Raw genomic sequence first — 72,089 nt, 5'->3', positions numbered from 1 at the left:
GAAACAGAAATGGCAATCAGTCATTTCATAGCAGGGTAAAAGCCTCTGGGGACAGTCAGGCCCAGTGTCTGAGAAGTGGAACAGGTTGGGGAGTAAAGCACATAAAGAAACCAACAGCAGGGAATTGAGTTTTAGTAGATAGTGGTGCAATCAGACAGATTTATTTGTAAGATGTAAGCACGTCCAGGTCTTCTGGAATCTGCAATCGATTTTTAGGGCTTAAGGAGGATTTTAAATTAGGTAGTGTTTAACTGTGGTTACATTATTTATCTGTTAGGATAAAAGACAACATTTCTCTCAAACACATAAATAATCGTTACGTGTACATAGAAAACTGCAATATTTACCCAGAGAGGGACTACAGTAAGCAAAGCGCTGTCCTGGCTTTAAAACTTTAAAACTTCTTACATGCATTTTTTCTTTGTGAACCATCGTATCAATCCTTTCTTAAACCCTAAATCTACAGGGAGTACTGAAGAATTATATCTTATGCTTTGATGAATTCAGGTAAATAACCCAAATCAAATGTTTAGACTCTTAGAAAAGTGGAAACTAACTTTGCGTTTAAATCCAACTAAATGTTAGTCTGTGTACCTGGAAAAGAGGTTATGTGGATGTTGTTTCACAACCATGTACTAACCATATTTCTTGTTGTTTAAAAAAAACACAAAGACGTTTAACATGCATATCTCACTTTCTAAGAAAGTTTCTGACACACCCTCCATTTAACGTGGAAACAACATCGACATCGGCCCTTATATGGTTCCATTTTTTATGTTGTACTTCAACCAGAGAGACAACATCAGGGTTTCAGCCATGTTTGGTGGGTAATTACTTCACTTCACTTATGTGTCCAAGAAAGAATGGACATAACTTAGGCTCAGTAAATGTATGTTTACTGACTTTTCAGCCCCTTGAAATCAGCATAAACAAGCTATAAATGGGAAAGTTGTAAAACATAGTGGGCAAACAGCTTCTTGGACCTCAGTCACACAGACATAGAGACCGGTTGTCAATTACTGGCAACAATGCTAGGAGAAATTTTGTATTACCTCACAGGTTGCAAAGAGGGCTCTGCAACAGAAACCTTGTGGTTGCTTTGGTCACTCTTAATTGAGAATATTAAGGTAAACAGTGCAAAGAATATACAAATCACATATGAATCTAATTAAGCAGATGTTTATACATAAAACAATCAATATGGGCTCATTTATAAATACCTGACTGAAATCATAAAACTCTTTCAGTTTCAAAATCTGTTTAAAAATATTGAACTCATAATTTGGATTTTAATTAGGGATTTAAAATAATCTTTTTACGTTTGCATTTCTCCTCTCTCTTTACTTTCTGTATCTAATTTGCTTACTGACTGCTATTTACTATTTTTTTTTTTAAATGTTTTAAACAACTAAAAATATGGTTTTGTACAATAGATGTGTCTGATATAGTTTTTTCGAGCAATTTTTTTAATAACCTCTCTTAAAAATACTTGAAATTACATGTTTTCTTTACCACCGACTAAACAAAAGCAAGACATCAGTTAGCCTAGATTGGACATTATTGCTGCACATGAAGGCTGTTTACGAATCATTTTTGGATGCTGTGTAAAATGTAAATAATTGTTAGATTATTTAAACTCTGAAAATAGAACGAGGCACATTAAAAGGTTTAAACTGAGAAATTTGAATATTAAAAAAAACCCTTTAATTTAATATCAGCAAAATATAACAAAAAAATGTAACTTCAATAAATTTCAATTGTAGATGGTGAAAAAAACAGCGAGATTTTTTTAATCATTTCATTGGTTATCTTTTACTTAGTTACTTTAGTCTAGTATGAATGGCTATGGGGCAGGTCTTCACCAGTAGGAGAAGCTGTAAAACAAAATCTACGCCGGTCTTCACGGGTCGATTCTGAAACCCGGGCCTTATCTTTGACACCCCTGCAACTCCTGAATGTCAAACAGAACTACTCTGTTTTTCCACTCACAGGCTCAGAAATTGAGCCCACAAATGAAAATTAAAAACTTATATAAACAATATCTAGAAGCCGCCTTCTCTGAATCTGAACGCGTTTAATATGGACTGAGATATAGTGGAAAACTCTCCCGTGGTCTGACCAGTCAAATTGCAGGAGAGAAACCAAAGCCAGTATCTGTGATGCATGAGGTGCATTACCATATATGGCATGAGTAACTTGTACATCATTGAAGGTTCCATTTATCCTGGCTCATGTATATAGAAAGAGTTTTTGGAGCAGCATGTCATCCAGTAGCATATGTTGCTTGTTGATGATGAATTTTTCAGCAAGACAATGCCAAACCACATTCTACCCATATTAAATCAGCAGTGCAGGTGCTACACTGGGCTATAGTTCAGGTCTGTCACCGAATGAACACCTTCTTCTCATGAAGCAAAGAATAAAAGAAAATGACAGCATTTGTTCTCCTTATTTCCCAGATGCTTAGACTCAAAGAGACGTGAAAATGTGACAGCACTTTGTTGAAACATGTTGCTGGCATCAAATTCAAAATGAGCAGGCTGTTTCCAAAAACAATAACATTTCTCAGTTTCAACCACAAGTTGTCCTTGTGTTTTGTTAAAAAAAATCCAACAAAGGGCTTAAATGATTTGTAAATTATCGCTTTATCCTTTTGTTTACATTTTACACAACCCCAGCCCAACTTTTTGGGAACAAGGGGTGTAATTTACGAAGAGTGACATCATCACATAGGTCTAGTATTTCAAACAGTGCACTTGCAAGTTGATTTCTACAATACAAAAGGTTTTGTTTGATCTAGTTAAAGCACAGTTAGCACCGCTATCGCATTTTCCCAACAACTCTTTAAAACTGATCTCGGTACCTGTTTAAAATATACACTGCATGTAGTTAGGCAGCAATTTTCCACATCACATCACACAGATCATGTATAAACTGAATTTTGAGCATGTGGAATCCAGACCCAAATATAATGTTGGAAATTGTTGATCAACATATATCTCTAAACAAGGCCTAAAGTGAACATAGAGAAACAAAACAGAAAACTGCACCAGCTCCAAATACAAATAAGGTGCCAAGAAAAAACACCTTCTTTGATTTGATTTGATGAAGATGACTTTAAATGACCAGTGTTTCCAGATTGCTGTGAAAATCAACATGTAAGAAATTTAAATAAACATAATCATCCCCACATTTGTTCAGAAACAGCTCCACAGCCATAAATATGAGCATGTTTATTTCTACCTAATCAAAACTGCAGATTAGAGAGTAACAGCCCTGAAAATGAGTCAGCCAACACTGATGTTTCTCAGCTGCTCTACTCTACTGTAGTTGATGCAATAGAAACAAAACAAAATGCTACATGTCTTCTAATCAAGCTCTGTAGCATGAAGAGAATTGAAAAATATGTGCTTGGTCCCAACCCGGAGATCTCTGATGTGGGAATTGGACTCATCTCGGACGGGGATGAGTCTGCCTACAGAAGGGAGGTTGAACGTCTGGTGTCCTGGTGCAGCCACAACAACCTGGTGCTGAATGCCCAGAAGACAGTGGAGATTATTGTGGACTTCAGGAAGCACACAGCCCCACTCCCCCCCATCATCCTGACTGACACCCTCATCACCTCTGTGGACTCATTCCGCTTCCTGGGTACCACCATCACCCAGGACCTGAAGTGGGAGCCCACCATCACCTCCGTCATAAAGAAAGCCCAGCAGAGGATGTACTTCCTGAGGCAGCTGAAGAAATTCAACCTGCCAACACGGACGATGATGCAATTCTACACCGCAATCATCGAGTCCATCCTCACCTCCTCCATCACCGTGTGGTACGCTGGAGCCACTATCAGGGACAAACTGAGACTGCAGCGTGTTGTGCGCTCTGCTGAGAAGGTGATTGGCTGCAAACTCCCATCTCTGCAGGACCTGTACACCTCCAGGACACTGGAGCGTGCAGCTCGGATCAGTGGTGACCCTTCTCACCCTGGACACAGTCTGTTTGACCTGCTCCCCTCAGGCAGGAGGCTCCGGTCCATTCGCACCAGAACCTCTCGCCGCAAGAACAGTTTCTTCCCCTCTGCTGTTGGACTCATGAACAATAACCATATGACTGTTTCCACCACTAACACATGACCCTACACTGTGTTCACTGCATCATTCCATGTTTGGCACTGATCACCACCTGCACTCATGTACATATCTATCCTCTTAGCACTTTTAATTCTTATTTTTATGTCTATTTAAGAGTTGTATAACAGTATGTTTGCACTAAGTACTGCAGCAATTTCCTAATGTTGTAAACCTGCTCAACATTTGGCAATAAAACCCTTTCTGATTTCTGATTTCTGAAGAGGACAACAAATCTGTGAAGGTATGGATTAATTTCCTGGAAAATAGACAGGAAGGAAAAGAAAGCAGAAGGTTAAACCTAGCTCTAAGAAGAGCTAAAGCAAAAAGACAAGCTTTTCAAAGGGGTCAGAAAAAATAAGGCTCATGAATCTCACTTTGAGAACCTGGACCTTAAAAATAAAAGGAGCTGCAGAAAAGTGAAGAATAATGAACGAGCACGTAGAAGCGAGCCCCACAGAGGAGAGCAGTGTGATGGAAAGGTGAAGAAGCTAGAAGAGTGGAGGAAGAAGATGGGAAGAGAAGCAGCTGACCAAAACAAACTCCTTATTTCCAGCAACAACAAACCCCGGGGTATGCTGTCTCAACTTATTGATTAACTTTCCAGCTTGTTTCACACTGCTTCTCCGTGTAAAAGACTCTAAAATATGTCTGTCTCTTTCCAGGACAGTTTGCATCTAACCTAAAGGAGGAAGACTGTTGTTCAAATTTAGATGATGAGGAAACGATTAAGATGTAAACCTAAGGGGGTAGGGCTAAATAAGTATATACTTCTGCCTGCTCCTTTTCAAACAATGTCACGGAATGATCGTATGAAATGTTGGTGAATGTATGTGTTTGAAATAAAAATGAACTGAACTGAACTGAAAAGTATTGAACAAGAAAGGTTAACGGAAACAAGAGGAGACAAAGAGAGAAAGCGGAGGAGAAACAGAAGGAGCAAAGAATGTGTTGAAAATGAAGAGAAGAAAAATAGAAAGGAAAGATGACGAGAAAACAGAGGAGACAGAAAAGTAATAAAACATAATAATAATAATAATAAGAATAGGTTCAAAAAAGGTTAAACCCAATCTTTCTCGCTCCCTCTTCCCACATCCCTTACCCAATTCTGTTTCTCCTTCCTCTTTCCTTAGCCAATCACATTTATCCCAGCTGTAACCTCCCACCCCCATAACACTCTTAACCAACCCCCTTTAGCTTTGCTGCAGCCTTCCGCCCACTTTTTACCATCCATATAATGTAAATACGTTAGAAACCGTCAGATATAGTTCTGTTACAATCTCTGTCTTTTTGAAGTGCAGATTACACAGCATTGCTCTTTCCAGTGTTTATATATGTCAACTTTTTTAGATTTACCAAATCAAAGTTATCGTTAAGGTGATAGTGTTCCTTCTGGGCATCTATATTTCATGTGTGTCCATTACTCATGATGCTATTTTAATGACTCTCAGCACTGACATTGGCTGAGTTTTCCTTGACAACAGTAGAGAGTGAAAATAGTATTTTTATTACCCCTGAATGGATCGTGTAGATGAACCCTCCACCACCGCTCAGGGCTGTACCCTTTAGCTGAAACTGAGGAGGAGTTCATTATTTAATGCAAAACATGCAAAATATTTTAAAATTTAGTCACGCTTTGGTGTGGCAGAATTTTACTAGGCTGCATGGAAAGTGTGTGGAATAGCAAAGCAAGAGTTTGTTGACTAAATGCCTCTAAAATACCACAAGTGATCACAGGTCTGGTCTCCCAATATTTTGACATATGTTAAACTTAAAAAACTAAACTAAATTGTATCTTATTAACACTGGATTGGCTGTTTCAGTTAGCCTTGCTGCTCTGTCCATGAACACACTGGAGAAGACAGCGGATGTGAACCTCAGTCAGTGCATTTATGGATGATACCACAGTTACAACATCTTTACCAAGACGCAGGTCTGAAAGAGGTCATCAGCGGGGCAAAGGATGAGCTTAAGAGCCGTCAAGTCGATATCTCTGGTGTTAAGGAAAGAGAGGATTCAGGTAAGCTGAAGTATCTATCATCCTGTCTATCATCTATATATCTTTATTTTTTGACATCTCAAACTTTACTGAAGTCCCAAATCTCCAGCTGCTGTTATTCCTTTGTGTTACAGTAGAGCACCTTTACATTTTTTAGTTCTAAGGATGACTGTTCTTTTGCAGGTTTTCAGGTGTGTCTGTAAAGTGCACAACTTGCTCTCATCTCGTAATCTTTTTCACACCGACAGTGTTTAACAAATTAATAAACCACCTGTCATAAAAACAAGAACTTAATTAAAAATAAAAAAAATATATCTATTTTTAGGCAAATAACAAAATGAATTTACATTTTTGTAGCCAAATTTAAGTCAGCACAGTGGACTTATCTGAGAAATCCATCAAAAATAACAATCAATCACTAAAGCAAATTTTTCTGTTCAAGAGTGCAAATTAATAACTGCAATTAGGCATCTTAATCAAAAAAAATAACACTATGCTTTACAAATTTTAAGCATTTTTTGTGAAATTTTCAGTTACTGGATACTACTACTACTACTACTACTACTACTAATAATAATAATAATAATATTTTGGGAGCTCACACACATTGGTGAATTAAGCATTATAGAAACATTATAGAAACAAATAGAAATTCAAATAAGAAATCTAATAAAAAATCATCAAAATCAAATCTTACAAATCTTACACTGGGGTGTGATTGTTAAGCACTGCACTTTATGTAATTTAGGGATTTTCTTTTTGAATAAGAAAAGATTTTACAAAAAAACAAACATACATCAAAAACATTATAATGCTCAAAAAGTCCAAGTTTGCATTTCCTGCAAAAAAATCCACAAAAATGTTTGCTGAGATTTCCGTCGAGTTTATCGAAACCCGTCTAGAGTATCAGACAACACGGCTCACGGTGTGACACAACAAAGAGTTAAACCTTTCGTTCTGATTTCAGCATCTCCTGTGTCCGGCAAAGGTCTTTGAGGGGGTAAAATAATGAGGGATGAAGATGCAACGGATGCATCTAGCATTACACAGAAGTGCTCCCCTGAGTGAGCAGGGCAAGAAGAGAGGGAGCGTGAGATGTACAAGTACAGGCAGAGGGCAAACTGGATCTGAGCTCAGACTGATGACTGCAGGGAAAACCTGATGAGGCATCCAGAAGCATTCATTCATCAGAGAGTTACAGATACATCAAAGAGTCCTGAGGTCAGATTTGATTAGACTCTAATATTTACCTAAAGCAGGTACGTGACATTCAGAGAATAACCTTTTCTGGGTAAACGACAAAGAATCTGTTGTTGCTTGTGCATTAGTGTGTTTAGAGGAACGTCACTTACAATGCAACATTGTTACCAATTAATACCGAGTATTCACAGAGTGCATTTTGCATTTGACTTCCTACACACAAAGTGCAGTAATATCATCACACCTCAGGGAAATCAGAGGCTTTTTGTTCTCACTGTCTCTGTAAGAGGATTTCGAATAAACTCCTCTGAAAGGGAAAGTGGAGTTATCAGATGACTGCAGTGATTCTCCTGCGAGAGTTTGCAGCCAACTGACTGCTAATGAGTTTTCTGCAGAAACAATTAGATATCAGCCGTGCAAGACATAAGAAACCGGGCATCATGCCACACCGATTCAGCCCAACAATTCCTTCTTACATTTCATCTAAATGTCATTGTTTTGTTTTATGCTGCTGGATAATGGGGATGTTTATTACGCACTTTATTTTTTTGTATCCGGGACAAAAAAGCACGTTAAGGTGTTCAAATATTGGCAGCAATTTACAAGATCATACCTCTATAGTTGTCAGTTTGATGCTGCAATATGTCTGGAATATTTTGGAATGAAAATTGAAGCCAAGTATGCTTTTTTAAATGCTAAAACCCACTTATTTTCTTTTTTTTTGTTCCTTTTTGTTTGTCTGTGGCACTCCTCTTATGTGCTTTTGAAGCTGCCATCAGTCAGAAATTTAGATTCTCTATTTTGCTTTCCGTCCCGTTTTTATCAGTGGCGCTAAGTTGCTAAAAGGCTCATAGGAATATTTGTTCTGCCTCAGAAGCTTGTTTCTAAAAGAGATGGCACGCTCATCAGAGCAGCAGCATTCATGAGGCTCGCTCATAACCTGGCAGCATTTTGTGCCACTGCGAAGTTTCAGCTGGCTGCTGGATGTCTCTTCCCGACAACATTCGTACAAGGGAAACAAAACTCTGCAGATGGAAGATAAAGTATAGATAGCGCCCCGCTGAAGCACGCATGAATGTCAGGTATTCCTTTTTATTGTAGTAGTACAAAGGGAGCTATCTGAGAGAAGACTTTGTCACTGAGCCCAATCGATATTCTTTGACATTTGTAGTAAGGTGCAGGGCAGCAGGGGTGAGGCTGGAGCAGAGCGTGCACAAAGGATGGGCTTTAGAGAGGTCTGACAGGCCCCAGTATGACCATTAGCTCTGTGAGAGACCCTGCAGAGCCTGAGGAGTGGGAGGTTGGCGAGGCGCTGCGGGCTTTTTATTTAAGAGACACGACAGGAGACCCACATGAATAACTCAGCCAGAGAACTGAGGATAATGGTGGGTTTCAATCCTCAATGCAGAGTTCAATGGGCATAAACACAACAAGGCTTAGCGATGCTTTTAAATGGAAGGCAAATAACCATTTTTTTCCACCCATGAAGATCCACTGTCGACTCTTAAATATGTGTACTTTGTGCTGTGATGTAATCACTCAGCCTAATGAATTCATGCTTCGTTTAGACTCTAACTGCATCAGTCACGGGAAACAATCTCTGTCAAGTCTTCAATGGAGCCTATACAGTAAATGCCACACTGATAGTGAAACAAAGCACACTAGATGAATGGAGCTATAGGAGCCTTTATAGTCTTGCTGTAACTTTTGTTTAATATAATGAGGTTTTCTCTTTGTTTCTGCTAGAATAGGACCAGCGCTTGTGCATGGGCAGGTTCATATTTAAAATTCATTAAGAAACAGTGAATCAGTAATGAGTCCAGCAGCAATAGATGAGACTGCTGTTTGCTCCTTTAAAAGTCGCCTAATTAGACGGCACGAGTAAACAAGAGGAATTAAAGTCCGTTTATAGAAAGGTGTCCGTCACGCAGTTTGAGAATTTGAAGCGTCTGAGTGGTCACTTTCATCAGATTTTCTATCATGATGCAATGGCTCGATATATGCGAAAGTCTTTGTTCTCTGTGACTGCAACTCAGAAAAAGGAAATTTTCTCTCAGTACCTGCTGTGTCTAATTCAAGAGACGCAACAGCAAAAGTGACTCATGGATGAGAATATTAATTTTATCTGAGCGGGGCCTCATCGCTGTTCCCGTGCGTCACACATCTTTTCTTTGTGAGGGCAGAGCCACTCTCTGCTGTGCAGACTCTGCCCTTTAACAGGTGCTGTGAAATAATGAGGGATTTGAGTCAAGCAGATCGATATTTCCAACTTTTTCACTCTTTTATGCTGTCAAGGTCTGCACTGCAAAACGCTGCTGTATTAACATGTTGCAGTGATGCTGCTGTCAGTTTATTCCTCCTGCTGTGAATTTGACCACAGGCCAGCCGCAGGGCAGCAACACCTGGGATGACTGTATTTCCATTTAATGCAGTCCGTACCCGCTTCTCCTTTCAACCTGCTATTAAACTCTGCTTTGTCTTCTTGCTATTATGTTTCCCACTCTTTACACCGTGCAAAAACAACAAGAAAGGATTAAATCTAAACAGAAATGTTGGATCGCTTTGCACAAGTTATTTGTTTTCAAATGAATCCAATTCTTTGTGTGCAAGACTGTTGAGGCTACAATATTTCTCTCTCGCCAGTGAAACCCAGGAGATAATCAATATGACATGCCAAACAATAGAACACAATGATTTGAGTTTAATACCCTTGGCTCGAGAATCACTAATGTTCCTGTTGCAGAAAATCGATCTCCTCCACACCGGAGCGGCTCTAACTGAAACACACTGAGCGATGAAGAGTGAAAGAACATCAAACACATAGAGTGCTTAGAGTGCTAAACATAGCAAATGACGTCACCATGTAGCTGTTATATGTACTGTGTAGGCTGATGTATTGTGGGAGTCTGAAATTAGTACAGTGGCGTTGGTCAGTTTTATTTATATAGTGCCAAATCACAAAAACAGTCAACAGGAGAATTGGTTTATGAGAGTTATGGGAAATATTTTGCATCTTACAGAATTCACATTCTCTTATCTTTGTTTTATTGGGTGTTTACTGCCAAACTGAGACACTGTGATTATGAATACAATCTATATCTACAACATAAGCATTACCTTCTAAACAGGTGCCTGCTAGCATTGTCACTAGGAGCATTATCATTTCCTACAGTTTAGCTCAGTTCTTTACTATGTTTTGTCTCACCAGTTCACAGCAAGACACTTTATAGTCTAAAAGGGACTGAAATAGTTGAGCTTTGGTTCCATGCTGAGCTGTTACACAGATTTACAGGCAATCATCTAGATGTTATAGCTGTCACAAGGGGATGATGTCACAAACCTGTGGGCTACTTGAGCTGCTTGTGCCGTTGTTGGTCCTTGTTGGTACAAAGACCTAAAATTAAACCAAGAGATACAAACAATGAAAATTCACATTTCTCCCTCTACATGAGAACTGCACCTAAAGTATGTCTTCATATGTTGCAAACCCATAATCCTTCAGTCTGTATATTCAAATACATGTGCAAACAGACACAAACGACCCCACAACGTTAACAATGATACAGTGTTTGAGATACCATCCCAAAAATCTGAAGGTGCAGCATTTTCTCATTCCCGAAAGATGCCGAGTTAACCTCGTGAAAGTATGTATTTTACCCCAAACTATGACTTTTTCCCAAACTTGGACTGTGGGAAGGAAGAAGCCCCTTTTAACAGGAAGAAACCAGCTCGGGGAGGGGCAGCCTTAAAGGGGAGGACACAGAGAGACCACTGATTTTTGCACAGCTTCACAATGTGTGATGATTCTTATCTCAGTCACACAGCTCCAGTAACCAGTCAGTAACCCCCAGTAACCACTCATTGCTAGGAAAAAATATGTATTCTTCAACCAATGGGTGATTGTTTGCTGTCGCTAGGTATAGTGGCAAATGGTGTATGGTGTTGCACCAAAAGCCTCCTTGCTTTGGTCACCCATAGTTTGCAAGGAAGATGCCGAGCTGTCAGCAAACACTAGCTACCTACTCGCTAAGTCAGGGGTAGGCAACTCCAGGCCTCGAGGGCTGGTGTCCTGCAGGTTTTAGATCTCTCCCTGGGTCAACACACCTAAATCACATTATTAGTTCGTTACCAGGCCTCTGGAGAACTTCAAGACATGTTGAGGAGGTAATTTAGCCATTTAAATCAGCTGTGTTGGATCAAGGACACATCTAAAACCTGTGGGACACCGGCCCTCCAGGCCTGTAGTTGCCCACCCCTGCGCTAAGTGGTAGTGAAAAAGATTACAGTGCCCTCATGAATGGATGGAGAACATTCACCTTCAAAGCAAAACTTTGAAATATGTACAGCTTCTACTTTTAATGTGAACATTCTGTTTTTCTGGTTTGTGTTGCACTTTTCCAAGTTTCAGTACTGCTCCATGGTTACTTAGTTAGCAAGTGTTTCCAGACAAATTGGGAGACATGCTTGTAAAAATGCAATCGCAGTGAGGTTTTTGGCGCAGCATTCTCTTTGCTACCAATTTCGCTCAGCAACACTATGATTTGGACTTCATGTCAGCAACCTCCACTGAGCAATCGAAAGCAAGGGAATGCCAATTTCCCCCCAGTGATTGGTGGTTACAAGGTGGCTACCAACCAGTCTTTGGGCCTCTGTGACTGAGCCCTAAGATTTATCTGTTTACTTGTGCTATTATTTTAATCTGAAATTTAAGAACCCACTGAGAGGCATAAAATAGGTTGGTATTTACATGTTACTGTCTTCTCCTTTGCCTGTACTTCTTTATGTGTGAAGCTGGGGCTTTCCTTTCCTCCTGCTCCAGCCGATTGTTGACATTTCAACAGTTTTTCCCAGCTTTCGGTGCTTCCATTGCTAAGGCTCCATCACCTGACTGATTTGTATTAAAATGCTTCCAGAGACATGTACTGTACTTTACTGACAGTCAAGTGACACGTTCGAGTTGCTCTGTGTCTGGTTTGGAGCTGCATTTCTTATTCTCTCAGATGACTACATACAGTATTTCACAGCGCCGCACTGGCAGCACAGAGAGCTGGGGTAAACTTGTGAAATAACATAGAGAGGTTTGCTCAAAGAGTTAAGGCCAACGTGTAATTAATTAACCATGTCCCAGAGGCAGAAAATGACAGCCACATTTTAAGGTTTCTATTACAGGGTGTTGAGTTGCAGGCCTCAGGGGGGAGCTGCCACATCTCAGGAATCTCTCCCCGTCAAATCAGATACATGATAAATATTCAATGACACATGGGCTTATGGGTAACAACGGGCTCTGTTTTCCTGAACTTGATGGAAGAAGGGCTGGACGGAGCAACGTAATACAGATCCTCAAACCAAAGCGCGAGTCTGCATCAACACCCCCCCGGGATTCACCCTCTGATCTCCAAAACCGTAGACGCCAGTGTCAGTAAATGATCCCTGCAGCACTCTCCTCTCCTTACAGGTATAAAGCACTGCAGGACCAACCCTAATTCACACAGTGTGTGTATGCGTCGTGGAGGGAGGGAGTGTGATGTTATGAAAGCGCTTTACTTTTTAAAATGGTATCGTCATCTGGTATAATTCAGTCTTTGTTGGTGCCTATGAATAAAGGGTTAATGCTCACTGTTTCCCCCAGCAACACTACGCGACAGCATGATCAATAGAGCAGATTACTGCACACTGTCAGCTATCACCTTTCCCTCAGTGCCGGGCAAATGAGCTCAACACAGCGGCAGCGGAGAATGCAAGCAGGTTGTGAGAGTGTCTGTTTTATTAATGACTGTTTGGGCAAAGAAGTCACACTGTAAAGCTTTTCTTAGGCTTTATAAAAACAAAATATCCAGTTGAGTAAAAAGACCTAAAACCTTTTTTCTTTTTTGTGGCACTTTGGCATAATTAGAAAAGCAACACTGAAGCTGAGTAACTGTAAATTATTGTTTTGCATCAGCATATTGAACAAAGAGAAATGTTAATGAGGCAGAGGAGAGGCAAACTGTGCTCTCAGCCTGTGACCTTAATTAAGTCATCAGACAGAGCTACTTGACCAGCGGTCAGGATGCTCAGTCACTCCTCATCCTGAAGCTCAAATGGGACACAAAGCCAGCCTTTACTGATGAGAATCACAAGGGTCTGTGTCTGCACTGAGAATGCGATTCAGAAATGTGTGTCTTATCTATAATATATTATTTGCAACAACAATGAAGCAGCTGTAGTTAAAGCAGCTATGATAAAAATGGTCATAAAAAAGGTGATTCAAAGAGGTTTTTACCAAAGGGGTCGCCTTTACGGAAAACCTACTCTGCATTTTGATTGCATTTGGCAGACTTCATTTTGCGTTTCAGCTCATTGTTTAACTGCTAATCTCTAATGCTTCTGTTTACCTCACTGCCACAGCTTTCACAGGACAGTATGTAAGTGATCTTAACAGAAAAAACAGGTGAGTATTTTCTGTTAAAAAGCACAGAGATACTGTTATTGTAATGATGATCTGGTGTGATATTTAGTAACTAAAGAGCCACTTATCTTTTTTCTAGAGTTGGAAGACAAAGTAACTCAGCTAACATGATTCTGGGTGTTTGTTCGTATTTCCTTGTTGGTTTCACGCCCAGTTTGTTTATGACAATACTCATAATGTCCACCAATGAGTTAGCTATTTGGCAGGGTTGTTTAACAGGTCAAATGCAAATTTCATCCGCTACATATAGTTAATTACAGATTCGCTGCATGACACACTAAAAGTAACGTACAGAAGCTTGTCTTCCCATGTTTCACAGGGGAATATACACCAATCAGGTATAACATTAGTGCCACTTGCCTAATCTTATGTTGGTCCCCTTTTTGCTGCCGAAACAGCCCTGAGGCATGGACACTAGACCCCTGAAGGTGTGCTGTGGTATTTGTCACCAAGATGCTAGCTACAGATTCTTTAAGTCCTGTAAGATGCAAGGTGGGACCTCCATGGATCGGACTTGTTTGTGCAGATCCAACAGATGCTTAATTGGACTGAGATGCGAGGAATTTGAATGCTAAGTCAAAATCTCAGACTTATTGTTGTGCTTCTCAAACCATTTTTGCTTTGTGGCAGGAAACAGACCAGAGGCATCAGGTGATACCGTTTCCATAAAAGGTTACAAAGTTGCTGGTACATGTCAAAGTAACATCCACATGGATGGATGGATGCTGAGGTTTCCCAGCAGAACATTGCCCAAAGCATCACATTGCCTCCATCTGTGCCTTGGGCAAACCAGGTTAGCCTTGGTTTGCTTAAGTCATCCAATCCATTCTTCCCATAGTCCACCCTGGTGCCAGGTTTTCCCCCAGTAAGCGGCACACTTGCAAGAGATGCAGTTTTGGAATAGAGCAAGCCGTCAAGCCCTTGTCAAACTCGCACACATCCTTACAATTGATTGTTTTTCTTGCTTCCAATACATAAAATTTGGGGACAAAGTGTTCACTTGCTCCCTAAAATACCCCACTCACTAACAGGTGTCATGATGAAGAGATAATCAGTGTTATTCACTTCACCTACCAGTGGTCATGATGTTATGCACTGTTGGTGTATATGCACTATCTGTCTGCTTTGAATGGGGTGAACAAACATGGTTTAGATGCCAGCAACTATCCAGCGCACACTGTTGTACCAGCAGTTCATCCAAACAGTGTCCAAAACCAGCACCTGTGTGCACTAGTTCCCCTGTTACTATATTAAGAAGCATACCATTCCAACCATTTTGTGTCTCTTTGTATCATTTACAGTTTTTCTTTCTTTAAACACCTACTTGTGCATCTTTGGTTGTTTTACTTCCTGTCTCTGTCCTTTCCCTCCTTTATCATTCTCTGCACCGCCCTCATCAGCATTCTATTCAACTCATTTAGTTCTCTGTGTATTTACAGTCCTCCCCTTCACCTTCCTGCTAGTCTGTGTACCTGTCGTTTCTGGCTGGGCAGTTCCCTGTGTTTCAGTGTTTTTTGATAACATTTGTGTAAATACCATATCATATCAGCTTCAAGCATGTCAGTGTTGTGTATACAGCTTGTTTCCTTTGCTCCCCAGAGTTCCTTTTAATGTACTGATTAAAGGTGTTTGTGCATAATGTGTGTGTCATTAGAGGCGAAAGATTTTCATCGCATTTCCATTATTTCTTATGCAGTAACAGGTTCAAGATTAGTGAAAGGCCATTCATCTGTCCATCTGGACGGGGACACAGAATTGTTCCCAAGCCATCCAGGAGATACAATCTCTCCAGCGAAAGAGAAAGACTTCTAGTGAAAGACCGTGTTTTCAATACATGAAAAGGTAAACATTAATAAGATTTGTGAGATTGCTGAAAAACTGGGCTCCGGGATGAAAGCGTCTGACTCACCACATGCACATCCCCCAATCAAGGCACAAAACCCACACTGCCCACCTTGTTAGATCGAGGGCGCTGGATAGAGGCATTAATGTAAATCATACAGATTTATTCAATGTAGATGTGATTCCCTTGGATACAGAATAATAATATTCAACAGAGACAAGTCTGTCAGGCAGCGCTGGTGCACTGTTTGCCATGAAAAGGTTATTTCTATCAGTGCTGCCGCACAGCCTCAAGCACAGGTATTTTTGTCTTTGTGTTGTTTTATTCCTAACAGTAAAATTGGCATTCACAAACAGCAGAGGTGCGTTACATACAAACTGGATTTAGCTTCCAATCTTCCCCTGACTGATTGCTGATCCACTGGAGAAGAGATATGATGAAAGGATTTGTAATGAAACAATTCTACAGAGTTTTGAAAGGAAATTAGTGTCATATCATTGGCTGTTCGGTGCTACGGTGCAAGGCTCAAGTCTCAGGTAATCAGATGATCCAGTGGTTCAGACGCTAAAAAACTTAGTGGACACATTGATGCATGCTCCTTCAGAGTCCTGGTAGCCACACAACATGTCTTAATCCTTTTTAAGTAGATCACTTACATGCTGTATAATACCAAGTCAATAGGGATACATGTAATCTCATTGCCTCTGAAAAAAATGATTGCCCTAAAGATACTTTAAGTGGTATTAATTTCACTCTATTGATGGGGACCAGAGAAGGCGATGAGGCTGATATTGAATCTCTGGTGAAGCATTCAACAGAAGGAAACCGATTACATGAATACTTCATGGGCTTTGGGTGCATACTTCCACACATCCATAATATGATTGTCCTGCTAGATTTTTTTTTCTTCACTAGAGTGCAACAGTCAGAAATATTTTAAATACACCGTGGCTCACTGTGCTGTTGTGTTTTATAAACGTCTGCAGTCTCGCCGCTCTGACCACACTGACGTGGACAAATGTAGGGCCATCACCATGGCGATCAGTGACTGTCTATGAAGCCTGGTGGCGGATGATCAGTCTGAATGATTATTAGTAACTGAACTCTAGAAATTAATCAACAAGTGGAAGGGATTTGAATTAATTACACACTAATTAGTCGCCCTTTACATTCAACCAATCAGAGAGCAAAGTGCGAACCGTCAATCATCTAACCTCACACCATTAAACCGCGAAAATGAACTAACTCACTTTCAGGGGAGCTTGTCGGCTCAGCTGTGACCCAATTAATACCACAGGGCAGCGCCTTGGAGAGTTGTGTTGCCGTGCTTCTCCAGGATAATGAGTTCAACCTATGAACAGGTATCAGCTGCCGAGCAAGTTTGACTTTATAAAACAATTAAAAGAGTAAATATCGGCATCAACAGCAGAGACGTTTATATGTTTACAAAGTAATAATAGTTAAAACAACCCGCCCCTGCAGCTGAAACTGAGCATGATGGTGCACTCGATTTGACTCTGTCGCCTATTAATAAATGCACAGCATGTTTGTGTGATATGGAGGCTCATTTCGCATGTATCTGTTTAAATAAATGTCTAGCTTAAATGGTATAAAGTTAGCAAGTGGGGCTTGAGAAGGGATTGACATGATGCTATTAAAATGTAGGAACAGGAACCCTGTCACGCTCACCTCAGTGAGATTACGTTATCATTTCTGGGGAAGCATGAACGCTATGATGAAGTGTAAATGTGCTCGGTGCCTTCAGAGATTGGACGACCTGTCTTTCCAATTACATCCAGTGAAGCATCAAATGGATGTCAGCATGCGATAAAATTATCCTTCTGTGGGTGTGAATATATGAACTTAAGCATCAGCAGTGTTTTTCATCAACACTATTTTCCGTGCCTGCATAAACAACAAGGCTGATTTTATTTTCCTCTTTTTATTTTAAATTGCCTGAAGTACACTCCGATACGTGCTTCACTTTTAAGAGCTTGTGCCACAGTTAGAACATAGAGGTGACTATTACATGCTGCTCTGCTCCAGCAAGCAGGAGGAGATGCAGGCAGAGCTCAGTGGTCATTCAAGAGGAAAAAACAACCAGATATATGGTATATCTGAGAATTTATGGCTCCTGCCATTTGAAATTTACTGCATATACAAGACAAAATCCAAAACACGGTAATGGAAAACGAATTGTTTTCCTGCTACTTTGAAACAGACATAACCTTTCTGCTTGGGAACATACAGCCCTACAGTTCTATGTTGTGCTGTAATAGACTGGCAGGAGAAAATGGGAGGAAAATAGATTTAGTGAATCAAAGTATAATTAATATTAAAGAAAAATGTATACAGCTCTGTAAATAGCTTACGAAACCGTGACTTTTCCTCTCCGACTTTCCCAGGAAACCTTAATGAAACAGAGGCTTTATTATTCTGCTGATGTCCTTTGCAGACTAGCACTTCTCAGTTTACTCTTCATACAGCACTTTAAAATGTAAATGACTTGTTAACACACTTCTTCCTACTGGGAGAGTCTAATGATGCGAAACAAAACACTGGCTTATTATTCTATACGGCAGCAGGAGCGAAATCTCTGATGTATTCACGGGATGACTGTTTGAAATCCTTTTCTTCCTGTTTGTGTGGAGCTGAGTCACAACATCCAGAATCCAGATCTGGAAAGGTGAAAGATTGTTTGTTATCACACAAAACTAGTCTATTTAATAAAGCATTAAATGAACAAAACACTGATCACATTTCTTTTTCTTCCAGAAAAAAGAAATGTGACATCATGGTACAAACGGAGCAGATTGAACAAATCAATATCATTTATAGCTTTAAAGTTTAATATTTACTGTAAAATCAGATATGTGTCTTATTCTGACTTTCTTGTTTGTTTGTTTTGGCAGGTGGGGGAACCCTAAGATCTGGTGTAGAAGTGCAGCATGGGAAAATGACTCACTTAGAAATGACTCAGCTCTGAGGTTTAGGTTTTGAGGTGGAATTAGCCAACTATATTCAGCACTATGAATATAAATGAATATAAATATATCATGTATGTTACATGATAAATCATGGCTCACATCTAGTATAAAGCTAAAGCTGGAATTTGTGCTGCTAAAGAACAACATCAGCTGATGATTCTTACCAAAGTTTATGTGGAAGAAGTCCTGTTTTTGTTATATTTGCGCTTCTTCAGCACTTTTAAGGTAATTTCTTATCACAGCTATGTAGATGACATTCAATTATATATCTCTTTTAAGCTCCAAGATGTTTTTTTGTTATAGATCTTGCATAGGTGCTTGGACTCTATTAAAGCTTTAATGAAGAGAAAACAGAAGTCCTTGTTTTTGTTCCTGTGAGATTTATGCCCAAGGTAATGGAAACTCGAGGTCTCCTTGCCATTTTTGCTAAATATTTCTATCCAGAACTTTGGAGTAACTTTTGACTCAGCCTTCACTCTGGATATTCTTGTTCACCTCTGGTTCATTTTTACTTTTATTACTTAAAATATTTGCCAAGTTGAGTACAAATGTGTCACGTTCTGAACTGGAGATTGTTATTCATGCTTTTATTTCATCATGTTTGCATTACTCTAATTCAGTGTTTACTTTTGTTAGTAAAGCTGCCTTGGAGCATCTGCAGGTTGTTCAGAATGCTGCTGTGAGGCTTCTGATTCACATGTCACACTAATTTCACCAGCTCCCATTAACTTCAGAGTTTACTTTAATACTCTGGTTTTGGATTTTAGAACCCTGCATAGAGACTCATCTTCATACACCAGTGAACTTTTACATCCCTGATCACATGACCTCAGGGACCAGCTGGAGACGGTCCCAGAGGTCATGTGATCAGGGTCAGCTAGCTGTCCAGCACACCGGGTTCAGAACTAATAAAGAGTTTTTGCAACAGTGATCTCCAGAGTTTGGAACTCTCTCCCTCTGAGCCTGACTGGTCTTTTTAAAAAAAAGCATTTTAAACTTGCCCTTGGGTAACTTTTTATATTTATATTTTTGAGCAGTTTGTTGTGAAGCACTTGTTTATTATATTTATTTAGAAAGGTGCTATATAAATAAAATTTTACTTACTACTACTACTACTACTACTACTATTTTACTTACCTAAATCAGCAGTTATAATGAAATGCACCTTGGCAGGTACCAATTTTTTAAAAGAAATAACTGAATTAACTTCTTTATGTTACAGAATATCCATGTGATTAAAATGATATGTAAACGCTTGTCTGCGTTCTCCTGGAAGTTATACATCTGCAACAGTCTTTGCTTTTGCAAAATTATCCAATAAATTACAATTCAAAATTCTTTCTGTCTTTTGTAAGCACTAAACTAGCAAAGAGCACAGTTTGCCTGCCCAGTGCGACACTGAAAACTGTACAGCAATTAATTAAATTAATCCAATTAAATGATACATGAATTATTTACATGTTATTAATATTATTATATAATTTGTTGTGAAAAACATTGCTCTGTAATAAATCCACTATAATTAAAAACCACATTAATAATAAAACATAAATTAAGAACTTCAATTGCCAGTTAAATGGTAAATGGCCTGTATTTGTATAGTGCTTTTACTAGTCCCTAAGGACCCCAAAGCGCTATACACAACCAGTCATCCACCCATTCACACACTGGTGATGGCAAGCTACATTGTAGCCACAGCTGCCCTGGGGCGCACTGACAGAGGCGAGGCTGCCAGACACTGGCGCCACCGGGCCCTCTGACCACCACCAGTAGGCAACAGGTGAAGTGTCTTGCCCAAGGACACAACGACTGAGACTGTCCGAGCTGGGGCTCGAACCGGCAACCTTCTGATTACAAGGCGAACTCCCAACTCTTGAGCCATGATCGCCCCAATTAGTTTACTGTCACTTGCTGATCAGTCTTTAAATTTGCAAATAATCTTTCATTTTCCCCTTTTGATGGCTTTTTAAATCTGTCTCCATTGCTGAGAAAGAACATATGTGACACGCTGATCTATTTTTTCCCCCTGGAAAATACAGCAACTGCACCTTTAGCTAGCAGACAAACACAGTGCAAAATTACACACATGCAGTATGTGAGTTTGCTGATATTAGTTGAGATGTTTTAAAAATTGTGTATTTGAAATTACTTGCCAAGTGCCACAAATGCAACTTTATTAGCATCTGTAGCATGAAGGCACAATGAAAGGGTGCAGCCAGGAGCCATGCAGCCTACTTGCCTAGCAGTCTGCACCACTTCAGGCTACAGCTTATAAAAAATTCTCTCGCTTGATAATATTTTGTATCAAACTGCCTATCAGATTTAATTAACTCAGTCACTGAAGGTGCTGCGATGCCATTCTGGCCCACTTTATCTCTGCTTACACTATGCAATGACAGATAATGGAGTCAGTATGTTGTTGTATTGCATTCATTCACACAACCATGTTCTTGTGCAAGGAAGCACATGGTAAATGTCAGCAGTCAGCAGCCATCTCTGCAACATCTCTGGGGGCTTAAAAATGCTAAAAGGTGTCCAAAAACATTTTCATCCACAGTAAACGCTTCACAGCACAACGGCTTCCTTGATGGAACAATCCAGAGTGCTGACATGATCATCATGATCATCCCACCATAGCACTGAACAACTTCTAATGCTAATTTATATTATAGATACAGTGAGCTGAAAAAAACTATAAGTGCACTAACAGTTGTGTTCAGAAGCTGGTCATGAATGTCATCGTAATTTAAGGCATTTAATGATTTATTTGAACTGTTCTTTTTCCAGAGTCAAATGATTGTCGAGCAGATTTCTCCAAGGTCTTTAAATAACAAGAACTGGGTGCACAAGTTACTTACTTGTGCTACTGCACAAGAACTTATTCTGATTTTTTTTCTAATCCTTTAATGTGATAACAATGATATATGTCTGCCACTACATAGGTTATGAACCTAAACAGTGACACAGCAACACAATTGACTTGTACCTGTAAAGTATCTTTCCCAGCCAGGCTCTTATAAAGCAGACGATTGGCTCTTTGGTGAGGGGGCAGGACAACCTCGATCTTTGGCTTTTCAGATTTCCTGCATGGATTTACACTGTTTGACTGCCATAACCCTTTCTTATAATGTGTTTGCTGCTCTAGCATCTGAACTAACCTCAGTCTTACTGATCTTAAATTTTTTTTTTCAAAATCTAGTTGAAATAAATTAGATATTTCCACTTGAATTTGCTCACACAGTAAATATACTTGTAGTACATTTATGTAGTATACTTATGCTATTCCTGCAGTGTCAAAATTGAACTTATTTAATACCTTAATATTCTGTGAGAAAAATATCCTGCCCTGTTTTCTTCGTTTTTTGTTCAGTTGCCTGCATCTCCATCTGTGCATCAGTGTCAACTATTCACACTTCTTGTAAACAAAGACAACATCTATTAAGTTTATACTAAGTCTGAACTGTGTCCACACAGTTAAATTCCATATCAAGTCACATTTTTAAAAGCAGAGATGCAGAAAAGGATCCTCGGCTCTGGGTAACCACTGGGGATATTCAGAGTCTATTCAGAGGTAGAAAACATGCCATCTGAAATGCAAGGCGGGATCATCAGCTTGGGTCCTTATCTCTGTCTAGATGGAGGTATTTATCTCTGAGGGGATGCCTGCTTTGATACGCCTTTGCAATAAATCTGTCTCCAGTCTCAAAGAGACAATGCACTCTCTGTGAAACATATTATACCAGCATGATGGCTTAAAATCTTCTTATGGGCTTTAGTTGAGTCACTGACTTAGAGTCTAATTGATTCTCTAACCTGTGCGTGATAAAGTAATCGAGATTTTTAACGGCTGACTATCTTGTATTGCCTTCCCTCTTTGTTGCGTTCAGCTATTATACTGAATGATATTTTTTGCAATGTCAGGATCGCAGAAGAAGCTCTATTGCAAATCAATCATATCTATTCTCTCCAAAGAGACTCGCTCTACAGAGAACAATGGGAAGAGGTACAACTTCCAGGTTTGGCACACATTGTGTTAAAAAGCAGGTTTTTAAGAAACACATTGGCTTTAGGTTAGCTAATTGCTTTTCAAATTGACCCATTTATCTTAATCTGAAAGGCTTCGAGATAAGACTGTATTACTTAGCAGTACTGAAAATGCTTTGTTATGGGTGGATAATGGATGGATGTCATAAAAACAAAAGAATAAAGGTATGAGATTAAAGCATGGAGGGAAACAGTTTAGCCTACAACTGTTGAAACGCTCAATGTAGTCATTATCCATGGGCAAATAAAATAACCTGTTGTGGGTACTGTTCTTTAAATTCTCCTTTAAATGTTATATTTACTTGTATTCTGAGAAATTTAAAAATGAAGGAGCATAGTGTTCTTCATGGTTTAGGTTTTAGGGATGTGTTGGTCACAGCGAGAGTGATCCCTACATGACCCAACACACCATGTGGGTGCTTGGTACCCAAACCTGGAACTTTTAGACCCCATTCCTACAAAACTGCTCAAAGAAGTCCTGCCATTAATTAATTCTTCAATCTTAAATATGATCAACCTATCTCTAATAATCGGCTATGTACCACAGGCCTTCAAGGTGGCTGTAGTTAAACCTTTACTCAAAAAGCCATCTCTAGACCCAGCAGTCTTAGCTAATTATAGGCCAATCTCCAACCTTCCTTTCATATCAAAAATCCTTGAAAGAGTAGTTGTCAAACAGCTAACAGATCATCTGCAGAGGAATGGCTTATTTGAAGAGTTTCAGTCAGGTTTCAGAGCTCATCACAGCACAGAAACAGCTTTAGTGAAGGTTACAAATGATCTTCTTATGGCCTCTGACAGTGGACTCATCTCTGTGCTTGTCCTGCTAGACCTCAGTGCTGCGTTCGATACTGTTGACCATAATATCCTATTAGAGCGATTAGAACATGCTGTAGGTATTAAAGGTACTGCACTGCAGTGGTTTGTATCATATCTATCTAATAGACTCCAATTTGTACATGTAAATGGAGAGTCCTCTTCACACACTAAGGTCAGTTATGGTGTTCCACAGGGTTCAGTGCTAGGACCAATTCTATTTACATTATACATCCTTCCCTTAGGCAGTATCATTAGAAGACATAGTATACATTTTCACTGCTATGCAGATGACACGCAGCTCTATCTATCCATGAAGCCAGGTAACACACACCAATTAGTTAAACTGCAGGAATGTCTTAAAGACATAAAGACCTGGATGGCCGCTAACTTTCTGCTTCTTAATTCAGATAAAACTGAGGTTATTGTACTCGGCCCTGAAAATCTTAGAAATATGGTATCTAAGCAGATTCTTACTCTGGATGGCATTACCTTGGCCTCCAGTAATGCTGTGAGGAACCTTGGAGTCATTTTTGACCAGGACATGTCCTTCAACGCACATATTAAACAAATATGTAGGACTGCTTTCTTCCATTTGCGCAACATCTCTAAAATTAGAAATATCCTGTCTCAGAGTGATGCTGAAAAACTAGTTCATGCATTCATCACTTCCAGGCTGGACTACTGTAATTCATTATTATCAGGATGTCTTAAAAACAAGCTGAAAAGTCTTCAGCTAATCCAAAATGCTGCAGCAAGAGTCCTGACAGGGACTAGGAAGAGAGAGCATATTTCTCCTGTTTTGGCTTCCCTTCGTTGGCTTCCTGTTAAATCCAGAATTGAATTCAAAATCCTGCTCCTCACATAAAAGGTCTTAAATAATCAGGTCCCATCTTATCTTAATGACCTTGTAGTACCATATCACCCTATTAGAGCACTTCGCTCTCGCTCTGCAGGCTTACTTGCTGTTCCTAGAGTATTTAAAAGTAGAATGGGAGGGAGAGCCTTCAGTTTTCAGGCCCCTCTTCTGTGGAACCAGCTTCCAGTTTGGATTCGGGAGACAGACACTATCTCTACTTTCAAGATTAGGCTTAAAACTTTCCTTTTTGCTAAAGCATATAGTTAGGGCTGGACCAGGTGACCCTGAATCCTCCCTTAGTTATGCTGCAATAGACATAGGCTGCCGGGGGTTCCCATGGTGCATTGAGTTTTTCCTTTCCAGTCACCTTTCTCACTCACTATGTGTTAATAGACCTCTCTGCATCGAATCATATCTGTTATTAATCTCTGTCTCTCTTCCACAGCATGTCTTTCATCCTGTCTTCCTTCTCTCACCCCAACCGGTCGCAGCAGATGGCCGCCCCTCCCTGAGCCTGGTTCTGCCGGAGGTTTCTTCCTGTTAAAAGGGAGTTTTTCCTTCCCACTGTCGCCATAGGGGGCCATATGATTGTTGGTATTTTCTCTGTATCTATTATTGTGCGATCTACTGTACAATATAAAGCGCCTTGAGGCGACTTTTGTTGTGATTTGGCGCTATATAAATAAAATTGAATTGAATTGAATTGGTTAGAACCCCGTTGGTGCCATTTTAGCGCACTTGTACCCTTTTAGGTCATGCAGGGTTATTATTTAGGCATATTTTACAAACCCGCAACCTTTTTCTAAGCGTAACTGGGAGCTTTAGGGGATTTAAGTGAGTGAGAATAAAGTCAAAGAAAGCACAAGAACAAGGACAAGAACCGTGGCCTTCTGATTGACAGTCTTGCTAAAAAAACAAACTCTTCTCACCTAAGAATCACATGAAACAGCTTTGAAGTCTGCATTGGGTAACTAAATTGTGTTGCAGAAAACTTAAGAGATTTATGTTCTTTCTCTGAACTACAGAACAACTTATATACACCAACTTTTTTTTTCAATTTGCAGAGTTTGGATTGGAATTTTGGAGCTGTTTGAAAACAAAATTTCCCTCCAACTGATAAACAGCACCTGCTAGCTTCTGTGCTAAGCCAGGCATTAAAAAATGAGCTTAAATCGGCATTAAAGCTGTGTTTATGTTAAATGAATTGGTTATTATATCTTAGTATATGGTTAAAATGGTGGTCTAGACTGACCTACTCATATGCCCGTGACCTTTCATGCACGCTGCTATTCGGGAGAGCTACAATGGCGAGTATAACCAAAGTGTAACTCCTGATTAGACATTCTCCCAAAAGAATATTCACATTTTAATTTAACATGTGCTCACAGAACATGTCAAACACAATGAAGACAAGGTCAACTTCTCCTCCAAGCACCTGCCCTCCTGAGGTTTTTGCGTAAATCACGCAGTTCCATCTTGTTTCAGGGATAAATAATGCCCAGCCCAAAGGACAAGCCAAAAATACATCATTTGTCCCCACCACCTCATATAACTGGAGCATTTTTAAGAAAACCCACACAATTGTAGGTATAGTGGGATCAATAAAACACCTGGCTTTGAAGCAGAACTCTGGAGTTCCAATTATTTCTGGGACCAAGTTTTACTTTTGTCTTGTTATTTACTTTGTGTTTCACTTGCAGTTTTGTTGGGTTCAAGCTGTTTGGTTTAAAATTCACACATTTACAAAATTACACAACTCTGTTTTGTTTGTTGCCAGGGCGCCGCGTTTGGGCCCATGTAGAAGGAGATAACACCCGCACACCTTTTACACATATTTATTCACAGATCCTTAAAGGCCAGTTAGAAATGTATCTATAAGTCATAATAAGAACCTTCACAAACGACCTATAGCGTCATTTTCTTGGGGAGGACAGTCTCATTGTAACACATTCAGCACAACAGTAATGAGTAATGCACTACACCTTAGATACAGGGCAGGTTTTCAGAGGGCGGATTTGTTTTTCTCTAAAGCTTGACATGGACCATGCCAATTGTGAAGACAGTCTCATTAAAGACTGCCTCCCCTTGTGTGACAGCAGCCATTTGTTTAAGAGCCTATCTTCTCTCCAGCCAACTCACATGTGATAAGTCAAAACATAGGAGCGCTAGCAGAGACACCTGACAAATGACAGTGTACACCTGCCTCAGATCATTGCTCCGTCTCTCTGGAAGAATAACGTCCGAGAGGATTCAATTTCCTGTAATGAATCTCAGTTAGGATATAAAAAAAATTGCAAGATGTTAATATGCTGTGCACATATATGGGCTGACAAGAAGTCGGTTTAAAAAAGGAAGAAAGAATATAATATTTGCAGCAACAGATGTAGGTCAGATTAAGTGATTCAGAAAAATAAATTTACAACAATATCTCAACGGCCTTGTCTAAAACCACGAAATCTGTAGGTCAGCATTTTGTCTTTGAACAAGTACTTTTATATTAATTTAAAATCCAGCAAAACTAAATATTATATCTACAGGAAAATATTCTATCGGTGCTCGGATCATTGCTCAGGGTGAGCTACTCGGCTGCATCGTGTGAGCGACAGAGAATGACGTTTCCCATAAAACAACCTGAGGCAAACTATTGCTCAGTAACCTCCATCTCATTAAATATCTAATAATAGTGGAAGTCTTTCAACAACAAATAGCATGTGGTGGCAACAATAGAAAAGAATGCAGCTGCACTTTAAGAGACAATTCTTGTGTGACGATACGTCGGGAAATGATCACACTATGAATATTTTTCAGCTTTCAGTCTTAAAATAATAAACAAAACCAAAATCATGAGAAAAACTTATTAATGGCCATCCCTTGCACATCATTATTAATGTTGTTATTAACACATAAAACATGTTATTTTAGCTGCGAAGGGTTAAGCTCCTGTAGCTGTGTGCTGTCTCTTTTTCAGTTCCATTATAGCAGTGTCCCTCTGGCTGTATCGAGTGTCTGCTCCTCAGGATGTGGCGCAACAATTAATCCTCAGATTGATTCACTTCCTATTGAATTGCCCCCAAACTCAAGCTGTAACTCAACCTGTCCTTGTTAATCTAAGACCCTGCTATACTCAAACAACCTACAAAAAGAGGTGAGACGTATAGCAACTGTTTGATCATCAATTTAAGCTCGACTGAAACTGTACTTGTGCTGACTTAAGTGCAATGCAATATTTATGGACAGGCACAAAGTAAATACAATGAATGAACAGTTGAATTGAAAGGGAATTACATACAGGAGTAACTGATCAAATTATATGGCATCTCTATTAAATGTAAAAGTGTCATTATAAGGCTTCAAAAATCTCATTTTGGTGCCTTCTTCAGAACAGTATGACTCTCATGAGGTTTCTTTGCCAGCTCTGGATTCAGATTCAGTGTGAACCTTTAGATTTTATAGGTAGAAAATATATTTTTTAGACTGACATGATACTATTTGACAGTATCTGTCTGTAGACTACAATCAAGTAATGGTTAATGTAGCATAGGCCTCAGTCACACAAGCCTAGAGACTAGTTGGCAACCACTGGCTGGTGATTGGTTGCTGCAGGTGATTTTGGTCACAAGGAGGAGGCTGCACAAAAAGCCTCCGTTGCAGTTCTTTTGGTTACAGATCACTCAGGTTACTGACAACTTGCAGTGTTTTGTAAATGCTCCATCAACATTTTGAGCAGCAGTGAAATATGAAAAAGTGACTTAAACCAGAAATAAACATGGTTTGTCTTCAAATTAAAAAGTTATGACTGACAGTTGAAAACGACATGTTCAAGAAAGCACAAATTTAACTTGGAATGATCTTCCTTTTTCAGTTTGTGTCACACTTTTCAGTAAATGGCCTGCATTTGTATAGCGCTTTACTCAGTCCCTAAGGACCCCAAAGCGCTTTACACTACATTCAGTCATTCACCCATTCACACACTGGCAATGGCAAGCTACATTGTAGCCACAGCTGCCCTGGGGCGCACTGACAGAGGCAAGGCTGCCGGACACTGGCGCCACCGGGCCCTCTGACCACCACCAGTAGGCAAACATCGGGTTAGTATAGCCCAAGGATATTTGGCATGCAGCCAGGAGGCAGCCTGGGATTGAACCACCGACCGTCTGATTAGTGGCTGACCTGCTCTGCCACCTGAGCTACTGCCACCCATTTTCAGTTTCACTGCACAGCAAGCAGTTGGGGAGGGTTTGCAGGCAAATTGGGATCTTCATTGCAAACTATGGCTGACTGGCAAGATGGTTTTTGGTGCAGCACCTTCTTTGTGATCAGTTTCACCTGGCAATTGTCCTCAACTGTTAACCAATGGGTCAGGGTGTTGGCAACCAGTCTCTAGGACTGCATGAGGCATGAAGACTGGAAACAGAAAAAAACACCCTGCATGTCTGTGCTAAAATCTATAAAAAGCTTTGGCTCCATCGTCGGGGTCATTGGTCCCATAAAATAAAATAAAATAAATATATTACACATTACTGTATTACATAACTAATTTACTCCCTGGTGAAAATAATTCATTATACTACTTGTTAAATTACATTCCTCACGTCTGCTTGGTATCACTTGATTACCAGTTAAAAAGATAAATCTACATAACCAAACTCTGGCACAATCAAAAATCATTCCAAACATGATATCATTGTAAAATCACTGGCCGCAGTGATTCTATGACAGATGTTAAAGTTTTAGCATCACTCTGGGCTCATTGCTAGCTTTGTGTTAGCATGCTATCTCTGTAGGTACTAGCTAACAGTTGCTGTTATTATAGTAGCTTTAGATAGCCTTGTTGATTCTGACCAATGACTGTAGAAAACAGTCATTGATTCTGACCTGGGAATAGGTAGCACTTTGCCTTATTCCTGAAAAGTTATGTTTATATCTCCACTCCTCACACCGCTTTACTTTTAGTAGTGTTTAAGAAAACCAACAAAAGCCCCCCATCCCCCCCCCAACAACAACAACAACAACAACAACAAAAACAACAAACAAAAAAATAAAAACATAGTGTGAATACATAATACATTTCTTTGGAACAAATGACACCAAACACTGCAGTCACTGATCATTAATTAAGACTTTCAGTGACTGCTGATAACACTGATTTTCATCATTAGATGTTTAACAGCAGCAACAAAATGAAGAGATGACAATATTTAAGGTGAAAGGAGGAACCCTATTTCCTTTCTTCGTGAAGGCTAAATATTGATATTAAGATGTACTGAAGCTGCAGAATTTAAAATGTGCTGCAGTCCTAGATCGCCTCAGATCATATTTCCACCGATAAAGTGTTAGCGCAGCATTTTTTTGGAGTGAGATTTCATATCACTTCTGGGAGATAATATATTTATATTAAAAGGCTCTCAGTGCAATCAATCTTTCCATAGGGACATGAAAAACGAGCTTAATACGTTTTATCAGGAGTACCTTTTTAGAGCATATAGTAGTCCTGTTCATTATGATTATAGTGCTGCAGTATAGGGCTCAAGGGGCCGCTTTGAAATTGTGAGAACAAATATTCCACAACTGGGAAATTTGTGTGGGGTTCAGTCGGCCAGACAGTTTAAACCACTGAGTTCTGGGGACAGTATGCTGTGAACATCATTGTGCAACATGAGACGGTAACAATACTAATCCGCTTCAAAGGCAATGTGCTTGTCACAAGTCCTTTAAAAGCTCCCTTTCCTAGTCAGAAACTGCCAGAGGGAAAACCACTAGGCTGCACTTTGATCTTGCCAGGTCTATCACTTTTGATAAGAGCCTCTGAAGCAAATTAGGAAAACATTGTCATTCAAGAAGCAAGCCTGGCTGCACGGCATGTTAATTAATGTAAACTGCTGGGAGCTCAAACAGCACTGCAAGGGGTTGAAATTCTCTATTTTCTGTTGGTTCTTCATTGGTTTGGCAAAGATTTAATCCTTTGAACACATGCGTTAGCTGTTTCTGACAGTGCTTTAAGATAACGCAGATCTGAAATATCTGAACTTTGTAACACTCTACATGACAAGAGTGTCAGAGAAATGTAGTCGAGATTAGCTGAAACCTGGTGGAGCAGAATGCTGATATGGGTAATGTGTATATTATTGATCAGCTGCAGAATTTATGTCCTGTGCATCAGTGCAGAGAAATATTTGATTTATTGTAACGTTTACATTCCACATCACTTCCTTAGTATGTAAAACTAAATCACCCATTTGAAATGTTATCAGCCTATTGAGTGGACGTTATCAGCTGTAACCACCTCCATACGACTACACTGGCAGATGATGGCCTCGTTCACCTGCCTGTGATATCGCCTCGCCTTAGTTGTTGAACCTGGTGAACTAAATTAATGCTGCCATTTAAAAACAATTCAAAACAGCAACAAAAGTTCAAGTCATTTGAGTTTTACATGTCTTAATTAACTGAAAATCCCATTTCTGTGCCATTAGCGAACACGAAAACTGAGTTTTAAATCCCAGTATGTCACATTTGAGGACACTTCAATGTGTCATTTTAACACATTTTAAGATTTCAAACTACATTCATGTTAAAAAAAAAGAACATTTTTATTCTATGCAGTCCTGTTGAAACCTGTGTACATCCTCCTGCATCCACAGAAATTAGGAGGCTAAGTAGCAGCTAGGTGCTGCTAACCAGATGCATTTGATTAGCTAAAAATCAGCAAGTGTGAGCGCCTCTAACAGAGTGTTGGCAGTTTGCTGCTCTGGAGCACTGAGATGTGTGTTAACACAATGCCAAGGAAGAATTTGATACCCAGCAATCTGGCAAGGTTTATAAGACTTTTTCCAAATAATTTAAAATCCATCATTCTACAGTGAGAGAGATCATTCACAAGTGGAAACCTATTAAGACAGTTGCCATTCTTCCCAGGAGTTGACGTCCCACCAAATTCACCCCAAGGTCAGACTATGCAATGCTCAGAGAAACTGCAAAACGTCTGAGAATCTACAGGCTTCAATTAGCATATAAAAGACTGTACAGGTATAGGTTGTTTGGAAGGGTTTCCAGGACAAAGTATTTGATTCTCTAAAAAGAATCAAATACAGCATATCAGCAGAAATGTGTCATACAAACTGTCAAACATGGTAGTTGAGGCGAGGCCACACGACCTGGGCACCTTGTAGTTACTGAGTTGACCATTAACTCCAAGTATTCTAGAGTTAAATGTGAGGCAACGTGTCCAACAACTAAAGCTTGGCAAGCATCAAGATGACTGAATGACCCAGTCAGATTCTAAACCTCAGCCTGTGCATATGGGAATGACTGCACACCTCAGTGAACTGAAGAAACACTGCAAGCCTGAAATTCCTCCACAATGATGGATTTAATACAGAAAGTCATAAAGAAGATGATTACATAAATGCTAAAGAAAAACTGAAGAGTAAGATTACCTCAAACAGATTACTGAATCACAAGAACAAATTATAATTTGGATTCGGGAGACAGACACTATCTCTACTTTTAAGATTAGGCTTAAAACTTTACTTTTTGCTAAAGCACATAGTTAGGGCCAGGTGGATCAGGTGACCCTGAATCCTCCCTTAGTTATGCTGCAATAGGTGTAGGCTGCTGGGGGATTCCCATGATGCACTGACTATTTCTTCTTCAGTCACCTTTCTCACTCACTATGTGTTAATAGACCTCTCTCTCTGCATTAAATCATCTCTCACCCCAGCCGGCTGCAGCAGATGGCCGCCCCTCCCTGAGTCTGGTTCTGCCGGAGGTTCCTTCCTGCTAAAAGGGAGTTTTTTCTTCCCACTGTCACCAAAGTGCTTGCTCATAGGTGGTCATTTGATTGTTGGTATTTTCTCTGTATGTATTATTGTAGGGTCTACCTTACAATATAGAGCACCTTGAGGCGACTGTTGTTGTGATTTGGCACTATATAAATAAAATTGAATTGAATTAATTCTTTGTTGCTTTTATTTAGTAAATGAATGCAACAGTTCATCAGTTAGCTTCTTGAAATATTTGAACATAAAATTTGAAACAGAGAGCTTCCTGTGTTTTTATTCGCAGCAGAGACATGCAGCCGTATGCATAAGTGAAGCTGGATTAGCAGATAATCCTCAGCAGAGAGAGCGTCTGTGCTCTTAAAATGCCACCTGTGCTCGGCTCTGCCTGTTAGTGGAGAGAGCTGAGCTTGTATTGATTCCTCCAGGAGACAAGATGAGAAAATATTTCTCAGAGCTCTTTGATGTGTGAAACCATTTATAGCTTTTCTTTAACTTCAAACCTCTTTAGGTCGTCTGCCATTCACAGTCAGCTTCTGACATTACTGAACGTTATAGTGTCTCTCTCTCTCTCTCTCAGATCGTAGCCCAAAGATGGCCATTACCAGGCTTCTCTTTACTCCCATCCTCTGTAAGGTGGTGCATTCGTAAAGAAATAGAGAGGGGGGTATGGACTGTGGCTAAAGAGTCTGTAAGTGATTCATGGACTGTACTGGCCAGAAGGCTTTGGGAATACTAAATAAAACATGTCATTATATATAAATAATGTGTTCGCTTCTCCTCTCAGTTAGAGAGAAAAACAAAACTGGCATTCGAGTGACATTCCCCAACCACAATGTAACCTGAAAATAAACAGGAGAGGAAGAGAAAACATTTACAGCTCATTCTCCTCTTGATAATGAGAGCCCGCTGAGTCAATCAGCAGAAAACTAACATGCCAGGGGGCGCCTCTTGTGGAGGCACCCCGCGTCTGCTGAGCCCGAAAATCTAAATACTCTGAAGGCGTTGACTTATTTAAATGAGATGGATGTTCCTCCCATGCTACACAGAACTCCTCAGACATTTGCAGGATTATCTGAGACTCTTGGCTTTTTTCGTTTTCTTTTTTTCCTCACATGCATTTCTGGGCACAATTTGGAGTAATTTCCTGCAACTGTTTGTATAGTGAAGCGCTTTAGGCTGTGTTTTTAGAGAGTTTTGTTGTAAAAGCTCTACAGTATATCAATCTTACTGAGGGGAAGCTGGTTACTATTACTGCCACAGCTCTAACTTTGAAATAGTTGAATGATGACATCATACGTCACTTTATGGCCATTTTGCGTCTCTTCTCGGGTGAACTGTGCCTCTTTGTGATCATTTTGCATGTATTTGTGGTCACCTTGTCACTTTATGGCTGCTTTACATCTCTACGTGTGGTAACTTTGCAAGTCTTTGTAGATGTTTTGCTCTTTTTGTAGCCATTTTAAATGTCTTTGTTTGCTTAGTTTCCAGATGTAGCTGCGTACCATTTACTTTTTCCTGTAAACCATATTTAATTGGAACTATGCGATCATTGAGGATGCATTTCTCTTTTTTCTTTCTTTGAACTGATGCCTTGCCACAAACACCCATAAATGGCCGTGAAGATATCTAACCCTCCGAGCTCACTCTGCGTTATTGGAACTCATACTTGTTTTATTTTACACTTCTGAGGCGGCGCAAAGGTCACATAAGAGTGATGAGACTACGGCAAGAGACAACCAACTGTGAACATGAGAAGCATCAGTCTCTGATCAATAATGAGCTTATGACAGTGATGGACTGTAGGAATTGCAGAGAAATTGGAGAGACAATTTGTTCAGAGATTGGGATACAAAGCTCCACCTTGTTTCAAGGTCGCTATTGTAGCTTAATGGGAAATGTTTGCTGTATGATTTTGTTCAAAGATGCTCCAAAAATCGCTGATACTTTAATAAAAGAAAAGGAATGAGCTTTACCATCTTCTGAATCAGTATAGAGTAGCTGTAAAATATCCTTTCACATGTTAAAAATTGTCTTGATATTTCACCAAATCACACTCTGCCGTACTCATTATTGTCAAGCAAATCTAAAAATGTTTTGTTTTCAAATCCGCTTGGATTCGGCCCAAAACTGTTCATGCACAGTTGGTGAATTGTGGTGCAGTGTCTCAGCACATGGTTCACAGTAATGCTCGCATTCACCCTTTGATTATGAAATTTACATGACCTGGAAGCAAAGTGTATCCTCTGAAAATGAAACTTTAACATTGGTGCAGGTATAGTTTTTAACCCTACGTGCTACAAGAGTAAGTGAAGTGACATAGTTTGTCTGTATCTTACTATTTTGGGCTCCAAATGTTGAACCCAGTGAAGAGTGAAGATTAGCATTGCACAGTTTGTGCATGTTGCCAGGGGTTAAAGCGAGATTTGGCAGGTGGGGGAATCTAAATATCTGCTTTAGTGGTGCCGCAGAGAGGGAAAGAAAATCACTCAAATCACTCAAAATAACTCTCAGATTGATTTGTGAGCACTGGTGGGGCAGCATTATACAATAATACAATCTGCTATCCAACCTCTGTCCATATCATAAAAGGTAATACCATTTAATATGTCAGCAAAGACATTTTTCAGTTTAAATTAAACAGAGCTTTAGGGATCTATCTATCTATCTATCTATCTATCTATCTATCTATCTATCTATCTATCTATCTATCTATCTATCTATCTATCTATCTATCTATCTATCTATCTATCTATCTATCTATCTATCTATCTATCTATCTATCTATCTATCTATCTATCTATCTATCTATCTATCTAAACTGTACCTAAAGCTACAGACACCATCTCGTCTGGCAGATGCAAACCAGAGATGGAGAATGTTTGACTTCAAAGTAAAAGCAGCACCTTTTGAAACATGTTGGTTTCTGGAGTAAGGCAAAAACTTTTACTTTGAAGTCAAATGTTCACTACTTCTGTTTTTCAAAGCACTTTTTCAATGCAAGTTTCACTCCAGCTGAGAGAATAAATGTATGCAGACAAGTCGGTATCTTCCACACAAACTACAACTGCAGTAATCTCCTTGTGACCATAACCATAAGGCTTTAGGTGCAGCATCTACTTTACTACTACTGATTTCACCTCAGGAATACACATTTTTCCCTAGCAACAGGAGGTTGCCAGGGGACTGTCCTGTGTGACTGAGGCCTAAATCTAACAAATGAGTAAACAGTTCCACAATGGGCTACACCCCAATTTAGTGGGGCCTCTGGCAGCCATTGTGCCCTTTTTTTCTCCATGTGACTCTCAACAGCAACTTCAACTTCTGTCTATATAGTCAGTTTGTTAAATTAAGTTAAAAAGATGCTTGACGGTCTCATTTGGCACTTCCTGGGTCCAACCTACACCGATGATAAGGACAGTCTGGAGGAGAGTAACGAAACAAATGTATCAAATCTCACAACTAGCATTTTTAATCAGGTTACAGAAAATGTTACAAACACTGTGCGTTCTGTTTAGAGGGACCTCCTGTGACAAATGCATAAAGTAGATTAGCAAGAAGACTCTACCAGCCTGTGTTGACTCTTTCTTTGGCTTGTTTTATTCATGACACAAGTTTTATATTTAAGTGAACCTTTGGCTTAAAGCTGAATCACAATGTTATTGTGATATTAAGACGAGGAGCCTGAAATGTGTTGAATGCCAAAGTCAGTAAATTTACATTCGACTTGTTCAAAAAATGTGTTTCCCAAGTTTTGTGTATGTGTTAAGCAGAAAGACATTTACTGCATAACTAAAATATACACTTTTCAGTCATGTTGTCAGTGCAGTACTGAACAATTTGTTTTGTTATGTTGTGCAGATTGCTTTAAATACACTGGTATGAGTATCTTAACAGGTTAAATATAAGTAAAGCTGAGCTATTTCTTTATTATTTAGCCTGAAAACCAGTTAAAGTAGTTGGATGGTCGTAGCATTTGGGCAAGTCTCTGCCTACACTGCTATGCCAAACTGGAAGCACAGAAAGCATTGATTTGGAGTCAGACTAAGCAGGTTTGAAAATACCACAGCCAACAATACAAAGCAGAAAATCAATACCTAAGCATAGTACAGTTTCACTGCCAATTGCAGTTGCTTAAGTGGACTAAACCTGGAATTACAGTAATGAAAACATGATTGATTTCTCACTTGCTACTCGGGGATACAAGCAGCAACGCATGCTGCTTTAAGAGATGAGACGTGCTACTTGACCAACTTCACAATGGAAAACCACATTTGTGCTTAAGGCAAAGTGTGGATGTAATCTCGCTGCAAGCCTGAGAGCAATAGAAAATATTAATCACACGCAAGAGGCAAAGGAGGCGTACGGTTAAAACACACACACATTACGCATTGCAGAAAGGGAGGGAGAGAGAAAGAAAGAATTTTATTGCCTGTCTTCATTCCCCTGGTACAATGACAGGCTTCACATAAAAGACATGATTTTTCTGTGGAAGAAAAGGCGAGTGAAGTACAGCCTGTGACAAAGAAAGATAGCAAGTTCCCAGAATATTTTTTGTGCAAAAAGAGGCACAGTCATGATAAGTGTCTGGTACTTTTTTTGGTCTTTTTCATTTTCAATTCGGGTTAACTGTGAGATATATGATCATTTTCAGTCCAATCAAGCACTTATAAGTAGTAACTTAAGCACTCTCGGAGAGAAGATTGCATTAGACAGTCCAAAGGCAGGGTGGAGGTGATAAGTGCTTCTGCCATCTCTGCACAGCTTGGTGGGTGATCTATTGCAACGCGGGATCCCATCTAGAGCTGTGCTGTAGTTTGTGGGTGATACTAAAGGGCGTCAACCACACTCCAGTGAGCCATTAATTCACATTGCAATCCAAGTGTAGGCCTCTGCCACACACAGAGAGCCCCTTTGCTTTCCCAAACATACGTACATATTCCAGCACACAGCCGCATTTTGGCACCCAGCTGAACCCAAGTGGGAAAGTTAGAGTGGGGGGAAAAAAAGAAAGAGAAAAAAAAAATTGGACAAACTTGAAAACAGCCTCTGTCAGAGTTTTAAATAATGCACAGTGCGAGTCAGCGTAGACAGTCTAGTCTGAAAGGAGTCATAAATACCACACAGATGTCAAACCTTCACTGTCTGCCACATCTGAGCTGCAGACAGCAGTACTTGGTCTGCTGACAGCGTTACAACCCACACATAACGCACAACTTTTGCAGTTTCAAGCCATCATGTTTTTTCTTGTAAATAATTATCTATCTTTATTGGTTTACACACAGTCGTCTCAATATAACGAATGCTTTTGGGGAATTGATATTACTTATTTTCTTTCGAAAAGTCTGGATTGAAACCTCTTCTATACTTGTACAGCATAAAGCTACAGGCAGCAGTTGGACTAGCATAGCTGGTCAACCAACTGGGGTATGCTAATCTGGGTCGTAGCCTAACAAAATCCACCAAACAGCACAATTTAACATGTTGTTTGTTTATGGCGTACAAATACACGAGCATAAAAATGTGAATTTGTAGCTTTGACTGGGCCTTTTATGCAAATCATATCAGTTATAGCTGATCACTATCACTGATCTGCCACTTCATATTTAGGATTTAAGATGTGATGGTATAATTATAATACTTTCTAAAAGAAAGTACTTGGTCAACACTTCTGGGCAGGTAATCTAATGAGAGAGCTCTAACTGTAAGGTTAACGATGATAGAGAGCAGTGTTTGGTGTGATGCATTACAAAGCAAACTTTACATTACAGCTAAATTTATGTTGTTAGTTGCGTTATAAACACCTTTTCAGTGATCTGCACAAGGAGTGGATAGAAAGACAAAACGCATCAAATGTGTCTCTTTTTTCCTGCACATCTGTGCTACAATCTGCCGATTGCAGTTTGTGTGCAGGGAAGAGGGAAATAGTGGAGTGGTCTACAGATTTTTAGGACTGAGGTATGGTCATTACTTTCATTTTTATTGCACAAAAGGGCAGGAGCACGATGGTAAAGAGCAAGCCACATGAGGATTTGCCCTGGTTTGTGGGACTGTAGCCTGAAGCCTAATTACGTGTCAGTGCACCAGTGCAAATGTGGTGCAGATTTCTTTCTCTGGGGATTAATTAAGTAATCATTGCTTTAGGTTTTTTTTTCTTTTTTTGTAAGTGATGCATTGCTTTTTTTGATACCCCAACACTGATAAGGACATAAAAATTCACATCACCGGCCCAATCTAATTAAAGAACAAAAAAGAGTTGGCGGCATTGCCCCAAAATTTAATGTACACATACGGGTTATTTCAAGACCACCATGGGATGAAGAAGACTTTTATGTTCATCAGAAGTCATTTATATTTATATATGGTGATAGGACTTCATCCATGGCCCTCCTTACCATTCTGCCCTTTCTGGAGAGTCACGTGTGGGTAAAAAAGCAGCAAGACCCACTGTCACTAAGCTCAACTGTGCCGTGTATAAACTATTTCACTAAATTTCAGCTTCAGAGAGCCAACACAATCAGCACTGTATGAATACCATGCTAATTCATGTTACAGTGAAGCAAGATAATCTATACTGTAGGTACACTTCTGAACATTTCTACTACAATAACAGCCATATGTGTTACCACTGGCCAGCACTATTAGCTAATAGTTTTTTCCAGGCTGGCTATTATAAACAAGGTGATTGGCTGTTTGAGGAGAGAGCTGGACACTAGAATTCTCAAATACATTTCTATCCTGGATTTTAAAAGCATCATATCTCTGCCTTACAAGGTCTCTTTTCAATCTTAGCTTCACAAATAAAACTAATTTAAACTGTGGTGACTTCCTTGTGAATAAGAGAACAGCCAAAAACACCTATCTAACACTTTTCCATTTTAATTTTCTTTCAACAATCCTTTTTTTCCAAATCTGTGAAGAGCTGTGTGATTTTGCTCTTTGTGCCACTGAATAATCAGGTGGACATCTGCTGGAACAAAGTTGTCTGAATATTGACATTGCCACCATCAGAAAGTCCCTCTCCTTAGTATAGCCTGTTTCCTTGGAAACATGCCCTGCTCTCTCTGTCAGTCTCCTGGCCTCTGTTCTAATCTCTTCAAGTCCTGTGAGATGCTGCTGATGCTGCAACACACAATAGTCTACTCTGTTTTTGGGCGATGTCTTCCTTTTTACTTATCTTAATTCACTGGCTTTTGCAAAATTGGAATATATCCCCGTGCCCTTTGATGGCTCTAACGACTTAATACTCTCCTCACTATTAGCTGTGATCCGTGGGTGGAGGGTTTGTCACACAGGAATGAATAAAATATATTAGTGACCTCCAAGGAGAGCGGAAAGGACTGTTTAAGCCTTTTATGATGAGACATTTAAAACCATTATTACAGTACGAAAAGAATATTTTATGATTAGCAGTGTAGTTTTAAAAGGAAACATTTAGAACATCGCAGACCTGTATCCTCACAACTACTCCTCCTCTTCTATCTGTCTTTTTTCCCCTTGAGATCTCAGTTCATAAAACAGTTTGATCAACAAAATCTCCTCTGCTGCTGCTGCCATAAACACAAATATTGTTCTGCAGATGCATCTTTCAGCCCCCGTGAAAGCTGCATGCATCTCAAACTGAGGCTGTGGCAGACAGGGATGAGGATGAATTTTGGTGAGGGGGGTAACAAAGCACACCTGAGCCTAACAGCTGCATCATGTTGGATAAACTCTCTGGCTTTGACACTTTACTATTAGTTCTGGTTGTAATGAATACATCTGACTTTTTATGAAAAATGGATATATGCACGACTTAAAAAATTTCTTTGGAAAGGACATAGTAGTCCTTGCCACAACCTCAAAATTTTATATATGCATATATGGATAAGAGCTAAGGGGATGTCTAGGAAAGTGTGTGAGATTGGTTTTCAAGGTAGTTGTTCCATCTCAAATCATGAAATGTTTCTGCTTGGCCACCTGTGATATTCTTGAAAATGTTACGGTTTCAAATTTGATACACATAATGACTGCTGTTAATTTTAGCTTCATATATGAAATACTTTTCAAGACACTTTTCTTAAAAAAAAAAAAAGAATTCCTTGTCCACCCACCTCCAGCTTGTTTTTTTCTGTACACTTGTTTGAATGTGAGTATGAAAGACTAAATATAAAAGCCTGAAATTTTCACTGATCTTTTTCACCATAAAATTGAATCAGGGTCAGTTTGGTGCAAATATACCCCAAAACAATTTCTCTGTGTGGGCTGGTTAGAATGGAAAAAGTTAAATTTAGATTAATGTAAATAAATAAATAAAAAGTCCTGTGAAGTCTCATTCTTGAGCACACACTAGCACGGCTTGTGAGAGTTTCTGTATTTCACAATACTGCAAAACAAAACATGCAGAATGCTCAATCACATACATGAAGAAAATTATATTTTTATTTAATGTTCATGCTGGCCTGCTAACTCACCCTAACCGTTGTGCTATGAGTGCCACAGGCAAGCAAGGATCAGGATCATAGTGCCATCTGTATTTTATTGTATTTGGATTAGACTAATATCTACTAGTATTTTTGTTTAGTATAGTGGTACAACTAAAGCTAGCCAGAACTTTTTTTGGTGTATCTTTCCCAAAATTCAAGTCCTTTTTTATTTTTAGGAAAGGCCAGTAAAAATTTCAGGCTTTTATCTTTAATGCTTTTTGAGATCTTCATGTTCGAACATTGCCTCAGATTTCAAAGTGTAATAAAACTTGCTGGAAGTGGGTCGATGGAACATTTTTCAAAGAACTGTATCTAGAAGAGTATTTGATATATGAAGCTAAAATTTCACAGCAATCATTATATATGTGCAAACTTTGGACCAGAAAGTTTTCAGGCAAATCAGAGGTGGTAGAGCTGAAGGCCCACGGTCATACTGAATTACTGATCCACCTTGGGTCATTCAGTATGACCGTGGGCCTTCACATTAAATGCTAAAAAATGGGAAAACTAAACGTAGAAGTTGAGCAGCTGAGCCTTAAGAGCACCTTTGAGTTCAACCAAGTGACAATGAAAGGCACCAGGCTGTAAATTTATTTATTTCTGCAATACAATTGCATCTTTCAACATGGGAAACCATGGGGATGGACTCACTTTTATATTAAGCCTCATGTTATCATTCAGATGGGGTGTAGGTAAGATTGTTGGAAATGGCTGACTGAATTGGAGTTTCATGCTTCGTGATTGTCTTTCAGCAATATTTGTCAGGGCATTCATTTTATTAAGCGCACGAGCCAAATACTTTATTTTCCTAGAAAGATAAAATCTGTGCAGCCTCGTGTTTTTTTCTCAAATAAACTGAGTGAACCATCATATCAAAAGAGCAAAGTCTCCTTGGTAAGAAGGTCATATGCATTTTAAGCTCAACAGAAAAGCTCTGACAGCTCCAGATTAATGTCGTCCCCAAACTAACCGTCGGCTGACAAAAATAAGCAGGCTGAATCTATCCTGACCTCAGGAGTGCATATAATTTACAAACAAGCATAATAATACACACAGTGACAGCCAGGCTCACAGAAACACACACCTACATCCGAACATTAAAGACCCATTATCAACAAACACAAAGAGATATATAGGGGAAATTAAGAGACATGTACTGGACTATAAAAGATAGCATGTGACTGCACAAATTCCTCTCCATTCTGAGAGCAATTTTGATGTAGTTTTCATTTTCAGTCACAGAGGAAATATTAAATAAACAGAAAATCTAACATTAACCATTCACCAGTGGAACCATCGAATTAAAATAACGTTTGCAACCAAGTTGAAACTTCTAGTACTAAATGAACTGGAAACTGCAGTTCCACAAGTGGCCACTTGAGGCTGGCTCAAAGAAAAGAGTCGACACCATCGTATAAGGATGGACATAGCTTCTGCGACATTAGTGATTACAGGGTGATATTGGACTGGAAGACTCTTTACTTTACTACAGCTATCGCCATCTGGTGGCCTGGAGGCTACATCCATGTTTTATGTTACCCAGGCAACTGGGTTTCTTTAGGTTTGTGAATACATTTCACCTCTCATCCAAAATGCTTGTTCAGTTCTAAAACCCAGTGGTGTTTTTTCAGTATTCAGCTGTATAGAACTGCCTGTTCCTTTTCTTCAGCAAGTACGCTGTTTTAAGTTTACATTTTGCAAGTAAATTAGCATCCCGTTTAACATCACAGTGAATTACTGATTCATCTTGCTAACCAAACTAGCTTGCCATCGCTTGTGTAATTGCTTCCCAAGTTGAGCATCTCCAACAAATATAGTATTAAAAAAAAGTCAAAACCGACGCTTAAGCTTGAATGGCATGTATGATGCCAGTTTTTATTATAAGCAGTATAGAAGCTGAATGTATCTTGGAAATAGAAACAATTGTTTGAAATCAAACTTTTTCTCAGCATTCCCAAACTGATCTTAGGGGCTAGAAGAGTCTTGATCAAAGGTACCAAATAACTTAATTAATTAATAAATCATGATTAAAGTCTACAACTGATATCTTTTACCCAAGTTCCAGATGCATGTCGAATGTAGTCAGATGCATATGAAGAATGAAAAATACAGAGAGTGAGAGGGAGATGATTTGACAGTCATGAATCATGTCATTTGTTGCAATTGAGTCTTATCAATAACCAACTGAAATCTGCTGCTGAGTACTAATTGCGATTTGCCCTGAGCATGTTGATCCTCTTTTGGTAAGACACTTGAGAAAACATGTATAAATAATAACAAAAATAAGGGATTTTTAAAAACCGTGACTGATCCAATACTGACAAGCTAACCTTTATTACACTTACCACCAGGAATGTTTAAAAAAACAAAACAAAACACCCCTAACAACGTAAGGTCTGATATAATTTTAGATACCCGAATTCCTTAAAAAAAAGTGTCTCTATGAAATATCATAACTATACAATATAATTTAAATAAAAACCCAAAACACATGAAGTGTCAAGATTTCAACTCAGTTAGAAACAAGACGTCTCAAAGACACTGAATGAATACGTGCTCATGATTGTTGCAGCACTTCATCACTGTTAGCTGAGTACATGTTAATGAATAAAAATGTCCTACTAAACCTTGCATTCATTATGTCTGATGAATATGGATATATTCGGCGAGCGTGCTCTATTACCAGATTCATGCATTAAGAGCCTCTTCCACCCCGGAGATTTGCACTGTCAAGTGATTTCCTGCTATGTATGAGCTCAAACCCTCTGTCTATTCCTCTCAGCTAAATCCAGTGATTAACTTGTTTTCTTTACACTGTTGTCCACCTGCACATACATGGAACCAGCAAGTTTGGTGTTAGTTATGAAGTGATATTCCCAGCAGACCTAACCCGATTAGAAAACATATGAAGGAGTGGTAGTATCAACCACTCCCTCAAGAAACTGTCCAGTCTGACTGCAGATATAAGTTTTGAAAACTGCAGTTTCTGTCTTTGCAAGCCAAATGTAAAACGCCTTTTGAATAGAACAGCACATGAATGGCTATAGCGTCTCTGATGCTCTAAAAACAAATGGCATAGAAAATAAATGTGCTCATTATTTTAACTTTGAATCATTTTCAAAGCATCACTTGACTTTCTTGAGGTAGAACAGACTCTCTTTAATCCAGGCAAGAGCTTATTTGATGCAGGCAGAGATAGGAGCCCAGTCAAAACTAAATCAGCCAATAAACCATAAAGCTGAAACGCTGCAAATCTGATGTTATCCCTGTGCAACCAGTTGAGCATGAACTTGGCTTTGTGATTCAAATTGGTATTTTCTCCATCCTTAAGCTAAACAGATGGAAGATAAAGGCAGGAGCATGTGGCTGTAAAATCCCCAGAGGTATACAAACGCATGTAAGACAATTTCCTGTTTATACATTTTTAACTATCCGTGTTTATGTCATTTATTTCTGAATTCTTATTAATTTTAGAGTATTACAGGAATCAGGGAAATTCCCCAAATTAAATATGCACTTGTTACTCTTTTTTTTAAGGCTATGCAACTAAATACCAACCTTTCTCCTGCTTTTAGTGTCCAATGAAGCAGCTTATCTGTTGATTAACACTTGCTGATAATTAAATAAGGTAGGAGCAGTATGGTCCCCAGATACTATTAAAAGGTGGCAGTAAACATAAATCTTGAAATCACAGAGGACTGGGTTTCAAGTGGAACAGATCCTTTCTGTGATAAGCTTTTCTTTCTTTTTGTTCTTCTGCCATGTGTATATTTTTAGCTGATGTTTAAATCAAAATGAAAATATCTTCCAACCTAGCTAATAGAAAATTCACAGGTTTAAACTGAGCTATTGTTGCTGCGACAGGCTGGTGACCTGTCCAGGGTCCTGCCTGTCACCCTTTGACACCTGGAATTAAAATGAATATGTATGAACTATTTTTGCCATTTTAAGATATCTTCTCTTATCAAAACACTGTTTGCATTAATACATGTAAAGCTAGGACAAAAAAAGCACAAGTGATAGACATAACAGTAATGGATCCTAATAGGTCTAAGAAAAATCCAACGCTAAACTGAAATATAGAAAAGAGATGCAGCCCTCTTCCTGTGTTATTTTTTTATTATTATTTTTGATAAAGTCAGTTCGGTAAAGAAACTCGAGTTTTTGTTTCATAGATATATCTTAAATATGTGGACTACAGAATCATTTTGTAATGAGAAACAGTTGTATACAAGCAGCTTCTTAAAGCAGTGTTGTCATAACATAAACCAGATGTACTGTGGGCTACATGTCTTGACAAAGAAACACCTCTTTGGCACACAACTTACAGCTCAGTTTGAAGCCGAGTGAGTTCAAATAAGAGTAATAATAACTACTCTTTAAAACGGCACAAAACAGGACAGAAAGCTACGGGACAGTGCATCAGTTTAATAAGTCATTACACGCTAGATAAAGCAAAAACACTGAGTGATACAAGTGGCTTCGCTCTGTGTGTAACCTATGCAGAGTGCATCTGGATTGCAAGAGAATTACTTACACCCTGTTGTGGTCCTTCCTCTGGCTGTTTGGGTTTGGATATGTCCCAGACAAAAGCCTGTCCAAATAAGATCAATGTGTTCATGCTTCTCGCCTCTGAATAGGCACTCTCCCACAACTCTAGCAGCCTGACATGAAGAATAAATGAGAGTTCAACCTTATGCTAGAGAGCAAGAATCTTGTTTGCATCAAATAATAGATCCACAGTATCAGGGGAAATAATTCAGATGGACTGGTGCATAACTCCTTCGCATGTTGGCACAAGTTGAAAATTTAGTACGGCGTCAACTATAAAACTGTTACATATATAATGGATTATTCTGGTTTCTTGTGCATCTGTGCCAAAGTGACATATTCAGGTCATCAGTACAGTACAGAGTCTTGCCTGACACCTTTACAGCACAGTTAAGGTGGTGTGCCTAATTGTATAACAGCTAATTACAGCATGGTGAAAGCTGTGTAAAAAAGGAACCAGGATAATGATCCATTACAACAGAGGAAGATCATCGGGACTTCTAGCACCTAGCGGGCCTACTCAGTGCTGTGGTTGTAAACATATAATAGCTTAATGGCAGGACAATTTGGAAGCAGCTGGAGGCGAAGCAGCCTAGGCAGCTGTTTTGTTTCAGAGCAGCAGAGAGGAGGGGGGGGGGGCATTGCAACCCACAACACCACATTACCATACAGCTCTGCACGAGCAAACACATGCATACGCATGCACACGAACACACATTAATGCACCACATGTCATTAAAGTAACATAACTACACTTTTGCAGATTAAAAAAACCCCCCCAAAAAACAAAGAGGCAGTCAAGAATGTCAAACTGTTTGATCCTCTGGTCCCATACAGAGGAGACGGGCTTCAGTACAGGGACAGACGCACATATTTAATACATAGTCAAAACAAGAAAACACCATAGAGTTTTGCAACAAGACCATCACATTGTTTGGCTTTTGGGTTCTTGCCTGTTGGAACCACTGTCTCACTCATCGCTGATAATGAAAACGCATGACAGATGAGGTATTAGAGTAAATATTAAATCCAAATGCAATGCCACAGTGCCGTAGATGAGACATGACTTTAGTTTCTAATATTTAAGCTGGTCACAGCAAACAGCATTTGCATGCACCAGGACCTAGATTTTGTTTCTAGTGGCCTTACAGTAGGAGCTACAACGCCCTCTACTGGCACCAGGTCCTGGGCTTTTTAGGTCTGTGGTTCCTGAAAACATAACCCCGGTCCACAAGAAAAACCTTCAGTCACATTCTCTTGCCCACAAGCTTAGAAGCTATAATTTCGTGGCTTGGGCAAAGTGATTTACTCGGAGAAGATGACTGAGGTTTTGTGCTCCGGCTGATGTCAGTTCCTTAGCATGAATATGTCGTGTTTGTTGTTGGTTTTTGAAACAATGGGCATTAAAAATATCATTTGGTAATCCGTGTGTTAAACAAAGACAGTAAGTGTTTGCCTTGCTCTTTATCCTTTTTTTTTTTTTTCACGAGGCTGGTTTCAAATGATCTGCAAAGAACTACTGCAGCATGAGATGTAAGCTGTCTTCCTGCGATCTACATGATCCACACTTTGTTACAGAGTGCGATTATAAACAATAAAGCTGACTGTTATGCAGAGCTGTTTTCAAGTGCTGAGCCACTCCATTCACTCTCAGCTCAAGCACATATTGTGCACACCGCTGCATTCTTGTGCCACCTGCACAAACAGACAGCCATGTACACAAAGCCACACATGAGCATGCACACATAATCATAACAGCTATTTTTTTTAAAAATTGTGCCTCTAGAGTGGCTCAAAACGAGAGAACGCTATGACTGGGAAAAAAATTCTCTAACTTTTCTCTGGTCTTTACAAATATAAACACTGGTACACTTCTAAATCGTGCAAATCTAAATTACTTCTTGATTTAAAATAAGAGACAATGATAAAGAAACTGGATCATCAAAAATCTGTATCCCAGGCTCTGATGCTTCAAACCCAACAAGAAGAGACGCCTTCATTACAGCAACAACCTCATTCTAATGTCAAAATTCGACAGAAACACTTGACAGGGCATTATTTACACTCGTCTGCTTCAATAGATAAATGGTGGGCGCGTCTTCACAATAGCACGGCACATACAGTGACCAAGTAGCAGAGGGCTAGGAAGGCTTACAGCTGCACCACTTCACCTACTGAAGTAAGTGTACACAAACACTCTCTTCCTTCTAGAGCTTTACTTCTATTTTGCAAGTGATTATGAAAAATATGGTAACGGTTGACCCGTGAATGTGACAAATAGGAAGCAGGCTCTCCATACAGCTGTGAACAATTACAAACAGTGGATGGAATGTTTCTCCGCTGCTGCTCTCAGGAATGTGCATCACGGCCCTTTGTCCTGTGAACAAATTGGGGGAACAGACAGTTCAAGCCAGTATAATCTATGCATTGGGCTTCTAAAGCGCTCACAGTTTACATTATTTGAACTTAAACTGATCCTGACACCTGTGAAAATGACAGTGTCACGTTGCATTTTTCCAGTATGCACAATTTAGATTTGACTGCAAGTAAAATATATTACTCTTACTAAAGTTTGAGGCACCTTCATATCAAAAGGCATAAGCTAAGACTTTAGAGCTTTTCCTTAGAGAATATATACAGTCTGTACTGCATGCAATATAAAGTCACAGTTCAAAATACCAGCAGGCGAAACTGTATTAGCTTAAATGCATGGGTGTACAGCGGGTGAACGCAGTGACTTAAGTTAAACTGTCAGTTTAAGTATAAGGTCTGAGTGCAGCTGAAGTATCAATCAAATTAAAAGTGCTGAAAATTCAGCTGAAGTTGAGGCACTCAAAGCAGCTCAGATGTCAGACATGTTGAAGAGACTGCGGCGGTTTGAGTACATAAAATAAGAGGTGATTGTTAGTTAAAGTGTCGACTGAACCGTAAGCGCTGGAGCGAGGCTGGAAGTTGTGTGACTTAGATGAGCTGAAGACATTTTCCTTGTTGCTCATAGGAGAATACCTGAGACGTGAGAAAAGGTCTTGAAGTGTCAGTCAGAGTAAGCAGCTGAAAGCTGCTGGAACGTCAAGTGAAAAGAAAGAAATGGATGAATGCAGATGAAATGTCCGTTGATGTGTGAATGGTAAAGGAACTTTTAGCTTAACAGAAACCTCGGCGGTGTTTTCGGTGAGATGTCAGCGTGTCTTTTATTGAAGGAAAATCAAAGTGTCACGACAGAAAAGGTACAACAATAGATGCGTGCTATATGCTCATTATACACTTTCTTAGTTACACTTTGCTAGTGCCAGGTTGGAAGATGTGCCTTCAACAAGGTGCTGAAAACCTTCCTCAGAGATTTTGGTCCATGTTGACATCACAGCATCACACAGTTGAAATTCCATAATGAGGATTTCCTGTTTGACAGCATCCCAGAGGTGCTATATTGGATTCAGATCTGGTGGCTGTGGAGTGCAATGAACCCTACCATCAGCTAGGCTGTAGTGTTTAAACAATGCTCAGTTGGTACTAAGGAGCCCAAAGTGTTCCAATAAAATATTCCCCACATCATTTCCTCACCAGCAGCCTGATCTGTTGATCCAAGGCAGGATGGATCCATGCTTTCATGTTGTTTATGCAAAATTCTGACCCTACCATCTGAATGTTGCTGAATCCATTGTCTGTTCTAATTGTAGTATCAATTTCCTGTCCTTAGCTGACAGGAGAGGCACCCAGTGTGGTCTTCTGCTGCCATAGCCCATGTACTGTAAGGTTAGATGTGGGTTTTGCATACCTTTGTTGTAATGAGCAATCATTTGTGTATCTGAGCAGTCTCAGCATTCTCCTCTGATTTCTGGCATTAACAAGGCGTTGTTGCCAAGAGAAATGCCGCTCACTGGATATTTTACCCTTTGTGGACCATTCCTTGAAAACAACCTCGACACTGGTTGGGCAGAAAACTCTCTCTAGAACAGCAGTTCATCTAGCACCAACAATCATGCCACATTCAAAGTCACTGAAATCACCTTTGTTTCCTATTCTGATGCTCAGTGTGCTGTTCAGAAGGTTGCCTTGACCATGAATATATGCCTAAATGCAATAAGCTGCTGCCATGCAATTGGCTGAATAGAAATTTCCATGTTTTCAGTGTGTTACAATGACATTACTGAAGAAGAAGAAGAAGAAGCAGAGATATTATGTGAATGCACTCAATTATGAAGGAAACTGTCCATTTTACATGAAAAAAACCTTCTGAATCTCCTCAAACTTTAATGTGATTTATTATTTTTCACATATTTTGACATTCCATGTCTGAGCTGTTCTGTTTAATAAGCGTAACAGAAGGAGGAGAGGGGAAAAGAAGTACACATCAATATTTAGAAAACCAAAAATGTATTATAATGAGAGGGAACAAAGTTTTCGGTACTGGCAGCCCCCTTTTTAAAAAGCAAGCATCAAAATTCAAATTCTAAAAATGGTCTCTTTAAAAAACAACAGCAGTGTGGAGTGTAACTCTCTGTAGGTTTGCAGCGAGCTTTAGCCGTGCAAATTGGGACAAATCCTTTTTGAAAATCTCCATTCCAACTTGACAAGTTTAAACAAAGCAATTTCAGGCACAACTGCACCTGCAGTATTGACGCGCCTTGTCAGGGAGGTGTCTAGCAGGAAGACAATAATTTGTCTACTAACACGACTGAAATGAGCTCAGACTCTGGACGCTGTAGGCCAGGGGGGGATGAAGTGACACCTCGTAATAGAATGGATTTATAGAGGACATCTCACATTAGGCAGAGGCCTTTGGATACACATTTATACATTCACAATGTGCAGCCTTCAGAGCAGCTCAGTAATGACTTTTTTATCGAAGGTTTTACAGAAATTCTGCACGTTAGACTGTAAATCACAGCAATGATAAAACTATTGTGATAATTCCCGCATAAAAAAATAGCAACAATGAATTACACTCCTAATAGTTTTTTTGTCTATACAATAGAAATGCATTTCTACACAATGAAAGAACTTATTATTCTGGTTGTATTGCTCACTCATGTCTGTTTTCCACAGACAATGTTGCTTCTTCTGGTCTCTCAATGGGATTTTGTTGACACTAACAAAAATACAGGATTTTCACAGCTTTGTCCTTCAAAGACACAAAACAAAGGCAGAATGTGGTTTTTTTTCTTCCAATTTAGGCATTTGTCTGCTTGAAAAGGAGCATATTTTTGAATTGGATCAGCTTTCTCTTTGCACTTCCTCCAGTCGGCCTGAAGGCTGAGGTTGCTAGGCAATGGTGGCTATCTCTACGGTGACGTGATCCCCCTTGGGCTTGATTCTCACTCATCACCTGCACAGACAGATACAGGGCACACAGACCCGCAAACACACACACACACACACACACACACACACACACACACACACACACACACACACACACACACACACACACACACACACACACACACACACACACACACACACACACACACACACAGAGTGAGGGATCACTGCTATCCGGAGTTCTTTCTCTCACTCTGCTCTTATCTCTGGGAAGCTGTTGTCACTCACTCATTGCCGTGCTGAGAGGAGCTTCAATGATTGCACCTGATGAGGCTTAGAGAACACCTTGGAAAACCTCTCAGGTGTCAAGCAGAACCAGATGGTGACAATGAAGAGAGCCCGGGAGCAGTTTGGCAGCTCAGCATCTCCTCTGTCCACTGCTCAAATAAGCTGTGAACAGAAAGGTGTGTTTATTCTCCAAGCATGGATAAAGGTAGGGATTTATTTTGATTCTGAAAATTGAAGGACAAATTCGCCTTGAAACGCTTGGAGCTCCTCGAACGACCCACCCGCATTCCTGAGATCATTTTCGCTTTTGTACTTTATTTGTTATCTGTGTGTATGCAGACACAAAGAGTCTGACTGATGACAGTTTGGCAGGTTTTTGTGTCAGTCTTTCAGATTTGATGAGCACACTGAGCACATTACGGTGGTTTACGAAGTCACTTTGCAAGCAAAAAGTTTGATTCCAGCTGGAGACAGAAATCACTTTTTGTGGTTGTGACAGGAGAGACATATAAATGAGGAAAATTAATTTCAAAATGTTATTTAAAAAACCCAACTTACAATACACGAAATAACTGACCCTCTAAATTATTTTGTTTCTTAATTGGTATTTTTATTTGTACAGTTACATGCATTAAACTATGTGTTTTAACAGGGGTATTGATAACGGAAGACCAGTTTTTTACTGGAAATGAAAATGGCAACATTTTACTACTGTTGTTACAAAAGCCGGGGCAACTCCTCTAATCTCATATGCAAAAATTTTTTCAAAGTGAATAAAAAAATGTAACATGCATAAACTCTTATAAATGTCAATAGCTAAAAAGCTTGTTAAAACAACATGTCCTTTGATCTGCTGGTTGAAAATGTTTTGGTAGTCCCTCCCCGTACACTTGGCCAAAATGCCAACTACTGAGTGCACTTCATGTAGCCATGCTCGAACTGTGAACCAGGGAAATGGCTAAAGGGGAATGCCATTGCATGTCTACAAGGAGAGCAGGTCTGTCAACAGTTAAATCTGTTAAAACTCACTGACTTTGCCACCCACTTAAAAGAAAAAATGACCTTAATGTGAACACACTCAAACATGTTCAAAAGCGTGTCAACAAAGAAAGTAAGCAGTTGGTCTCTGTGCGTCTGCCGCCATGAGTGTTTGTGCGTGCATCCAATGGTTCGGGGAACAATGTTGCTGTCTTTAGAGCAAAGCAGCCCGCGCATTTAAGTAATAAGAATAATAATGAAGACATACAAATAAACAACACAAAGCATCCTCTTTGTTTCCACAAATTGACCACAGAAAGCAAACAGCAGCTCAATAGAACTAAAAAACCCCCCACAGAAGTTCAGCTATGGTTTACCACAACATTATCCCCCACTCCACAAAAAAAATGTCCAGTGCAACACTGTCAGCTGATTACTGGAACTGACACATGGTCTGCTATTACAGCACTTAGAGTTTACTAGTCTGACTAACTGAGTGACAGAACAGCACACATACACATGATTTACACAGTGGCTGTTACACTACATGAAGCTTAAAGTTGGAAGCGCACCTCATCACTGATCTGACTTTATTTTTCAAGCTTGGACCAAAAGCCTGACCTTTACACAAGGTTACAGTGTGCTGGGAGGCTTCAGTGTGAACGCTCTGACACACACAAACAGCCTGTGTACAGCGTACATGCAGGCATAGAAAGGAATCATGTTTTCCATTCCCCCACTCTTCCTTCTGCAGCTGTATCCATGGAAGCACAAATCAGGTCAGAAAAACATATCAGCTCAGGGAAAATCATATCAAGTCCAGAGAGTGTGTGTGTGGGGGGGGATGAGCAAGTGTGATTTTCTCAGTGCATCCATAAAGAAGGATATATATATGTGCAATACAATCAAATAAACATCAGTTTGAAAAAAGGGTGTTTTCATGTACCCCATCTAACGCGATCAGAGCGACGACTATAGAGTGTGTCGAATAACTTCCCCAGTTCATAGCTGATCAGTTTCATATTAAAGAGTCAGTTTTCCCCATCTGTTAGCTCTAAATAAAATGAATTCTTGACTCCTGTATAGATGGATTCATATGCATGTTTGTATGTATATTTAAATGCTTACTAAAGAAAATCTATCAGCTTTTCCTCTGAGCAGTATTACTTAAGCCATCCAGACTGCAGTCATGTAAGTTGCCAGACTGTGAGATATCAGATGTAGAAATCTGCCTTCACTTCACTGTAATAGAACTAATAAATAATATATATGCATATATATATATATATATATATATATATATATATATATATATATATATATATATATATATATATATATATATATATATATATATATATATATATATATATATATATATATATATATATATATATATATATATATATATATATATATATATATATATATATATATATATATATATATATATATATATATATATATTATTTATTAGTTCTATTACAGTGAAGTGAAGTGAAGGCAGATTTCTCATCTGATATCTCTACAGTCTGGCAACTTACATGACTGCTATATATATATATATATATATATATATATATATATATATATATATATATATATATATATATATATATATATATATATATATATATATATATATATATATATATATATATATATATATATATATATATATATGTGTGTATATATGTATATATATATATATATATATATATATATATATATATATATATATATATATATATATATATATATATATATATATATATATGTAAATATATTTATAATACAGGAAAAGCACAGTGGTTCGCACCTAGCAAGAGTAAGAAGATGGTGGGTTCAAATCTACTGGCCAGCTGGGAGTCTGGAGTTTGTATGTTGCTTGTGTGAGTTTTCTTCAGTTACTCAAGCTTCTTCCCACAGTCCATAGAAATGCATGAGGTGAGGTTAATTGGTGTTTCAAAATTGCCCACAGGTGTGAATGTGACCGTGATTGGCTGTCTGCTGCTCTGCCTGGCCCTGTGATAGATTGAAGACCTGTCCTGGTTGTATCCCGCCTCTTGCTCTATGACAGCTGATGGGCTCCATCCCCCTGTGGCCCTGAATCGAATAAGTGGATGGAAGGATAGATGGCACATATAAAATGCACTCACCTTGTGACACTCAATGTGGCAGCATGTTAAATTTAATAAATGAAAAACTCAGCAGCAATGTCTCTTTCCAGCAATCATATCCCATTTATGAGACACGAGTGCAGTAAAAGTTCTCCTCCCCAAACAAAGGCTATTTCTGTTCATTATTGGCTTTTTTGATTTTCCAGAACTCTAAATCATGTAGAAAGTGTAATGAAATATGTAAAATGTTTTTGCAACTTTGTGCATCTGCCTTTTATTAACTTTAATTTGCCCCCAAAAGTGTGTGCATGCTTGAATCTACTTGAATATTTAGCAGCATCTACAGTATTAAGACAGACCACAGCAAGTCTGAGGCTCAGTGCAGCTCTGTGATCTTTTTCTGTACACAAGTGCAGGCCTGGGATTTATCACAGAGCTGAGAGACACAGGCAGAAGAGAGTGCTTACATTTCTCAAGGGGCATATTCCACTAATCCTGATTGCTATCTTCGTACTACTAAAGCAAGAGCATCTATGCCTACAGTTGAAAAGAGCTGATTAGCTCTGCTTCAAGGGCATTTGCTGATGCACAAGTATCTCTGTGATGGGCTTCATTGGGACTGAGGAAAGTTGAGGAAGGTGCTTTATGAGATATGGTGCTTTTGCAGCATTGATTACAAAAAAGGACTTTAAAATCCTACAACAACTTGATCCAGAAACCTTTCACAAGCTGAACATAAGTGACCTTCTTATGAATATTTTTGTAGCTTAGTCAGATAATTCATTCCAATTCTCCTGCCTCACTGATTAGAGTTTCCAGCATTTGAGATTGGCAATTATTTGGCCTAAAGATTTTTCTTTAAATGGGACGGGACGTATTTTTAGCCATGCTGTCGGCTCAGCCCCAGGGTAATTGCAACCAGCTGGTCAGCAAAAAATAAATAAATACAAAATTAAATAAAAAAAAAACTGAATGGTTGTCAGTGAAATGTTTGTGGTCCTCAAAGGATAAATCCTGACATCAAACAGCCTCTGACTCAACATTATAGTACCCCAAGTAAACAGTTTATGAAATATATTGCCTTTGCTGTTGGCAAAGTACTCTCCGTTTCCTTTTGGTGGGTTGTAGAGTCTGGTGCAGGATTTTACCACCTCATGGCTTAAAAAGTGCATTAAAAAATTAATAATCTTCTTTGTACGTGAATTGAACTTACTTTTACTTACACTGCCAGCATACTACTGTGTTCATGTCTATTTCTAACTGAGCTGTTAGCTAAAGCACAATGAACAATCCTGCTGCATTTTTCTCCATTTCAAGTATGAGAGCAGCTAATACCTCGATCAGTGCAGGTAAGTAAGTTTCTATTGATAGCACTTTACTTGAAGAAGATCTGCCTACAAGAAAGTCTGCGTTTAGATGTGAGCAGCTATAATTAGATTAGCAATTGGACTGCACATCCCTTGCTGAAGTTTTTTCCTGTTATTACAAAAGTCTTAATTTTCCATCTCTCATGCAGTAGAACATAAAAAAATTGCAGCCATAACCCTGAATTTATGCGCCGGCTGTAATCTGCTGAAAGATCTGCTTGCGTCTGGAGACTGCAAGCGCAATTAATGAGTAATCAAGCTGACTGTGCACACAAACACATGGATCGGTTTTAATTTTCCAAGCCTGCATATTTGTATCTATAAAACGTCAAAATATAAATAGCCGATCAAGGTTGCTTGCAGTCATCAGCCTTGTTTTGAACTGAAAAGGTCCTTCCACAGCCAGCTTTTGTCTGTCTCCCCAATGGCAAATTATATTCAAGGTTACAATTCGGTCTCGAGTTATAAAGGGTCCATCTCCGTCTCTATCTGGCCTTGGATCGGGGACTGCCTGCCAAAGGGAAAGGTCTGACAAGTATTCCCGCTTGTATGGCAGCTTTGTGAGTTCTGTGATGAAAGATAGATGCTTGTTCCCTTTGCCCATCCTCACTGTTATTCAAGTACACTGTTTTCCTTTCTTTAGCTTTGTTTGACCTTAACATTCAGAAATGCTCTGCTTGACAGTCAAGGATAAGATGTAGCCTAGAAATGTAATGTCCAACACTTGTGTAACAAATAATAGAATAATTAGCATATATCTGTTATCAATATTTATATTAAATAGGTGCATTTGTTAGCACTTATCTTGGGCGTTACTCTATGAGGAAATGATAGAAATGACTTGCAAACACCAACCTTTGCGTGGACATGTGAGAAACAGCACATGTGAGCACAGTTTTCGCAAGCAAATAACTTTTCCTTTGAAAGACACCTCCAGGAACATCTGCATGGGAACACATGCGAAAGGCAGGAAATTCGGCATCTGTCAGCGTGACGTGCAATGTGTTTTTCAAGCACTTCAGAGGGATGAGCAGACTTTTGAGCCCTGGAATCTCCGAGTCCTGAGAGAATTTATGGAGTCCAGAAGCAAGTGGTTTTCATTACCCATGTCATCTTCCACATAAATTGCTGTATTGGGCTCACAGCTGGAGTGCTGGGGTGATTTTTGTCTCCTGGCATAATTACTGTTATTGTGTGTTTTCACAATATGTCCACGAGATTGTTCCAGTTGTTGTTAACAATACACTCGGTGTGATGTGACTTGAATGAGAAGGACAGGGGAGGATTTTCATATCATTAACACTCACTACAGTCTACATACTTGCATTATCCTCCCTTTTATTTCACAAAAATCCCCAAAGTCCTTGAATGGAATAAAACCGCAGAGACTACTAACAACAGGAATCCCCTACCAGTGTGCGGGGGCATTCCTGTTCCAGTTTAAAAACCATCCACTTTTAACAGTATTCATCTGGCAGAGAGGAGCTACGAATTATCCGCCAGGAATTGTGGTATAAATTGTGCATAAATTGTGACTGGAAAAATGAACGAACCGCACCTGGTCTGACACAGCTGTTTTACACACATCTCTGCAGCTAAGATCAAGAGGCTGGATTTTGCATTAAGGCCTTGAAAATGTCTTAAAGGCTTAAAAAAAACAACAGAGTAATTGTCTCTTTAGTCAGTAGATTGAAAGCCAGTGAGTCTTAAGTGTTTAATTTGGTATGCAGAAGGCAGAATGGAATAAAAGATGGAAATATATTCTCCATCCACATAAAATGAAAATCTTTCCATATCTTAATTCAAAATACAGAGACTTTCCCTGTTGTAGTTCCCCATCAACACAATGCATTTACCAAACCTGCCAAACTAAATGCACGTTTTCTGCTTCAGTGACACTGCATTGTCTGCAAAACGTGCTGCTTTACACTCAGATACCGCACTCCAGGGAATCCTTAGCACACTGTGTTGTTAAAGACAACATCACATGAGATGTGTTTTAAGGCCTGACCCACAAAGAAGGCAAGATCTAACCTCATTTCTTCTGGTTTTTTTGCCTCAAATGCGTCGATTTTGCCACAGTAAACTATTTTGAAGAAAAGCAAAACTCTAATTGTATGGCTGCAGTGATATAGTGTCTGATGAGCAGAACCCAAAATGTTCCAAACCTGTGTGTGCTTGTGTTTGCTTCACATATTATTCCAAACTGCTTTGCCCTGCAGTGTTTTTATTTTTGCTGTCAGTGCGGGTTGTGCTTTGTGTCTTTATTCAAATTATTACTTTTTTGTGTGTGTTTGCAAAACCTTTTTAGAACAGAGTTTCAAAGATGGTTTAAAATAAAGCTGTAAGAAAAAAGTAGATATCTCTGCGCATTGTTTACTAGTGTCACTGAAGGTGTGTATAAAGGCGCCCACCTAATTTCTGGTTTCACAGCTTCTACCAAACTCTGTTTCCCCTGTATTTACTAAAAGCTTCTGTAGTGAGGCTGTAATTAGAGGACATGGGTTCAGAGGGGGGTTGCAGATAAGAGTTTAATTTTATCAGGTGTAATGTGCTATCAGAGCGCATTTCGAACCTCCGGTTTATTGCCTTGTTGTGCTTCTTTAGGCTTAGCAGGTGTTCGCTTGACTTGGATACAGTGATTTAGAGCAGCATGTCCAACCAATTATCCCCCCTTCATCCATGCCTGTCTCAGTGGATTCTTTCTACCTGCCAGCATTTTCCATTGTCCTTTGCAGATAACAAGGACACAAAGAAGGGAAAATTTGATCTCATGATGTAGATGACCCCAGTGACACCAAATAAAAAAGGATTTTAAAAAATAGTTTAAAGATATTTGCAAAAATATCTGTTGGTGTGTAAAAATCAAATTCTCAAACTGCAATGACCATGAACTATAATGATCATCAGTCAAACAAAACATCTTTCCATAACAAGACCAATTGAATGATAAAAAGGATTAAATGTGAAAAATAAGCTCTACAGGTAAATGAACAAATTACCACAAGAGCAAAAGAGTGCGAAGATGAGGAAGTGGATGAAAAATAATTTAGGGGTCGAGTCGTCATGGCTCTGCAGCTCCCCCACGGCTCAACACGAGAGAAAACTCCTGAGAGCACAGGATTCTCAGGAGGATGTCTAAAAATACTGTTTGAGGTATTTGTATCATCTCACTACTACAAGTGATATGATGCTTCCTGGAACGCATTACTAAATACATTTATTTAGATAATTAAAAAAATGGAGAGAATGTATGTTTTTTGTCGGTTTTTAATTCCTAGTATGTGTTCATGCTAATTTATATAGGTTAGTGTAGTTCTATCTTGAGCATTGTAACAATAAATATATTATATAGCAAAAAACCCCAAACGAAATGAAAAGGACGATGTCCTTGTATTACTCTACTGAAAAATAAAGGAAATTGCAATTACTAAGAAATACGATCAGTTATTTTTCACAATATCCAGAAACTAGCAGGAGCTAATATGTTACCTGATTGTCTTTATTTCTTTATTTTTTACTTACTGACTTTAATTGAAGTTACATTAATTTAAATTTTGTGTATCACTGGTTGCTTTTTAAAATAAAGAATCAGGTAGATATAGTACGTGAGTCCTGAGCCCAATGGTAACAGCAGACATATGTTAGTGGAAGGCCTCACACACCCATTAATGTGCTGGGAGCATTTTGGATTTCTGTATCTTGTTTATCTTTTGCGTTGCATGCAAACCACAAGTACACAGTATATTTTTCTCTGCATTTGAAATTTACTGACTTGATACTATGTTTTTTTAATATTAAAGCCATGTTTTGTGCTGTTGCATTGAATCCCAATATGGGCACATATTGGGTCACAGCGTTTCTAAAAATAATATAAAAACTGTGTTCTTGAATTCAAAATTTTTAAACATAAAGAATGCAGAGTTGATACCCTTGTAAACAACTGGCAACACTGAGGTGCATTATATGATATGCAAACAAAGAATTGCTGTAAGCAATAGTAAGCAGTAGTACAGTATATTGATACTGCTATGGTATTGTGCAGTATGTATACCTCAGGCACTGACAACATGTGAAAAGTGGAGTAGGGAAAGCTCACTAGTTTGAACAATCAAACTGCGGACACCAGATACAGCACTGGAGCTTCGAGACTATTCTAGGTGTCACAAAGACTCAACAGACAACTTTAATGAAAGACTATGTAACTTTGCCCTCTTCATATAATCCATCTGTGTAGTCTGACTACAACAATCCGTCAAGCGAAGACCTTTCAAGCACTGGGTGGAATTTAAAACAGGTGCTGCACAATTGGTTCCTCCACGGCAACAGAGAAAGAAAAACAGCCACGCCTGCAAGAACATAACTGACAGAACATCACATTCTCCATCCAGCTGTGTTGTCAGTCCAGGGATAACATACAGCATGCACGCAATATAGTATGCATTTCCATTCATTTCTTTAAAAAGCTGTATTCTTGGAGAAGCACATTTTGTCTCCTTTTTTTTTTTTTTCCTGGTGAATTAGTTGTGATAGTCTTGATGTAAGACAAAAGATATGCGGGTTAAAACACATTTCATTCTGAGCTTATTCTCTGACACCTTGTGTGTTCTTCAAGTGGCGCTAGAACATCTGGAGCGGATTTAAACTCTGAAATTCTGGCTGGAGATTCAAAGTGACGACTTTTTAATTGAATCCACTCCAAAGTCTGCAAGGCTGAAACGTCTTCTGGCAGGACCTTTCAAATCCATACTCATGTTGCTTTGTCATGTGACCTCTTTCGCAGTGCTTTTTGACTCCTGTGTCAAACTGATAGTGCCTTTTCATGTGGGTGCACAAAAGGGTGAAAAGTAATCTCTTTCAGTTGAATGGATTGTCTTGTCAAAAGATATCTTGATTAATTTAAAAAGACGTCAAATAAAGTATTAAATATATGCATATGCAATAATCTATTTCGTGTACAGTCTTTACTCACTTTTCATGGTTTCTCTGTGACTTGTGAATGCTGCCTCCCTTCCATCAATCCAGGCCTAACCATAGCACATACCGGCTACAACTAAAACCTAGGCTACTGCTGTGTAACAAAACACACATTCACATGCCACAGACAGCAAATTGCTTCTCTCATTCCCCACCACGCCCTGCCTTCATTCTCAGCCACCTGCAAAACAAACTGCGCTGGAAATTTCACTACAAATTACCCTGTGTCTGCCAAATCCCCCTGGGAGCGTAGGAAATCAAAACCCGGGATCTCCCTGCCCTGTAGAAACAGACTGTAGCCCCACACGGGCGCGAAAAATATCTCGACTGAATTTTGTTTAAAATAAGAATCACTATGCGCGTGTGTGCTTTTTAAAGATATTCATTTCCTCTACTATTCTTACATTTGCGCTGTGGATTTCAGGTTTTCAGTTTCTACCTTTGAGTATTTCGTAAGATGATCCTAGAAATTACGCCAAGCTTAAAGAAACATGTAGTTTCACAAATAAAGCTGAAATTCGTTTTTTTAAAAAGTTTGGCGTTAAAGGAAAAGGTGACCATGTAAAAGTCACCAGTTTAACTCCTGACAACGCCAATGCTGTGAACATGCCCCCTACTTCTGTTGCGTTTCAAGTCGCATTACATTTTGAAACCAGGCCTCCATTCCTGCTAAGAAAGAGTGAAAACTGAGACCTGCTTCGCTTCATGGGAAAATCAAAGGAAGGCACATACCTTAGCAGTGAATAATGATCAACAGCATAAACCCAACAGTATGTACACTGTTAGTGCCACAGTGCCTCCTGGTGACGTCTCCGCATAACTCCAAACAGACAGGAATGTCGGAGAGAGAGTGAGTCCGTGCCCGATGTGCCAGAGAGATGAGTGCTGAAAGCTCCTTGGAAAAAGGATTAGGACTGTTTATGTTGGCCAAGTGGCCCGCTGCCAGCTGCTCAAGTGTGCAAACTTCTTAAAGCTGCAGAGCTTCGGGTTGGCCATGAATCTTCTCACTCTATTTACCGTCCTCTCTGACTGTTTGGATGATTGTGCTTTGTTCAGGAGGGGGGAAAAAACCTCCATTTCAACCCCCACCTCTAAGAAAGCCCTGCTGCTTGATTCCAAACCAGCTTTTCTGGGACACCACCTCCACTGCACACCCATGCACAAAGTCTTTGCTTTACTCCTGGTATGTCTGTGTAAGTTCTCAATAATCCAGGTTATAATTTAAGAGCTTGAAAAAAAGAAGGCAACTAGACTTTAGGTTTGTGAGGAAGGTAGGTCTTCACAAACCTGAAGTCCACTCGCTTTGACGTTTTCTCCTGGTATGTTTTTCTATTTTTTTTTACCTTAAATATCCAAGCAAAAAAAAATAAAATCTACTTAATAAACTAGAGTGATATCAAAAAGATGTATCAGCAGTAGGATAAGACTGAGCCTGGAGGTGGCAGGATGCCAGAGCTCTGTGGCCTGGAGCTAGATCAGAGCAGGGTTCATGAGCTGTCGCTATGAGATGGGGGTGGGGGGGTCTCAGGTCAGGGAATAATAAAAGGCAGCCTCAGCAGCAACACAGCTAAACCCCAACTTCTGTTATTGAGCTTTGGAAATCACCAAGATAACTTATTCTCTCCATAACATGTAGGCTTCAGGGTTACCATTGACAGTAGAGGATTTAAACATGCGTATCCAGTTAGTTTAACAGATATAATCGTACAAATTAAAAAAAACAAAACAAAAACCTCTAGATTATTAAAGCTGTCCCAGTCCTTTTAAATTGCTACAGCACAGGGATGCAAATTCTCCCAGCTCCAATGAGCATCCATGGGGCAAGCACCAAATTTCTTATTAATTTTAGCTATGCTGATCTAACTGCGTGCTGTCATTTCTGTATGCAGTGAGAAAACATAACACTCTGGAGCTTTGAAATTCAGCTGGCTGTGTTATAGAGCTCAGTTAAATTTAATTTCTGCTGGCCAGTTTGATCTATTTATGCAGTCTTTGTTGATTTATAAATAAATCGCTTTGACTTTGATGTCCATTACTGTCACACAGCAGCAGTTGTTCACAGACTGAGTGGGTCACATTTCTAGTGGATATAAAGAGTAACCGAGTCCACACTGAACAAACTCTTAGCAGGCTCAGCTTCACTATAATGTACTGTATGTAGCCAATGTCAGGTATTTATCCTGCCAACCTGGTTTGTGATAAAGACATTTGCCAAAAGCTGAAAATCCATTATATACACAATTTCAAAATTTAAAAACATACCAAGAAGCTGATCTATCTTTCATAGATCATTGAGGTGATAAGAGCAGCACCTTAAATTTATATTAGAGCTATTTTATTATATGTTTTAACTTGGACCAGCTGTGACCAATCACTGCAGTCACTGGCAGTGACCACATAATATCCTCTGGGATTAATCAAGTATTCTGATTCTTGCCCATGCTGCCATCTTTTGATATGCAGTGGTACTGCAAAAAAATACATTTTTAATTTAAATACATCAAAAAACATTGTTATGGGGAAAAGTCTGTTATCAGTTTGTTTTCTGTCTCTATGTACAACTGTGTGTGTGCGTGTGTGTATATCTTATTACACAAAGACAAGTGCATTAAAAGGATTAAAAACCACCACCGCATAAGAGCATACTTTATAGACTATCACACTTAAAACTTTGTATTCAAACACTGGAACATGCAAAATACAGTCTTGGACAAGAATTGACTTAAAAAAAAAAATGCACCAACAAATATATTCAACACCTTTGTTGAGTTCATTAAATTAAAATAATCCAGCCACTAAAATGTGCATAAGCCATGCAAATTCATCAGCCTTCCCTGGTGGACGTCTGCAAAGACAATAAAAACTTGACATTAAGGCACTTAATCAGGCAGAGAACTCAGGCACTCTTTAAAAATAATGAATCTTTAAAAATTAATTATCTTTAAAGTTCACAACTACCACCAACATAAAGTATATTGCACTCCATTGTTACCGTAAACAAATTCACATATTTGGCACTGTGTACTAAAAAGTCATGAGGTACATTGCACAGATACAAAGATTAGACGAGAACAAACACACATGATGCTAATCCCAATGTGTAAAAACAGTTTACCCTTGTTTAAAATAAATGTTATACTCTTGGGATGCCTTAAAAATGACACCAATATGATAAAATCTTAATGCTGACAGTTTTGGACTCTACATTATTACCATGTCGTCATCCGTTGGTTTGCAGGCTACTATCCAAAACACTGATTTGGCACATTGGCCATTCTCATATTGGTGTTCTAAACTGATAATCCATCCAAAGCATATTTGGATGAAGCTACTCAGATAAAGCTGAGCTCAGGCTCAGCAGATCACTTACAAAAGTAAAGAAGAGGTGTAAAGTAAAAGTAAGAGACGGAGAAAATCTCTTGAACCATGTTGAGTGTTGTTGCACGTCACGTTCCCTGTTGGCAGCACACATGTGGAACGCCACAAGAATGCCTCTCTCAAAAAAACAAACAAAACGAGGACACTACCTGTTAACTAAATCACACTTTTTTCATTATTGTTTTACACTTGCAATTAGCGATAGACCATAAACTCTTGGGAATAGTGTCCATTTGCTGAGGTAATACATCATGTGAGCAGTAGAGTAATTTTCTCATAAACTTTTTACCAGTATGATTTTCTTTCGTGACTAGAGAAGTCGCCCCATAGCAGGACATTAAGAAAAAAAAATACAGGTTCAAGGCACTTGAGCATTAGTTTCACATGTCAGAGCTGGAACCATTCATCCATTCATACAGTGGTGTAAAGGCAGACTGTGATAAACATTTTTCTCCCAGAGAAATACTCTGTGTGGATGCTATTGATGTTCAGGCTGTAGCGTGATTATTTTCACAATGCACATGCAATAATGCTCCAAATTAAGCGAAGCACCTGAGGATCTGGGACATCAGCTAACTGTTTTTCAGTAAAAGTGATTTTTCATGAAAATGTATTTTACAAAAAATTACAAATTGCTGGTGTCCTAAAGTGTGACAATAATTAGAACAGTATTCAGACATTTCACTTGAAGGTAGAGGCTCCACTGAGTTAAAATGTTGAAAGATTTTGCATCATTGTGATCGTGGTCTACTTCCAAGCCCATGAAGAGAATAGTATTAATTACGTTTCAGGCTTTCCAAAGATCAAAGCCTTCCTATCCTGGTTCGTGAAAATCCTTATGCCCTTTCGTACTGAGGCTCATACTTGAGGCATCTGATGTGTTGTTTGAATGCAGAGCACCACTTCCGCCACCTTTCGTTTTAATATAAATTACGTAAAATAATGGAAGGACGATGCCTATCAGGACCATGGCAACTACAGCGTTCCACCAGTTGATTCCCCAGTCAGCACCATAACTGGTCCGACGCTGTCCTTTGAACCCAAAATTCTGTTGTTTCTGCGAGTTATCCAAAAAATCCTCATCTTGATAAGTTGTGGTTTGAATTAGTTTGTTTATATCATTGTCAACCTCCATGAGAAAGTCTGATGCCTCTTGTATATGAGGCTGGGCTCTTGCTTTGTTCTGAGGCTCCACTGGTGTTTGAGAAGCATGGGGCATTTCTTCTTGAGGATCACTCGGGTTTGAGAAAGTCTCAGTTAAGAAGCTGTGTTTCTGAACTGGTATTTTAATGGATTTCAGTGCAAATAGATCTTGTTCCTGCATTAGGTTGTTCACCCGCTTTATATCAGCTACCTGTTGAAAAAGTGACAAATGTACATCAGTATTAGCACATGAAGAAAAAGAATTTTACAAAAATGTCTGTAGCTATGAAAAAGCTTTTACCTTGCAGCCATATTGCAGTGCAAGCTTGCTGAGATTATCATCAGCTAACACTTCCCGCTCCAGCAGCTGGACATTTTTCAGTCTGTCCTCCTTCTGGTCCTGGAAAGCCCGTGGTCCCAACTCCATGACACAGAGTTCCTCATCGTCTGAAGATGTAGCACATTCATTTGTTTTCCTCCTGAACATATAGACCTGGCCATCTGCACTGGCGTGAACATCCACCGGGGCCTGGAAAGCCCGAGGACCATTCTCCCCCCGCCACATAATTAAACACCAACCTGTAAATGTGAGCACATAGCTAATATTTACACATGCACAGGAGATAAAGTTACATGGAACATATGTTCTATGCTTAAGTAAATTCTGTACAAATTTATGTTTTGTCATTCATAATTAAATGTGCAATGTAGATACAGTTGGGTTATGTAGAAGAAAATGACCAAAATAGCCAACCAGCTGATCTGAGTGATGGTGGGCAGAGCGTAAATGCACAAACACCTACACATAACTATACATTGGTCCAAATGTCAGGGAAATCTGTTTATGATTCATGTGTTTGAAAGAATAAAAATATCTGCCAATATACATCTAATAATATATCTGGTTAAGTCTGATGACATTAGCCATTTCTGCATCCAAATATTCCTTTGGTTACCAAAAATCAAACAAACACTGAAGCTGCACTGAGTGTTATAAACGGCCCAAAATCTTTCAGCTCCACTGAAATGATCAATGGGTCTTTTCAACCACGTTTTACAATAAAATTGGATGGTGATCAAAAGAGAATTGACATAGTTGGCTATTTTCTATTTAAAGGTGATTAACCATGTTCTGACTGGAGGTGTTCTAAAAAATGAACAAACAAAAAAACTAAAAGTTTTGCTATCTGCTAACACGAAAGCCATCATATGGCAGGAAGAAACCAAAGAAATTGGACCAAGCTTCAGCCAAGACAGCATCTGAGATGATCCACCCACAACACAAGATTAGTCTACAGTATTCAGTTATGTGGTGAATATGTCCTGATGCTGAGCTTAATCTCCACATTGAAATCTTAAGTCGGTCGAGAGTGACTAAGCAAGTCCATGGGCTACGGTTGCATCATGAGCATCACATAAAAACTTACAGATGTACTGAATGTGAATAGTGCTAATAAAAAGGCAGAGTGGCTGACAATCACCACTGGTTATTTGGGGGAGGTGGGGGCTTGTTTCTATTAAATAAAACAAGGCACAAAGGACTGCAACCTGCCTGTTCTTAAAAAGACAGCAGCCTCAATAAATACAGTACCTGAAGCTGTATTTATTGAGTATTTATTGAACCTGAAGCAGAAATTATACCTCATTACTTAACAAGCAAAACCTAGCCACCAGGCTCTAGTTATTATAGCAAAAGCTTATAAAAAGATAGAATTATCACTGGGTAGATGATTGATGCAGAATTGCTTCTTGGTACAGCCCTCCACAACAGTCCCAGAATCTCACTTAATCGCCTACCTTTGGCCTAAGAGGACGGCCAACAGTCCAATGCTGAAAATGCACCTCTCTTTTGTGGCGTAGGGAGTCCAATTCCTAAGAAACGCTAAAACTATGGCATGCTCTTTTGTTTTCATTTACAAGCTGAAAAATTCAAGTTTGTTTTCCTTTTCAGTGTCTTTATTTTAGATCAGGAGAATATTGTTCAACTGACTGTTGCAAATTTATTTTGGATACACACTACTGCATCCAAAATAAAAATTAATCGACTCTGAATGATAAACCAAAAAGACACAGGAGTTACAACCGCTATGTTGTGTGAAACGCCGTTTCGAATACGTAAAACACTTTATTTTACATTAGGCGGCAGACAACATTTTTCCGGTTTAAGTACAGCCAGAATTTTTTTTAATTACTTTTAACGTAACATTTATTTAATCTAACAACTTTCGACATTATAACTTGGGCAATTTAAATAACCTTTGTGATGGAAATTGTAACCCCCACCAGGGCAAAAACTCTTACCATATACCGTACTAACAGAGCATGTTTCCTAAGAACGGAGCTCAGTGTGCGCACTTGAATGCAGCAGTAAGTTGAGCTAAAAGGAGCTAATGCTAGCAAGTTAGCTTAAGGAGTTCGTCTTCGGTTCACCAACTATCGGCATCGCGAAAAAAAACCAAACTAGCGACTCGGTTTACTTCTACTATAAGTACAACAGGGCCATTCGTTGGAGATTAAAGACCAGAGGAAAACACTTTTACTGACTTCAAACGCCCAGAGTACATTGTTTCTTTTCAGTTACCTTATCCAAAATGCATGGGTCACTGATTCCCAGACCAGTCTGGTAACACTAGCTACTGGGAGGCCTTTCTTCTTCGTCGCACTGTAAAACGTGTTGGTATTATACGAGCATGCAATAGCGCCACCCGCGATGTCTCAGGCTAAAAACATCGGTTAAAAGTGTTATAAAGAGTTTTTGGAGGTTTTTTTAATCGGCTTTCATTTTTTTTTTCTTTTCAGTTTAATTTAATTTAATTTTCAGTCTTTTTGCTTGTTACTCTAAAGCTCGTAGGGGACAGGCAAACAGAGGAGGAGGATCTCAGAGTATGAGGAGTGGTGAGGAGGATATGCAGCAGATTAGAGTGATATATAGGAATGAGATTATAGAGATACTTGAAAGTAAGTAGCAGAATCTTAAAATTAATACAATATTTTACAGAAAGACAGGGTCGAAGGTCTTCTGGTAATAACAAAAACAGCTGCTGAATGAGTGAACTAAAATGTATTTTCACAGCTATAGTTTTTGTTTGTAGTTTTGTTGCTTTAATCTTATCAGGCTAGTGTTTTAAATACCTGAGTTCAACTATGCAAAGCAATGGACAGTGCACAAGAGAAACAAAGAACAGAGTGCAAACAAAGCTGAGTGGGTGGAGATGAGTGCAAGAGTGAAAGAAAGTAGTGAGCCCTGTTATGACGTATGGTCTAGAGACAGTGGCACTAAAAAATGCTGAAGGTGGAGGTGGCAGAGTTGAAGATAATAAAATTTTCATGAGTGTATCAGGACAGCTCCAAACCTACCTGGTTTGGAGTTGCCCCTGAAACCCAGTAACCAGTTGTGCCACCTTTAGCAGCAACAAGTACAATCAAACGTTTGTGATAAACAGTAACAACTTTTGCACTCTTCTTTGTAAAATTATTTTAATTCAACCACACTGGAGGGTTTTCAAGCATACACCAGAGCATGTCAACAAGATTAAAGTCACGCCAGATCACTCCAAAACCTTCTTCTTCTTTTTTTGAGCCATTCAGATGTGAACTTGCTGGTGTGTTGTCCTGCTGCATAACCTGAGCTTGAGCTTCAGAACACGAAATGATGGTTGGTCTTTCTCCAAGACTTTTTGGTATAAAGCAGAATTCATAGTTCATCAAGATAGTTCAGCAGAGCAGCCCCAGACCATCACACTACCAACACCATGTTTGACTGTTGGTATGATGTTCCGTTAATGAAACACTGTCTTGGTTTTATTTGAGATATAACAGCACTCAAACTTCCAAAAAGTTTAACTTTTTTGTCATCAGTCTGCAGAATATTTTCACAAGCGTCTTGGGGATCATGAAGATGTTGTTTGGGAAATGTAACACAAAGCTCTGTGTTCTTTTTGGTCAGCTCTCCCATGGATGCCATTTTTGCCCAGTCACTTTCTTACTGTTGACGTTAACAGAGGTAGGTGAGGCCTGCAGTTCTTTAGATGTTACTCTGGGTTCTTTTGTGACTTCCTGGATGAGTCATTGATGTGTTCTTGGAATAATTGTGGTATGCTGGCCACTCCTTCCCAAGAGTGGCAAGTCTCCATTTGTGAATAATCGTACACTAGAGTCGCAATGCCTTAGAAATGACTTTGAATTTGTTTGATGATATTTAATATTTAAGTATGACAAATATGCAAAGTAATCTAAAAAATCAGGAAGGGGATTAAATACTTTTTCACTGCACTGTATAAATTCTGATTCCAATTGCTGTACTATTTGAGTCCTAAATCTGTTATCTGTGTAACAATAACATCTGAGTGAATCCAAACTAGTACAAATGGCAAATGTCAAGGTGGATTCATCAGTAAAGAGACACACTGTGAGGCGTTTTTACTTATAATGTTGCTTCTGTCCATAAAACAACTCACAAATATTGTATGTGTTGTGTTTCTATATACCTTTCTTGGGGTGTAAACAAAATCAACATGAACTTAAAAGCTGAAGAGTCTGTTTTACAGTGAGGGGACTGCTGCTGAATATTATGATAGCAGAATAATTGACCAAAAGTATTAATTACAGAATGCAAGACAGCAGTAATGCCCAATGCAAAAACCCATTCTACAGATAGATGACAAGAAACTGTTCATAAACATAAAATGAGGTACATGGTATATAGTATTTTAGTATTTTCTTCTTAAAATGATCATTTTCTGTGATTCTGACATCTGTTGGTGGAAAATAATCATTACAGTTCATCCAAGTTGCTGAGACTCAAGTTATTTGCCTGCTGTAATTTTGCTGGTGAAAAAAATGGGATGGTGAGCACAGTATCAAGCAGTACACAGTCTTGAGCTGAGAGTCTGCCATAACCTTAATATTAGTCCCTCTGTCCTCAGGCAAAGGATCGGAGTTTATAAAAAGATCACCGTAGTGGTGGTATCTCATTTTACCACTAGATGGGGCTATTGGTCTTTCAGAACTTGCCATTTAAGTTCGTCTGTTAGGTGATACCAAGTGTTTTCTGGCATTATTTTAATCCTTCCCTGTTATTAGTTACTCACTGATGTCTTCTGATGTCTCAACTTCTCACAGATGAGAAGCCCCTCCCGTCTTCCCAAAGACATAGACTGAGTGAAAACATGGAAATAACTGATTAGTAAAATGTGTGTATGTATTTCATGTATTTTTTTTTTCAGGGTATTGCAGAACACTCACCTGCAGCTATATCCAGCTGTACTGAAATCAATTCCAAAAATAATGCAGCTCATTCTGGTGCATCTGTGGTTATATTAATTTTTTGTCAGACGTAGAAAATAATAATTAACATTATTATGGAAGCCTGCTTTTGTCACACAATGTGCTATAATCACTGTTTGGTAAAATAACATCTTACTGTAATCACATTACATTTTTCAGTGGTGCAGTAATGTAATGCGTTAATGTATTAACAACAACCCCAAACATGCTTTTTTTCTTTCTGCACACTTGTGTTACAATCAACTGACTTTTATGTTTATTGCACAAAAGAACAAGAGTATGATTGAAATGCAAACTGCATCCAGGACAGAAACAGCCCACTACAATCAGCATGCTTACACAAAGATAGCGAAAAGAAACTACACTTATTTTAAGCATAAGTCCAAAACTGTACTGTTTGTATGAAATATATTTGAGACCTGAAATGCCATTATCAGGTTTACTCTCATTAGTCTTGTGAATTAGACTGTCAAACACTTTGTAGGCTGCAGCACATTGGCATCGGTCAGCTCAAGAGCTGCTGGTACATAGAAGATAAATGCTAAGCTAATTATTAACTAACCATTGCCACCAGTTTTCACAGTTCTTTGTCCAAAGCCCTATAATGTCACTTAAATAGCAAAATTGAATGATAATCAGACTCATTCTCCATGTTGAAAGACTGAAACATAACTGAAAAGGTATTAACTTAACATATGGGGGGACTTTAGCCAAAAAGAGTTAGCTTAAGCAATATAAAAACGACACATTAAAAAACAAAGGTGCTCTGCAGGATTGAGATCTGGTGACTGTGGAGGTCATTTAAGTACAATGAAGTCATTCTTATGTTCAAGAAATCAGTTTGATAAGATTTGAACTTTGTGACATCTTGTATTATCCTACTGGAAGCAGCCATCAGAAGATGGGTACACCGTGGTCATAGAGGGATGAACATGGTAAGCAACAACACTCAAGTAGGCTGTTGCATTTAAATGAAATTCAAATGATACTAATGAAGGTCCCAAAGTGTGCCAAGAGAATATCCCCCACAACATTACACTACAACCAGCAACCTGAACCGCTGATGCAAGGGAGGATGGATCCATGCTTTCATTTTTTCAGCCTCCCTGGTACAAACAACCATTTCACATTCAATGTCACTTCAGTCAACCCTTCATGTGATTGTCTGATTAGATATTTGCATTAATGAACAGTTAAACAGGTGCACGTATAACCTATAAAATATATACAACCTCTAGCATGTGATCAAAAGAGCTCTCCTTGCAGGTGAAAGAAACCATCTTTAAGCTGCGAAATCAGAAAAAAAACATCTGAGAAATTGCTACATTAGTAGGACAGGCAAAATATACAGTTTTGTACATCCTGAGAAAGAAAGAAAGCACTGGTGAACTCAGCAATGCAAAAAGACCTGGACGTCCCAAAAGACAACAGTGGTGGATGATCCCAGAATCATTTCCATGGTGAAGTGAAACCCCTTCACAACAGCCAACCAAGTTAACAACACTCTCCAGCAGGAAGGCGTATCGATAGCCAAGTCTACCATAAAGAGACGACTGCATGGAAGTAGATACGAGGGTTCACTGCAAGGTGCAAGCTACTAATAAGCCTTAAAAATAGAAGGGTTTGATTTGACTTTTCTAAAAATAACATCTAAAAAATCAGTTCTGGAAAAACATTCTTTGGACAGATGAAACCACAACCAACCTCTACCAGAATGATCACAAGAAAAAAGTATGGAGAAGTCATGAAACAGTACATGATCCCAAGTCTCCTACATCATTTGTAAAAGATAGGGAGGCAGTGCGATGGCTTGGGTGTGCATGGCTGCCAGTGGCACTGAGACACAAGTGTTTATTGATGATGTGACACAGGACAGAAGCAGCTGAATTAATTCTGAGGTGTTTAGAGTTAAATACATTGTTTCATAATGGTTCATAATACAGATGGACAATGACCCAAAACATACAGTCAAAGCAACCCAGTTGTTTCTTAAAGAAAGAAAGAAGTGCAACATTCTTGAATGGATGCATTTCACTTTTTGAACACTAAACTTCAGACAGAAAGGCTCACAAACAAACAGCAACTAAAAGCCACTGCAGTAAAGGCCTGGCAGAGCATTAAAAAGGAGGAAACCCAGCATTTGGTGATGTCCGTGAGTTCAAGACTATCCAATTTT

The 72,089-nt window shown here is 39.1% G+C and overlaps 1 protein-coding gene and 1 long non-coding RNA gene across 2 annotated transcripts; both read right to left on the bottom strand.

Annotated features, from left to right (window-relative positions):
* Positions 1 to 49,487: 49,487 nt before the first annotated feature.
* Positions 49,488 to 60,965, bottom strand: LOC120440830. The gene is made up of 3 exons (XR_005613554.1): positions 60,839 to 60,965; positions 50,665 to 50,826; positions 49,488 to 50,440 (listed from the first exon to the last, which is right to left on the bottom strand). It is a non-coding gene; the product is annotated as an uncharacterized LOC120440830 (long non-coding RNA).
* A 1,749-nt stretch (positions 60,966 to 62,714) lies between these two features.
* Positions 62,715 to 67,284, bottom strand: lysmd4 (LysM, putative peptidoglycan-binding, domain containing 4). Its single transcript, XM_031731231.2, has 3 exons — positions 67,209 to 67,284; positions 64,929 to 65,206; positions 62,715 to 64,838 (listed from the first exon to the last, which is right to left on the bottom strand). The coding sequence occupies exons 2-3, from the start codon at positions 65,190 to 65,192 to the stop codon at positions 64,299 to 64,301; spliced, it is 804 nt and encodes a 267-aa protein (XP_031587091.1). The 5' UTR covers positions 65,193 to 65,206; positions 67,209 to 67,284; the 3' UTR covers positions 62,715 to 64,298.
* Positions 67,285 to 72,089: the final 4,805 nt, after the last annotated feature.

This window comes from Oreochromis aureus, linkage group 7 (genome assembly GCF_013358895.1).
Source record: "Oreochromis aureus strain Israel breed Guangdong linkage group 7, ZZ_aureus, whole genome shotgun sequence".
Classification (NCBI taxonomy): domain Eukaryota; kingdom Metazoa; phylum Chordata; class Actinopteri; order Cichliformes; family Cichlidae; genus Oreochromis; species Oreochromis aureus.
This window is presented reverse-complemented; position numbering and strand designations above follow the sequence as displayed.

Bases quoted from the DNA above. Each gene is read 5' to 3' on its own strand.
- lysmd4 (XM_031731231.2), bottom strand. From the start codon at position 65,192: ATGTGGCGGGGGGAGAATGGTCCTCGGGCTTTCCAGGCCCCGGTGGAT. The intron at 64,839-64,928 runs GTAAAAGCTTTT...CTTTTTCAACAG, and splicing joins CACTGCAATATGGCTGCAAG to GTAGCTGATATAAAGCGGGT.